At 44.8% G+C, this 70089-nt stretch overlaps 4 protein-coding genes across 8 annotated transcripts in view; 2 read left to right on the top strand and 2 right to left on the bottom strand.

The window, feature by feature from the left end:
- The window catches only part of FNDC9 (fibronectin type III domain containing 9), a 2590-nt gene extending 2199 nt beyond the window's left edge, over positions 1–391 (bottom strand). The window contains exon 1 of the mRNA XM_009565236.2: positions 192–391. Within this exon, the coding sequence (XP_009563531.2) occupies positions 192–391 (200 nt within the window). The remainder of the gene's footprint in view (positions 1–191) is intronic.
- CYFIP2 (cytoplasmic FMR1 interacting protein 2) overlaps positions 1–21698 on the top strand; it is a 54877-nt gene extending 33179 nt beyond the window's left edge. Inside the window, exons 24-31 of one of the 3 annotated variants that reach the window (XM_054079575.1) lie at positions 6361–6504; positions 7968–8058; positions 8732–8862; positions 11961–12033; positions 12537–12631; positions 16062–16300; positions 16772–16919; positions 17484–21698. In XM_054079575.1, the coding sequence (XP_053935550.1) occupies positions 6361–6504; positions 7968–8058; positions 8732–8862; positions 11961–12033; positions 12537–12631; positions 16062–16300; positions 16772–16919; positions 17484–17651 (1089 nt within the window). In that variant the 3' untranslated portion in view covers positions 17652–21698. The remainder of the gene's footprint in view (positions 1–6360; positions 6505–7967; positions 8059–8731; positions 8863–11960; positions 12034–12536; positions 12632–16061; positions 16301–16771; positions 16920–17483) is intronic. The other 2 variants (XM_054079574.1, XM_054079576.1) reach the window with 2 other exon arrangements.
- Positions 21699–26732: 5034 nt separating this feature from the next.
- NIPAL4 (NIPA like domain containing 4) lies at positions 26733–38831 on the top strand. Of its 3 annotated transcripts, XM_054079492.1 has the most exons (7): positions 26733–26890; positions 28439–28687; positions 31266–31322; positions 32368–32458; positions 33583–33743; positions 33847–34430; positions 34869–38831. In XM_054079492.1, the coding sequence occupies exons 1-7, from the start codon at positions 26854–26856 to the stop codon at positions 34878–34880; spliced, it is 1191 nt and encodes a 396-aa protein (XP_053935467.1). In that variant the 5' UTR covers positions 26733–26853; the 3' UTR covers positions 34881–38831. The 3 variants fall into 3 exon arrangements, with proteins under 3 accessions (XP_053935467.1, XP_009563534.2, XP_053935469.1); XM_009565239.2 differs by lacking the exon at positions 34869–38831 and having other exon boundaries at positions 33847–34466; XM_054079494.1 differs by lacking the exons at positions 26733–26890; positions 34869–38831 and adding an exon at positions 29257–29317 and having other exon boundaries at positions 28440–28687; positions 33847–34466.
- Positions 38828–69752, bottom strand: ADAM19 (ADAM metallopeptidase domain 19). Its single transcript, XM_009565246.2, has 23 exons — positions 69629–69752; positions 69190–69263; positions 66449–66519; positions 57284–57362; positions 56183–56259; positions 54360–54552; positions 53823–53888; positions 52363–52434; positions 51356–51522; positions 50604–50688; positions 50218–50357; positions 48431–48608; positions 47662–47751; positions 46221–46416; positions 45831–45939; positions 45326–45530; positions 44757–44837; positions 43505–43613; positions 43267–43402; positions 42974–43040; positions 42224–42421; positions 39727–39873; positions 38828–38963 (listed from the first exon to the last, which is right to left on the bottom strand). The coding sequence occupies exons 1-23, from the start codon at positions 69687–69689 to the stop codon at positions 38889–38891; spliced, it is 2676 nt and encodes an 891-aa protein (XP_009563541.2). The 5' UTR covers positions 69690–69752; the 3' UTR covers positions 38828–38888.
- Positions 69753–70089: the final 337 nt, after the last annotated feature.

The raw sequence follows: 70089 nt of genomic DNA, 5'->3' as shown, positions 1-70089 counted from the left end.
AAGTTCATTAAGCAAGAGCTGCATGCGGTAGACCTAGTCTCTTTCTATTTTTTCCTTTTCCCACTCTCGTTTACTGTAACTAACACTCAAGAATCAGGTCATTTTAACAACTGTTTTAATCATGTTTAGGTGAAGAGCAGAACACATGCACCCATCGCTGAGCCCTCCCAGAGCCGCAGACAGCTGCTTACCTTCCCCGGCAGGTCCGTGGTGGCCCGTCCGTGCTGGAGAGCAGTGTGGCCACAGGCAGGCAGTGCCTTCCCCTCTTCCCACTGCTCGCCTCCCTCCTGCCTCTGCTGAATCCCTTCCCAGCACGCTGCCTTGTATTATACCCATCTGGGGCTCCGTCATCTCTCACCATAGCAACCAATAGGAAAGGATGGGCAGGCATCTTCAAGGGATTTGGGGATCCCTAAAAGCTTCTGCCTGGAACAAGAAGGTGTCTCTGAGGCAGAAAAAACAAGCCAGGTAGTTTTGCTTGCTGGCTTGTTTAGGTTGGTTAGGTATTCTTTTTTGACATCCACAGATCCCCAGCAAAGACCATCACTGCTCCCGAGGAGGGTTTGGGGTTAGAGACTCATTGGTACACGGTATGAAATCCCGGATCCTGGCCTGCAGTGCACGTTGATAGTTTAGCACTCAGGGGCTTGGTCTTTAATTCTATGGTTTCTTGCACATTTAAACTACTGATTTTAAGCCAAAGCCAGTGAGCAGTAGATTTTCATCCCTGATGCTGCAGCAATGTCCATTAGCTTTTTAATGTTTTCTAAGGTGTGTGATGGGAGTAGAAACTGGGTTTTCAAGGACCTTGACCTCTTGCTGAACTTCTGTGGGGTTCAAACAGGCTCTTCTTTGTATGCCACTGCTTTACAGACAACTTGGGGATGTCCCGTGTGAGTCTGTTTAGAGGGCAGGAGGGAGATGCAAAGCCAGTGCCAGAGTGTTCAGGGAACACCTTGAGTCCGTGGCCAGAAGGGAACAGGGGTGGCACTGGGCCTGGTAAGGAGAGTCTCTGAGCAAGTGACTTGCGGCTCTCTAAAGCCAAATGTGTTTGTGGTAGGAACCTTCCCAGAAGAAATGTTCATTCTGAGTCTGGAGTTATTTATTACATGTTGTTCCTGGAAAGGTGCTTGCAACTTTTTGAAGATCTTCTAAATATCAACAGTGAGGAGATTATGCAAACTGCATCAGGAGGGGCTGTTTTAAGCCTGGGGAGTGTGTGTGTGACCCGTTGCTTTTTATTTAGATTTTGCAGTTCTGGATGTTATGGTTTCGTCGTCTGAGATCTGTATTCCCTTCTGTTTCTGTGAGTGATCTACATCAACCAGAGAGCTGCTATCTAGGAGCAGGGATAAAAAAAATTATGGACAGGAATGGAAATGAAAGTGCTCCCAGGAGGCTTCCTGCTGTTTGCATGGCTTGGTCCTGCTTACAAGAGCAGGGGAATAGAGAGCTCTTGGCTTGTTCCATGCTGTGAGTAAAGTACCTTCAGGGAGAAAGCTGACGATACAAATCCATGCTTCAGAAAGATGGATTACACAAGGTGGTGACGTTTTCTAGAGACTTCCTTTCTTTTGGCATTTGAGTTGTTGAGTTTGTCGGTATTCATAGTTGCTTCAAAATGAATTTCAGTTGTTTACGAGTAAGATGTATTAGTGGGAAGAGAGGAAAATGGGATTAGCTGGGTTAGGCCAACAATGGGTCCTGCAGACCTTTCTGCATGCTGTGATCAATACTGCTAGCTCAAAGGAAACCACAGCAAAACTTTCAGTGATGTTGATATTAGCTGCTCCCAAAATCAGACTTACACCAATTTACACTGATCATGAACTTGAAATTATCATTTTTCAGGATGAGAGGATGCCAAAACCATGCCAGTGCCAGGACTGCTCCAGCACTGGTGTTCCTCATTTCTGCGAGTGGACATGGCTGTGGCCCTGCCTGTGACCTGTCACTCCTCATCGTAGGGTTCCTCCAGTGGCCAGCAGAAACTGAGTCATTTTCTGTTCATTCAGCCACTTGTAAAGCACAGCAGGTTGCCAAGTCTTTGTCAAAGAAGCTGCAAAATTACCACTACTTACTACTCGTTAACCACTTCTTAGCTCTGTAAATGCATTTGGCATCATTTATTTATTTTCATGAGTGCTTCTGTTTTTCTTGGCACTGCCAGACCCAGGATCATGCCAGACTTGCTGGAAATCCCCATTTCCCTTTCCGTGGTTGAATTTGCTCCCCCCTTTTTAGTTAGCGTGCAGGCAGATGTAACCTGAAGGACAGTGCGTGCTGCTGGCACTTGTAAAAATAGTTACAGCATCCGAATGGGATGGAGCCACTCTATTTTCTGCTGCCATGTCTGCAGCAAGAGCGTAAAGGGGTTAAAGAGCTGTAGTTGCTACAGGAGGTGACGGCAGCAGGGGCTTGCTGAGCCCCTCCAACCGAATGCATGGGCTGCCACAGCCACCGGCTTGTAAATAATAGCAGCGTATACAGTCCGCTAAGATAGCGAAGTGTTGCGCTGAAACACAGAATATACACAGACACAGTTTCAATACAGTATGCAAACATGCCTGCTGCGTTGTACCTGTCCTGTCTATCCCAGCTAGGGAATATGGAGGTTTTTTGCGTGAAAGTCTTAGCAACCGTCTGATACAGCTGAATATGGTAAAACCTTTATAGGGAGAGTGGAAGTTATTTGTGGCAGGGGAAGGAATCGGGTCATATTCAGGCTGTTGGACTTACAGAGCCTCCTCTGGCAATTCTGATCAGAATTGTTTTTCACTTTCTAAGACACCATCTCAGCTGTTGCACTGAAGTTATTTTGGCAAGGAGCCTGGACTAGTCTTGGGCTATGTGCAAGTCCATTTTAGTCTCTAAGTATATTCTTTCATTTCCAAGTGGGTTCTGGCTCAGGCAGTATTATCTGTCTATTATCACTCTCCCTGATCTATGTCATCAGATAAAACTCTCCCTGCCTTCCCTCAAATGAGCTCAGACGGGTCTGGGTGATGCCCAGTAACAAGCTCAAAGACATGGAAATGACAACTGCATTTTGTTTTGCTTTATTTGCTGCTGAATCTGCTCCGGAGCATCCCTAGTAGTCTCCAGAGCTCCCAAAGCAATGTGGGTGCCTCCCCTATGTGCTCCCAAGCATGGATGGTTGTCCTTGAGACCTGAGTGCAGAGTGGGACACTTGAACTCTGAGAGACACTGGGAACTCTGCCCTGCACTGCGAATCCCAGCCTGGCTGCGCTCCCAGCCTCCTGGCACCAGAACCTGCCTGTTTGGCCCCAAACCAAAGGTGGGGCAAACCTCCACAGTGTCTTTAGCAGCTGCTGCTCCCAAGAAGCAGTGAGATTGGGGGCTTTGCTCCCGCTCTCTGTGGGGGTGGAAGTGGTCGAGCGCGGGGGAGTGAGCTGTGCTCTGCAGCCAGCTTGTACCTTCAGCTGTTTTGTCTTAAAATACCCACTGGTGTCATTTTTTACATCCTACAGTCTTTACCCCAAGCTGTGTATCTCACCCTTAAATGGAGTGATATTTTTAATTGCTGGCAGAATATTATTATTAGATGCAAGCCTGCTGCTAATGTGCTATGTGGCTCTGCAGAGAGCTTGATGAACCTACCTCATCTTGCAGACAGGCAGGGATGAATCATCCTGCTCATCTGAAGCCAGCGCATGCGCTAAAATGTGTCTTCTCCCAGTCAGACTTATTGCTGGGACCCCCATGTTGTGGGAGAAGCCCACTTAAAAGCTGCTCTCCAGACCCATAATCCTGCTGAGAGGTGGGGCAGTGCTGTGAGGTGGTCGGTTGCATGGCAGCACCATCTGCTCACTGTTCCTACAGTGAAATGCCAGCCCCGTTACAGGGAAAATGTGACCAATTGCTCCCCAACTGGATACTGATGGTGGCCCGGCTTAGGGGACCACGGCACTTGCACAGTCTGAAGACCTGACTCCTAGCTATGGAGCAGCAAAGGTGCTTTCACAAACGAGCGTGGATTCATGAACCCAATGAAATGGGGATATCTAGTTTCTCCCTAGCCTGGATGAGCCACCAGTTTCTTAACTGTGGGGAAATAACAGGGCAAAGGAGCCATCTCAGGGCCATCTGGCTTACCCCAGCAGCAAGGTGGTGCTTTTTGGATGTGCCAGGACTGGAGTAACACATTGCAAAAGCCACAGCAACAAAGCACTGTGGGAGGGTGGCTGGGTGGGCCCTGACAGCTGCCTTCCCTCTGGAATGATCAGGTCAGCCATTCAGCAAGTGTTACAGGTGAGCATCACCTGGTGATTAAATAGACCCACTTTAGGAAATACAAACTATTGCTGCTTTTCACATGTGTCCATGTATGTATCCAGTGGCTTTGGATCAGCCTTAACCAGAGAGCTTTTTAAAGACCCTTTTATCTAGGGATGGAGATACAAACTTAAGCAGCAGCATCAAAAGCAGTTCTTAGAACCAGACAGGCACGCAAGGAGCTTTGAAAGTAGGTTTCTGTCTGCCTAAGGGGCTTTTAAATTCATGCCTGTACTTATTCAGGACTCTTTTGTTTAGTTTTGATGGGAGAGAAAGTTCATGCATATTGTGAATGAATGCACTATGGGGCCTCTCGGGTAGCCTTTCTGTACATAATAGTATTAAAAGGGGTTTTTAACCTGCCAGGATGGGAAATTAAATTTCACAGAAAGTAGTGGACTTTCTTACTGTGTCTTCTTTCTGCTCACTCTTCCAGAGAGCACCTAGGAATTACAGGAGGCAATAAGCTGCTGGACCAGAGCATTAGAGCTATAACAAAATGAGGGATAATTAATTAATTAATTTATTAAAGCAATTGACAAGTCTGTGAAAGTGCGAACAGTACATCTGTCTGCTGAAATTCTATATCTGAGAGCAAAAGAAAATGCTTTTCTGATTCTTAGCACTTCACTTTGTAACTCATTAGTAACCCAAATGAAGCATTAAAGTAAATCTCGAGGAAGTGAGTCAGAACCAGAAGACAACTGAAGCCTTCGTCTGGCTGTATTGCAATTGCTGGGAGCAGCAACACTGGAGGATAGACAGCATTTTTTAATATTATATTAATTCAGCACTTGCTCCCTTTCAGTCTAAGCTCTTCAATGTATTGGTTCCTTTGCTCTCTTGGCTCCTTTACTGGCAGAGAAGGAAATTTCTGTAAGCGGAGTCCTTAAATTCTAGAGGGAAGCAAGCTCTGTGCTGCAGGAGGATGCACTGTGCCTCTAATAATCATTGTTTACCCAAGAAGCAAAGTCAGCCTTGAACTATGTATTTGAGATACTGTTTGTTTTCTTAACATTGTTTAAGAAAGGTCTTTTAGTAAGTGTGATCCTGGTGGGTTATTTGTGTTTTGCTGCAAGAGGCACTACATGCCAGAATCTTTCAAAGAATGTGGGTTTTTGCTGCTTACTGAGGTTACAGTTGTTATAAGTGTTGAGGGGGGGAGGCTGCTGCCCTTCTCTGCTGGGCTGAGTCGTGATGCCAACGCTCCCATTGCTGAGCCCAAGCTGAGCATGTGGTGTCTTAGCTAAAACTCATTTTCAGTATTTTTTGTGCAGATAACGCAAGTGGATTAATTCCCTCTACTTCTATTTCTCTCACACCAATTGGATCCTATAAATGTTCCAGTGATAAAACATTGCAGCAATTTCCGCATTTCTAAGATTACACTGATAGAGTACATTCCTGGAAATCACTTTCTATTTCCTTCTGCTAAAAACTGAGCGGCCAGAACCCTGGATACTATTATTTTCCCTAGGCCAGGGTTAGATTCTTGCCCTTTTTACAGTCCCCTTGGGATAGCTGTTAAGTTCAGAGGCTGATATAGAGCTTTCCAGGGTGCAAAAAAGGATCTTCTCTGTGCCTCTTCCAACTGCCCCTAAGCTGACATGCTCCAGTTCCTTCTTTTTGTAATAAGCTTAATTTAAAGCAAGTGCCCACAGGAAAAAAAAAAAAATCTGTCTGATTACCTGTGTATAAATCTTTTATTTTAGTAGAGAAGAATTTGGATTTGAAGAGGCAAAGGGCCAGTGAATTCAAATTCTTGATTGGGGATGTGTGGGAGAGTGAATTACCTTGGAAATGAAAGTGGTGTTGCTACGTGGCAGGATAACAGACCTTGTGACGTGGCAGTGTGTTGAGTTTAGAATATATTTGACTATGTAAGAAGAAAAGAAATCTCTTTGCCACCAGAAGCAGAAGAAATGGGAATTGTCATGTGTATTATTATTTCTCCTTCTCTTAAAAATTATTTGCAGTGATGGAATATAATATTGTGATAAGAAAATTACTTACAGGTCTGGTAAATGCTCCTTTCTAACAGTCATTGTGTTTCTAATTTCTCAGCCTCTCAACATTGCCTACAGTCACATCTATAGTTCCTACCGCAACTTTGTGGGGCCACCTCATTTCAAGACAATCTGCAGGCTTCTTGGCTATCAGGGCATCGCGGTGGTCATGGAAGAACTGTTGAAGATCGTCAAGAGCCTGGTAATTCTGAGCCTAACCCTGACGATGGAGAAATCTTGATGCCTTGAGAAGTGCAGCTTGGACACTCAGTGTGGGCTTTGGGTTCACATCTGGACACCTTCATGCCCCTTGATCCACACCAAAACACTTTATTAATGGGCTAATTTTCACTGTTGCTGAGGGATCCCACTGTGGGATGATGGAGTGTTTCTACCATCTTGAAATGTTAACTGTAATCAGCCACCTACGTCTGGGGGTGGTGGAGTTGGCATTCTGCTTTGCTAAAAGCCTCTGGGGAGGGATCGAGTGGGACATGGCACTCGTGGTCGCTCAGCAATAGCACAAGAGCACTTTGTCTCACTGCCTTGTGATATCCCTGGAAAGCTGCAGGAAGGTAGAGGGGAGGCAGCAAAATTGATGAAGCCAACTTTTTGAGTCTTTATAAGAAAATTCCATCTATCCTACTCAAGCCATACTGTCCCTTTCCATCAGGGATTCTGAAGCTAGGCTGACAGTAGTTGTTATCTCTTCTTTTACCTAACAGAAATGTGATGTCTACAGGGAAATGATCTCATATGTTCCCTAAAGTCACTACAATACTGAGCATTAAAAATGGACTAGGGAGTGTATAATTTTTCAGGTCATGCTTTACTGAAAAGACAATTTCCATCATTAGTTATTTAAATTGGTTTTTTACTGCAACGATGTCTCTTAGAACATGTCTCACGAACCAGTGTAAAACTGAAAATCTCAAGTGTACATCCGATTTCGCTACTGTAAAGCACCGTAGCTGCTGAAGATGTAATTTATGTCAGTTGAAAATTCTGTAGCTGGTGTGTGAGATCAGACAGCGTTCGGCACAAAGGCAAAGACTTTATGTTTGGCTAAACAGTGTTTAGTGTGTAATCCCTTTTAATGTATCCACCAGATGCAGGTGTATAACTCCAAATGACAGCAAGTGCTTTTAACTAAGAAATATACTTTGCTCTTGTCCGTGTTAGTTGAAAAGATTGGATCTGTAGAAACATGTTCTACATGCATATAGATTTGTTTTTTTAAACTCTGAGTATCCAGTGGTCATTGCTGGGTGGAAGGAGCATTTCCTGTGCTGGGGAATAACTCCTTTAGCAGCTCTGTTGAAATGCTTTTTGGGTTAGGAGCACAAGTCCAGCTGGATCTAGGACTGAGCCTTGTTTGGATTTCAGTTGCAAATAATACAAACACAGCAAGCTGTATTTTGAAGTCAAAAATCCATGCAGCTGTTCTTTCTTATTTGGGAGGAAGCTGTAAAAGCACTCTTAACTCCATGCACTTGGGCTGAGTGTTGTATTTGAGTGAAATCCAATTTAAGCAAGTTCTTTTCAGAGTTCGGCTGAAGTTTCATCCTGTGCTGTTAGGTGTGGACCCATCCACAACCAGCCTCTTTCTAAACAAACACCAGGAGAAGCTGTCATTCCGGTTTAACCTCCCTTTGTCTCCAACAGCTACAAGGCACCATCCTGCAGTATGTGAAGACTCTGATCGAAGTAATGCCCAAGATATGCCGCTTGCCAAGACACGAATATGGCTCTCCAGGTTGGTGGTACGGATGGATGCTTGAGCAAGAGCTCGCCCACGTGTTGGTACAGCTTTTACTCAGGCACACAGTAGTAATTAAACAAGGCTTGGCACCTGATATGCAAGAGCAACATGTGGCCAGGCTTGCTGAGACACACTTTCAGCTGTTTTGCTATTGACATAGAACATGCATAGGAAACTTTTCCAGGGGATCTCCTGTTGGAAATTTCCCATTGAAGACACAGATGGCTGGTAATGGAATGTCTTTTGTAGCTTCTGTTTCGTTTTCAGGATTTTGTAAGCTTTTGTTGTTGTGGGTTCACTGATATTTTTCAAAAGCTCTACTTGATGCAGAGATTTTTTGCAGCATGATTGTGGTCTTCCCTTGAGCTGTATGGGGAAACTGGCTGGTGGACATGAGCCAGCATCCACTACTGTCTTAAATCTCATTTTTCCTCTGATGAGGAAATCCATCAACTTCATATGAATTACTCCATATTTCCCAATGGTAACTGAAAGCAGGATAAGACACTGCGTGCTAGTTCTTCCCAATATCAGTCTCCATCTATCCATTTAGCAGTTACAGCTTGCAATTTATGATTAAGGAAATATCAGGCATGATGATTTATTATCAGGTTATCAGAGGGTCCTGCCACTTTTGCTTTTCTGACTGTCCATCTCTGTCTTTAAGGAATCCTGGAGTTTTTCCATCATCAGCTGAAGGACATCATTGAGTATGCAGAGCTAAAGACCGATGTATTCCAGAGTCTCAGAGAAGTGGGCAATGCCATTCTCTTCTGCCTCCTTATCGAGCAGGCTTTGGTAAGGCAAAACCCCCTGCACCAACAGATCGTACTTGAAATTGGCAGCTCAAGAATATAAGTGGAAGTGGGTTCTCCAGCAGAAGAGTTTGGGAAATGTTACTTTCCAGCTTCTTGTGTGCTCAGGGTCTCTCTGGAGCTGTGTTATTGGGGTCTGTGGGCATGTCCATGGGGATGGTGTGTACTGGCACTTGTTTGCTGACATCTGGGTTTGCTGAAGGAGAATCTGAATACTGGATGATCTAGATTTAATTCTTGGACCTAAAGCTACCCTTTCTTTGTCCTTCTCAGAAATAAAACCAACTGGAGCTTATTTCTAGATTGTAAGCTCTCTGGGGCAGGGATCAATACTTTTATATATATATATTTATATATTTGTACAGCAACAAGTAGGTTTGAGCTTTTTGCTCTTTTGGGGTGCCAGTGCAATGAAAAAAAAAAAAAAGATTGATTCTAACGGTGGTAAGGATAAAGCAATCCAACAGGCAGGAAATCTCAGAAGAGCTGATGATGTATTTCCTATGACTTAACTTCACTGAAAATGTAGTTATGAGTAATGACATGGTATTGCCCCCTGCACAAGTGTTTGGCACATAAGTCAGCCTCTCAGTTCATGTGATACCCTTTCTGGTATGGGGCGAAGGCTATGTCTGAGTGTCACACATCATCTCAGCTCCTAGTTTTTCCACACAAATGTAGTTTTTAATGAATTTATCTCACGGTTTGGCACAGAGCCAACAGAAGAGTGTTCAATGACACAGTTTTCCATTAAGAATGAGTATTTCATAATGGTTTTGGCAGGGTTATTTCAGTTTTTCCAGAAATATTTCCCTAGCATAAGATGGAATTTCCAGGCAAAGCCAGAGAGTTTTGTTCAGAGCAAAACCAGAAGAAAGTTCAATTATTCCAGGTTTTACCCAACCATAGAGCACAGGGAAAACTGAAAATCTCTTCATGTCCTCCGAGTGGATATTTCTGCACTTGCCTTTGTATTTTAACCCCAGATATAGAGACTTTTAGTTCAGAACACACTCAGTGGTTGTTTCAAATGCGCTCAGTGAGCAGTAGCTGCGTAAGACTGGAAAAAATAGAGATATGTATATCACTTAGCTGCTTGGGTTTATGCTATGGAATTACTAGAGTTGCCAACTGTACCCTGGTATTTTCTGTTCCTTTTGTGGCTTTGTCACTGCTTTCTGCTGTTCTCTGTGTTGGATTTTATGCTGGATGTACTGCATTTGCCTTTTCTGTCCATCTTTAAATGGACACTTAAGGGACACGTGGTGGTTTCTTTTAGAAATCCTTCATTTCAATGCAAAAATGTTCCTCCAGTCCCAGGAGCTGCATATCTGCAGTATACTGGCATTTTAGAATAGCAGAAAATGAAGGAGACAGTGAGAAATTGTGGGTCCCTTTAGGAAGGCTGCCCATCAAAGTCACACATCTGCCCACTTTCCGTGCCAGCCAAAGTCTCTCCCTCTCTGATCCTCTGTTTTCCATGCAGAAATAGATTCAGAACATAAAGTCACTTTGCACACAGCAGCCATTGGTTCTCACTCGCTGGAAAGTGTCAGATGTGTGGAGCCATCCCATAACAAGATTTTTCCCTCTAATGAAGCTCTTATGCAGCAGGAGCAATTGCAGAGTCATCTAAGGCTGATGGTATTCGCTGGCAGAGGCTGCTGTGGTGAAGATGTGCAGTCTGCTCCTTCTACCCCCACTTTTTGTTGTTTAAGTTTGAGGAATGAGGGGTTGCTTAGGCCTTAATTTCTAAGCAGAATTCTTACTCTCAGGTAATGGGCCTTGGGGAGGAGATCTGTTAATAACATGAGTAATTTGGGAGCAGCTGTCAGGTGAATGCAGGCTGCAAATGGTGAAAATGCTCTCTTTATCAGAGGGAAACAACAGTGAAAGAAAATTCATCTGGGAACAAATAGTGTTTTGCAAACAAAATAACCAAGGTGACAGGCACACTGTATTAGTATCAGCATCTCTCTGCCTATGGAGGGATCCCAGATCATTCCTGTCCCTCCAGCACTGTGTCACAAACTGCACTCCCACAAACTCGCTCTCATCCCAGCATCCATGCGCCAGTACAGCCTCCTGCAGCTCCATGCTACACTGTCCTTTCTTGGCTGGAAGGTGGGCTATCCACCCGTGCATCCCAAACAGACACAGCAGTCATTCCATCTGGCCCCAAATATCTTTCGCTGCGCTGTCATGACTTGCTTTCGAGTATGTCTAAATCTCTAGAGTAGGCTCAGAACGGAAAGCATGTCCTAGAACCAGACTTTTGTAGGTGCAACCTAATGCCTTGTTGTGACGCAATGCCTCTGTGTTAAACAGCTTTGGTTTCCTTGCTGCCGTTTCCCATTGCAGACTCGTATACAATGTATTGTCAGCCATCAATCCTCAGTCTCCACCTGCCTATTTCTAGGTTTCTCCTCCTTGTGCATCTGTGTTTGGGATTATTTTTTTCTCAAGTGCATCGGCATGCGTTCTCTTAGGTGGCATCTCATGATGTTATTCCTCTCTGGACTTCTGTATTATTCTCCCTGGTGCCTACACCACTGGGATACTGGTCTGATAGCCCTGGCTGAGAACAACGTATGAACAACCAAATAATTTCAGACCAATGCATTTTGTACCTTCTTGCAAAAGAGCCATACAACACTATATTTTACATGTATACATCCTAAAACAACTAAGCCAAAGGATAACTTCTACCTGGGCACTCTCTGTAAAAATAAAGAGCAGGAAGTCATCAGGGTAAGATGAAGCTGAAACCTCCACGTTCTTTATCCCCTCTTACTTGCAGTGCTGGTAAGTGGGACGAAAAATAAATATGAAGCTCTGGCCTTGTACATGCAGGAGGTAACTTCTTTGAGTTAAGGAAACTTCCTGGCTTAAGTTGAGAGGTATTTCTTCCAGTTTTAGTTCATTTAGGTTTGAACCATTTGAGTTACTACTGAGCTGGGTTGGATTTAAATAGGTGCCATGGACATGAATTGTTGTAGTGTTGTCCAAGCCCCTGAGCCATACACTCAACCCCTGCAGGTATTTTTTAACTTACTTTATCTTTCTTTCTTCCTGCCTCAGTCCCAGGAAGAAGTTTGTGATTTGCTGCATGCTGCTCCCTTCCAAAATATTTTGCCCAGGGTCTACATCAAAGGTAAGAAGCTGAGAGGGAAACAGTGGACAGACTCAGAGGTCTCTGCCCAGAAGCTGTTTCTCTCCCATTTCTGCTGAGGATTAGTTCCGGCCCTGCTTCCCACTCAGAATAGATAAGTGGATACAGCCAAAAGTCAGGTGGAAACAAATGTCATTTTCTGTATCCTAGTTAAAATCTGAAACCTTAGTCAGTTTGGGGGTTCCCTTAAGGTTTTAAAGCCATTTCACAGCCTCTTTGGAGAATGACAGCATGAAATGTCCGTCTCAACAGGAGTGATCAGTAACAGGGACATGCTTTTGGACTTGTGATTAAGCTGCTGCTGAGACTGCAATTGCACATCCCTCCCTTCTCTGCATCGCTGGTTCCCTCATTTGCTGTTGGTTTGGCTCACTGATCCAAAGTCTCGTTGGATGGTTGCTGGGGGGCAGCTCTGAGCAAACTCGGCGGAAATTGCGGGTCTCCACTTCCTCCTCTCATTTCACTGTTTGCTGCTCGCTTGACAGAAGGAGAACGCTTGGAGGTGCGCATGAAGCGTCTCGAAGCCAAGTATGCCCCACTTCACCTGGTTCCCTTAATAGAGAGGCTGGGCACTCCGCAGGTAAGGATTTCATTGAAAGGGATGACTGTTGAAAATTCATAGCAGTCCCCAGATGGCCTATTTGGCCCTGGGAAAGTGATCCGTTTTGGTTTTTTTTTTTTTCCCCCACAAAAAAAAACATCAATTGGACAAGAAAAACACAATCCTTGCCCTAGCAGACACCTCAAAGAGAAATTTGTGAGCAGATGGTGTGTTGCTGCCTCCGGTCTGGAGAGCTGGTGGAGAGCTGTAAGGCAAGCGTGCTAGAAGCCAGTTCTGGATAAGAACAACTCTGAAAACCTCTTCTTCTCCATTTCAGAAAGATGGAGAATTGTTGGGGTGGTTTGAGGGGAAATTTCGCAGGGCTGTCCCTGACTCAATCAATTGCTGTCACTTTTGGAGATCCCGTGTTAGGGCTGCAGTATGGCCTATTTTTGAGCTCATCCCTGTCAAGGAATGCATCTGAGAATGGTTTCCCTCCTAGCACATGCTTCGAGCTTCAGCACATGCTTAAAATTACAACGCCATTTAGGTGTCTTTTTGAGGTGGGTCTCGGCTTGGAAAAGGTCTCTTGAGCAGAAATTGATTACTGTTAAAAATATCTCCATAGACTGATCAGTGTAATGGGCAAAACTTGAGCTCCTTTGATACCAATAACCAGCTTCCTGCTGCCTACTTATAGGGCTCATTGGATAAAAATTATTCAAAGTATTAAATGAATCAACATCCTTTTCCTGTAATGTACTGCTGAGGGAATGGAATGAACACTCAGTTGTGTGAAGTGACAGACCTACTGCAGTCAGAAAGTTGTTGATTTTTTCCTTATTTTTCTGATGGACCCAAGGACATTTTGAACTTTGTTTCATTGGAAATCTTATGAAACAAATAAATTGGCTGGATAACTGAGGGCTTTGTCTTACTATGTAGACACTTCTCTCACTTTCCATTGACTTCCTTTTAAAGGAGACACTCGAGAAAAAGAATTCACCTCTGTGTTTTTGTGTCTTTGTGTTGGTCTTTCTCTCTCTCCTTCTTTCCATGCCAAATCATCATTGAAATCTGCTACTGAGTCCACTCGTTGCTTATCCTTGCCATAGTTATGATGGTGATGAAAACAAAAGGTATTTCATGTCCCGCTAAAAATTATTTTTTCTGTAAACTGTTCCCATAGTCATCATACAGGTACAGTTCAGTACCAGATATTTTTCTGAGCTGAGATGTACATGGAACGCGAGTCACTTTCTACAGGTGCCTCCATAGCTTCTAAGCTTGCTCCTTCTGCAGTTTTGGACATGCCTTTTGGAAATGCAGTTTTGGACACAGGCCATATGGGACTTTTTCTTGCAGAACGCAAAAGTGCGTTTAGCGGTTGTCCAGAATCTGAGCAGAAGTTGTCTGCTAGATGCCTCTCCTAAAAGGTGGCCCTGTGCATTTCATATAATTATACGCTATAAAGGGGCTGAGCCAGAGGCTGCTGTAGTTAGTAGGGATCTATCTGTCTTTGCAGGCTTTGGGTACAGTTCTTGCAAGCTTGTCAGTTAACAAGCTGTAGAAGAGGGATGGCATAACTGGATTTGTGCAATAGCAGGAAAACTGTCAGTGATGGTTGTAAATAATTGTTTTGCATTGGGAATGCAGAAGCAGCTATTTGATAGGTGATTCATAAAGAACCAGGGAGGGTCGAAGCAGTTCATTAAAGGAATCCTCTCCATTTTAATTCTGATCATAGGGGAAAATAGTAAAAGATTTTCAGAAGTGCTAAGTCAGTCTGAGTTTTTCACTGGAATTGTTGAGCCAGTACAGTGGCATCCTTTGACATCCTTCCTCTCCTGATCTTAGAAATCAGTAGGGCCACAGACTGTGACGCAGATCTGGCCACAAGACTAACAGCTCTTCAGCTGCCTTCATCGTGTTAGTTATCTACCCAATAATCTTATGGTAGTGACTTTTAGAACCAAATTCTTTCTGTGAATGTGCATAACGGAGTGGCGCTACAATCCCTTTCTAGATTAAGATTTCTTCTGGAACAGTATACTAAGACCATTGGAGTAGTTTGTTCTTAAAAGTATTTGTTCTATCACTATATCTTAGCAAACATTAATGCTAACACCTAACTTATACTTGAAATGCCTTTATTTCTACTGTGTCCCCATTTTGCCATCATAGACTAGTGTGTGCAGATGTTAGTCTGTACCTGTAAGAGCTTGGAGCAGGTGAGGAGAGAGAAAGCATACAGCCTTTTGTTATAATAACGAGCTAAATAAAATAAATCTTTAATTGCTAAGCAAACACATCCAAGTGCTTGCCATGAAATCAGTGATATCATTCCTGTGTTTAACAAATCTAGGGATCCCAAGCCAAATCTGACTTCTGCACAGCAATACTGCTTTCCCATAATATTTGCTATTAGTTGAACATTAATTGATCTGAGGTTCCCAGAACGTCCTTGAAATTTTGACACAAGGAGGAATTGTAATGCTTGTAATTTCAGTAGCCACCAAACGAAAAATGCTTTAGGTTACTGCCAGCATAAACTAATAGTTAGGAAAGAGGATGTGCAGGCACATTCATGTGGTTTTAGGGTGGAATAAAGATGATCCAAGTAAAAGCACAATTTTGTTCTTAATATCTGGCCAGGACATGTACCTGCCTGTTGTATGAGATGCTGAGCCCCTGTTGTGATTCTGATCAGGATGACATTTTCATAGGCATTACAGGGACAGCTGGAAATGGAGCAAATCCTTAAAAACTACTTAAAGTTCCAGGAAGTCCTCTGGGATAGGCAGGGAATCAGTAAATGTCACACTTGCTGTGCATGCCTCTGTCAAAGTGGTGAGATGTGTAAAAGGCTCTACCTGGGAGGCCAGGGCACCGTGGCAGCCTTTGGCTTTCTTATAAACCACAGGTTTTCCAGTATTAAGGTTCTGATGGCTTCTCATCTTCCTCGGGGCTTTTTAACCCTAACTACAAAAGAAATTAAGAAACCCATAAGCTATCTACATTTTAAAGAGATGATGGCAATGTCCTGGGAAGGAAAATGTCCCTGTTCTGTCTGTTTTATTTTCATAATCTGCACAAATCATGACATTAAACCCAGCAACACCAATAGCACTAATAGAATGGAACAGTGTGCTAGCAGAATTAAGTATCAGTATTTCTGATCAGAGCTTTGCCTCCAATTTTTGTTTTCTGACGTATGTAGTTGTTTCAAAAAATACTTAGGTTGGTGGAGTATAATTGAGCACAATATTAAGTCATCTTCCATTTGAGGGATGAGAGGTTCTCTGGTGGGGAGTGCCATGAGAGCAGCCATTAGAGGTAAGGTCAGACCTTGCATGGGATGTGTGTTAACTTGGAAAGAGCCAGGGAGACTGGGAAGCACTGAAGCCAGTGAGAGGGTCCATCTGTATTGCGTTGTCACTTCTGTTTCTTTGGTTGTCCTTCTCCTCAGCAAATAGCCATTGCCCGGGAGGGTGACTTGCTGACCAAGGAGCGGTTATGCTGTGGGCTGTCTATGTTTGAGGTGATCCTGACACGAATTAGGAGCTACCTGCAGGACCCAATCTGGCGTGGGCCACCCCCAACAAATGGGGTCATGCACGTGGATGAGTGCGTCGAGTTTCATCGGCTCTGGAGTGCCATGCAGTTTGTGTACTGCATCCCTGTGGGCACCAATGAGTTCACTGCAGAGTGAGTATCCATCTGCCGCTAGTGCTGCTCATGAGGTAGGGAGGCCAGTAAGCCTCCAGGATGCAGCAATAACCTCAGCCAGTGGAGGGGGAATGTGGGTCTTTGATGAAATGGCTTTGTTATGCATGGACTTAAAGACCTGCCCAGAGCATTCTATCTGAACAGCTGGGGAAAAGAGTAGTGTAAAGAGGCATGCCCAAGGGGACATGCAGAAGGAGATGGGTAGATGGGCCAACAACCTAAGTCAGAGACTAAGTCTTCATCTATCTTACCCTGCCATGCACTCAGGTGTAATGCTGCATGTCTGCTGAGTTAATTTTCTCTAGGTGTTTACCCACTTTCTAGGAGTAGGACTGAACTTGATTTCCCTAGGATTTCATCAAGGAGAGTTCCTGGTGCCATGGTAGGACTTCTCTTACCTAACTCTATCCTGTCATCTCTCCCCATCCCACCACCCTGTCCTCCTTCCAGACAGTGCTTTGGAGATGGTCTGAACTGGGCAGGTTGCTCTATCATTGTTCTTCTTGGACAGCAACGTCGCTTTGACCTTTTTGACTTCTGCTACCACCTGCTGAAGGTGCAGAGACAGGACGGGAAGGACGAAATCATTAAAAATGTGGTGAGTTGAGGGGTGAGATCCCGGAGGAGCTGAAACAACATACTTCTCTCTGTTTTCTGTCTTGCTTTGTCCAAACTCATAAATTAAAACCATGCCCAGTGTTAATCTTATTCAAACTGGACACACTCACTATGAGATTTCCGTCTGCAGTCTCAGCAGAGAGGCCAAGGTTTTAATTGGCTTGACAATCAAATCTTTTCTCCCAAAGCTTTTCCCTTCTTCCTGGGGTTGGGAAGCTGGAGCTGAGGAGCTGGTATTTCCAGCAACCATCCTGTGATCGCAGTGGCTTTATCAATAAGCAGCTGGGAGTCTAAACTTTAGAATGGTTAACATAGGACCACTCACTGACCTTGTTAATGCTCTGCCTTGAGTCATCAGACCCTATAATGAAGTGAGTCACCGCTCCCTGGGAGGTGCTAAATGGAACTGTTAACACATGTTACAGATGCTTTGCTTTAGCAGTGGTTTCCAGCAGAAGGGCAGAGGTACTGGTACTTTCTAGCTATAGTCAGATGATCTAAGACTCTCTTCATCTACTGTTTTTCTTCCTCATAATCCCTCCAGCCCTTGAAGAAGATGGCTGACAGGATCAGGAAGTATCAGATCCTGAACAATGAGATTTTCGCCATCCTGAACAAGTACATGAAATCAGTGGAAACAGACAGTTCCACAGTGGAGCATGTGCGCTGCTTCCAGCCCCCAATCCACCAGTCGCTGGCCACCACCTGCTAGTATGGACACTGACCCTGCACGGGTTGGGAACAGAGAAGGGACTGAGCCCAGAACAGCTGGGAAGGGTAAACTCAGTAGCGTGAGACCTGGCAACAAAGACTGGGTACGCCTACTACACGTGAGGATGCATCTTCCCATCCAGCCCTGTTTGAGTGCATGTTCTTCTGTACCATCCCTGTGATCGGTTTTACTTGTAGCTTTCAGACTTGGGGGTGGGTGGGGGTGGGCGGGCAAAACATGCTTTTCTTCCATGAAGTGGTCCAGTTTTTTCCTGTGATTCATCCAGTTGAACACATCACTCTGAAGCCATATTGCAGCCCCAAACGTGGGAGTCCTGGTGGAAGAGCTCCATGCGTCTGCAGTGCCGGGAGCCCACTCCCACCACGGAAGCAGTGGGGCAAATCAGCACCCCCAATGACATGTGCCACCGCCAGCCATGGAGCAGGAGGGTCTGAAACAAGTCCCCGATTCACTCTTCGGGTGGAAGAAAAGATGAAGGCAGAATATCACCTGTGGCAGCACCCTGAGGATCAAATGATGGGCGCAGAGGAGCCATGCTGGGCTGGTCTTGGATGTCTGCGTGCCCCAGTCTGGGGCTAACTTTATGCTCTCTGCCACATCGTTGGCCTTTCTAGCATCTGTTAAAGAGAGCTTTGGTACGTGGGTTTCAGAACAGCAGTGATGTAGTCGCCAAATAACTCCTTAGCACTTCAGAGAGATGGGGAAAGAGAAAGTGGCCTGGCTTTTTCTCTGCTATGGGACATTGACTTATTTTAATGCAGAGGGTTCTCCCCCGAAGATACATCTTCCATGGACTAGACAAGATTTTGTACGGACTACAGGAGAGGCTGCATTCATGTGAATGTGCTCTTGAACATATTAATTTAGGTGGAAATAATCACTGGTCCTGACAGGAGACAGGTGTAGTTACCTTGAACATACTTTATCTTTGATCGTTGGCCAGGGATGAGCATTGGGGAGTTTAATTTCTGTATGTTCTGGGATGCTATTTTCTCTTGTTTTAGATGAATTCCTAGTGGCACAGTGACCAAATATCTTTCTTCAGAGAATGGTGACTATAAGCAGGGCTTGGGGTACTTCCCATCACTCAGAAATGATGTGATTGTTTAGAAGAAGTAAAATACAGGATAAGCATTAAAAAATACCCAGAATTTTCCAGGTTAAAAGGCATTCAGAGGCTTGAATGTGTTTCCTTTTCCTACTCAGCTAGTCTAAGATCCCCAGGTACTGAGAACAAATTCGGTAGGAATTTCAAGGAGGATTTCAAAACTCATGGTCTTCCCTGCTTCCCCTCAGTAGTGTGATACAAAATCTTGTGCTTGAACTTAAAGGACATCAGACCACATCTCTAAGAGAACATGATGCTAGCCTCACTGCTGACAATATTTAATTTCTCAGCGTTAGCTAAGTTACAGCAGATAATTGCTGTTACAGTATAGAAATGTGATAATACATATTCCTTTCATGCATTTCATCATGCTTTATAAACCGCATGCTATGACAGATGTTAAAAAGGCAGAACCTGGGCATTTATTCTCTCGAAGGGAATGTCTAATTAATTAGTGAAACGTCCCAGCAAGAGTATTTTGTCTTGGGAAACACAAGCCCACAAACTACTATTAGCAAAAGGGAGATCTTGGTAGGTGGGATGAATTTGTTCTCTCAGACGCTCACCATCCAATCCCTTGATAATCAATAAATATCCCACACGTGAGAAGTGCTGGACATTTTCACACCTTGAGTTTCCTTTAATCACTGAGGTAGACGTTTAAGTTGCAGGAAGGAAAATGTGCAGCACAGTAATCTGAAAGTAAAATGAAATCTCAGGAAGTCTGAAATCTTGGAGTGGCAGGGAAGGACCCAGCTGGCAAGGTGAGTCATTTCCTCCATGTCTTGAGGAAGAGCAGCAGAAGAGCTTCTGGGACTCAGGCTTTTGCTCTCTATTTACTCTTCCGCTAGGGATGTCAGTTCTGGTTTTCCATCATGTTCCAACACTTCTACACTACTGGAATGAGGGTATCTACAGATATATATTTTTAAAAGGAAGAGGAGAATCAAGCACTTTATTTTTTGTGGAAAACAAGATACGAGGAAGATAGATCCAACCAAGATCCTATTTTTCCTGACCTAAATAGTAAGTGCTTGTTATTTTGGTATGAAAGTGTTGCTGAAAAAGTGGCACAAGTCCCTGTCTGGCTCTTGGAGCCACCTGCGGGCACAGCACAAATTAAATGTCTTACTGCGTCTGACATTATGGGATGTTAAGAGTCCTCTAGGAAACCAGCATGAGCAAGAAGTTATTATAAGATGAACTGTGCCACATGGCCCAGTCTTAGCTACCTAGACAAAATAGGATATCAAAAGGTGAATTTAAATGCTTGTTTTCATCTGTTTAGGTCTGGAGTGAATCATGAGATATTTCACCTAAACATGAGTATCTCTCTGCATTCTTTGCTATATTTTTGCCATAATAATTCTCTGAAACCCTTCAAAGTACAGTTGTATGTACTTGGAAGAACAGGCGGATGAAATCTATTTTTTGCCCTCAGATTGGCTGGCAAAAACTTGAAATCCCTACAGATTCCGAGGGATTAAATGTTTGAGCAAAACGTCCAAAGTGCATGAACAAAATGTAAAGCATTTTTGATGGTAGAGTGTATGCAGACCTTTTGCCTTGTTGCTCAAGTAGCATGAGATATTGGCTAGAAATTATCTTAAGGTCTTAATTTCTGAGATTTGATGTTACTGTCTTTATTATCTAAAGAATTCAAATAGTCTTTAGCTTCAGTTCTGTAACCCTCCTTGATTGTATATGAGAAAGAGGTTCAGGCTCAGGTCTTTAAAGAACTCCATGAATAGGGAATTTTTTTTCCCTCCTGGCCTTTTTTTAATGTTATAATTGTTAATAGAAATAGGGAGCAAATTTGTAACAGTAGGGCTAAATAGTAACAGATTGCCACCTGGCTGGGAATGTTCTCCACACTTGCAGACTTTCTGCCAAGTTTGGTTATCTTTCTTGCAAATGTACTTTAATCTTATAGTTTTCATTCTACAATCTGCAGATTCCTAATTTTTTTTCCTAGAGAAATGTGGACCACGGTCTGCATACTTCTAAGTCCACTAACTATGGTCTTGCTTTTTAACCTACATTTTCCTGCTTACTCTGAAGTAGTCTGCAAACTCCTTGGAATTTACCAGCCACCACCACTTGGAATGTCTGCTTCGAAGACAACTTGTTGGCTCGATACAGGAATTACAGAAGGGGGTGGAAGGTTGTTTCATGAATGAAGTCAGACTAGGTTATTTTGATATTCTCTCCAGCTTTGACATTATAAAGTGTGACTATTGGCAGTCACATGCCTTTCTTGGATGATGCTATACTTGACTTTCAATGATATAACAGAAAAAGGAAGCAAACTAGTTCGAGCTCAGCACTTCAGTGGTTTTCCTTTTAAACTCTGACAGCACTTACTAGCATTGAACAACTTGTTAGTCCTTTTTCTCCTGCATTCCTCCAGCCCAAGAGGTTCATGTGTGTTTGAGAACAAAAGAAAAAAAGTATTGAAGGTGTAAAAACCAAGAAAATATTCTCCAGAACTCTTGTCAAATGTACCATATTTGTATGAAAAGCTGCTTGAGTTATTTTGTACAATGAATTTTATTTATGGTGAGGTATATTTACGCTTGTGATTTGATAACGGTGTTAAATTTTTGATGCATATTTGCTATGCAGCTGAAAACAATATTTTGGTTTTTGTATTATTATTTTTTGCTGTTGTTCTAAAATTCAGCTAACAGAAGCTGCCATCTCCATTAGAAATGCTTCTGCAAGAGTAAAGCATCTGATACATGGTGATATGTCCCGTAACACAGCAACCAACAGTGTGTACAACAAACGTGGGATGACTTTTGTGATGAAGAGAAATAAAAATTGGGCTCATTCATGAAATGGGCAGACTTTATCTTCTGGTGTCATCATCGTTGTGATAACTGTTATTTGGAGAGAGCTTCTGGTTGCATCTGGCACAAAATAAAAATTAAGAGGAATAATTGCAGCATTTTGCTGATGAAGTGCCAAACTTTTATCAATACCGAAGGAAGGAAAAAAAGGAGCTCTGTGGCCAACACCAAAACAAGCAAACAAATTTTCCTATCAAAAAGTTGATGATTTTGTTTATTTAAAAAAGATTACTTTCTTTTGCTTTCTTCCATAACAAATTTTGAAATCTTGTTTTAGTGTAAGAGGGCTGGGGGAGGGAAAATTTAATAGGATTTGACAGGCTCTACTCAAAACAAAGCTAAAGTGAGGAGCTAATTTCCTCTCATTACCACAGCCTTGTCAACTCAACAGGGGCCTTTTTTTATTCCAGGAGACTATCCTTGCTATTTTTTTCCAAATTTCCATTTGAAACCATTCTTAGGTTTGTGTTAAAAGCTTCCAAGGAATCAAGCAGCCAGCTGTGACTGTTGACTGCAGAATGAGCAGTAGGGACCAAGGGGAAGAAAAGACTTTCTGGGTGCTGAGGAATTAGGGTGAAACAATTGATGTGGATCTATGGTAGCAACAGCACCTGTGCTTCATCAGCTCTAAACAAATGCTGTAACCGATGTTCCCTTTCATAGCTTCTTCACAAGGTTTCCTCATGGGAACAGCTTCCTGGCTTAAGAGGGCTAAAATGCAATGACTCTTCATGTAAAATCGGAAGTGAACCTTATACCTTGGCCAGGGAGCTCTGTTGATCCTTCCAATGTGCCTTAACTCGTGGGACACATGATGTGCCTTGCAGCTTTGTATGTCACGCACTGCTGGGGAGGACTGTTTGCCTGATGGTTGAAAGTTGCTCAATGTTTACGAATTTCGACATGGTTCTGCAACGAGGAATGGCAGAGAGGAGAACAGGACTTTCTTCCTGACTCAGCCACTAATACTAGGCAGGTTGGGTGGGTTTTATCCTTTCCTCCTGCAAGATTTCTTTTTTATTTAATAACTAATTTTAGCTGCTCTCTCATGGACACCTCAGTACTAACACCAGCTCTAAGAAGTGCTGAGAGCTGCATGGTCTCTCATGAAGCCACAAGCAATACTTGCTTTCAGTATCAGGGTTGAAGACTCTGAATTTTAAACAGCTAAACCTAGGGGAGCAGCATCAAAAATAAAGACCAACATCTTTTTCTTCCTAATATTTTGAAATGTGTTTACATCTTCAGACTAAAGGCATTTCAACAATGCAAAGAACAGTTCATTAATGATTGTTTTACTCTCCCAAAAGCATAACAACATGACCTTTTCTGTGACCCCCTTCTGCAAGGCAGGAATGCCTTTCACATCTAGTTTTCCTTGATTTAGAGTTCTTATGCAAATATCTGCCAGATAAGATATCTGCAAACAAATGATCTGCTGATTACCTGACACTTCACCTTGTGGCATCCACAGCTGCTCTGATGCCTTATGGCCTCTGATGCCCACTGAATATCCACCCTCTGTCCATCACAAACCCACTACTCCTGTTCTGCCAACATACACGGTTTATGGAGCCACAGTCACCTGCATCGTTGAACTGATCTGGATTAAAAAATTTTGCAGCCCTGGGAGAAACGAGCTGGGGGTGTGTTTTGTGGCCTAATGACCCCGGATCACTCAGCTGCTCCCCAGCACAGACCCATAGGTACGTGTGCAGAAGCAGGGCAGTACGAGGGTGGGAACCCACCATGGGTGCAACAGACTTGGGAACTCTCCCTGTTTGTGGTGTTGTCTCAGCTCTTGTAGCACGAAAAGACAGACTCTGCAGGCACAGTTACCTTCAGACAGGCTGAATTAAAGGCTGTCTACTCAACAGCGTCTGGTCTTTTAGACTTTCAGCATCCTTTCATGTACTGCTCCAATCATCTGAACACCAGGTAATTCCTTCAACCACTCTACGATCAGAAAGAGAAGGATTTACCCTCTCTTTGAAGCACCGAGTAGCTCCATGAAGCCCTCAAACCATACAAAGCCACAGCAGAATATTGTTGCAACCCTGTTCTGAAAGCAGGTTTCCACAGGAACCATGCCTAGCAGACAACCAAGAGCAAATGTCTCCATTATCTGTTAGCAGGATACTTCCACCATTACTAGTAACACAGGACAATTGATACCCAGTATTTTTCAGTCATTTTTTTCCAGACTAGAGGAGATCAGAAGAGCAAGGAAAAGAAAAGCCTTTTGATGTTGCTGAAGAGGTTATTTGCATGCAAAGCTGTCTTGCTCTCCCCGCTGAATTCCAGTCAAGTTTTTTGGACTGCAAACCAGTATTTCAGGAGGAACTGCATTGTTAGAAGATGAGTTGCTAAGGAAGACTCCCTGATTTCTGATGAGTTATTTTTAAGGAAGCATCTGATGCCAGTATCAACCAGTAAGGTCACGGTTTGGAGCTGAATTCCCATAATTACAGCCTTCCCATTAAAATGAGGGTATGGTGCAATAAAAAGGCATTGTTTGCATCCCTGGTTTATTGTTATCAGTCTCAACTTGCCCTTGACTAAGTGTAGTAGGCAATTCCATGCCAATCCTACCTGGCTCTTAACTCCCATACTGCCATATGCAGCCTTGCTAAATCCATCAAATGCAACTCCTGTGACTTAGTGATTTTATATACCACACCCCTGTGGCCCCTGCACCAGAGAGAAAGAAATACATGACACACTCGTGTCCCATGGTTGATTGCAAGAACTGACTGAAGATTTTCCCACGGTAGTGACAACTAGGCACACTTCTTCCCTGATGTTTGGTAGAGCCAGCTCACACTGTAGTCTCCCCTCCTTTTGGGACCTCTTCTCTGTCATGTCTCCTCTCTTCCCAAAACGGAGAACAGCTTCTCTTGGAGATTTCACCACCTGGCAAAGGTGGCCCGTGGTATCAAACATCTTCAGGGATGAAGGAGGCTACATAAACACACATGCATGTGGTCACATTACACTTTTCCTTTAGGAAATCAAGTTGACAGAGGAAGGTAAATCTGTGGCCAAAAGCGTCCTTTGCTTTTGACTGCCTCACCTCCTCTGGCGTGGTAGTAATTTATGAGCTTGCGCCATGACCAAAAAGATTATCATCCCATATTCCTTCCATAAAAATTGGCTCCCTCCCTAACAACTTTTTACTCACAATGGGCAACTGCACTCTGCATGGATGTCAAAAATGCTCACCCACAAAAGCTTGGAAATTATTTGGATGCAGTTGAACTGCCAGTAACCACATCACCATTAGGACTACCCAGCAATGAGCAAGATCTCATGGTGCTGGAGAAGATCCAGCAAAGGGAAAAATGCCACGGTGCCCCTGAGCACTGGAGTGAGCAGGTGGCACAGGCAGCGAGGGGATGGGTGACACCACTTCCCCAGCCAGCTGCAGGCAGTCAGCCCTGCAAACGCAGCAACACTTGTCCCACTCAGCCATCACCTTGGTTTCTGCGATCAGCTTCATATTCACACATTGCACAAATAGCTCTTACTGGCATCAGTGAGTAAATTTCCTAAATAAAGGCCAAATCCTGCCATCCTTGTATTGCTGTGGGTGCCTTTTGCCTGCATAATAGGTAACAGCAGCAGAAGTTGCTCTCAGATCACTGATAAATCAGCATGTGTTTCATTTCCTACATCCAAACGCACTGCAACATGGTTTGGATTGATTATCAAGTGCTCCTGTGATAAAGGGGAGGATGTGGCATTTTGCTGGCACAGTCTCTTCCAGCCAGTGACCTGCAGGTCTGTGGCTGATGAACAGACCTGATTAAAGTCAAATGACTCACAAAACACTCGAACATTACATTTGCTGGAGAAAAGAATTGTACAAAGATAGGATCAGGTGCTGAGGGAAGGAGCCATGTGGCACTAGAAATGCTGCAGTCTAAGGGCAATTTCTGTAGTAACAAATAACATATTTCATGAGGAAAACAAGGTAAATTTTCAGATGTGTTCTGCAGATCTTACACCTTTATATTGCCTTATGGCAGATACCATTTCTACCTATAAATGTGGGCTTACTGAAGAAAACCTATTGATTTTACTTAACCTCTGCCGACCTACAGCAAAATCTAGCTAATGTCTCCTGATACAACAAAAGCGCTTTTGTACTGGCAGTAGGTTTCTGTGTACACATGGCCACCGCACACAAACACAGCAATGAAGGATGTGGACAGAGGAGGGTGGGAATGAACACAAAACATACTGGTTTGCAACACACTCCAAAACATTCACAATCTACTATTACCACAAAAGGTTTTGGCTGCAGTGGGACGGGAAGCAGATGGAGGAGCTACAGCCCCCAACATATAGTGTATGTTCATTGAAGATATTTAGCCTGATCTTCAGGCCTTCGCCCAGCGAGTACACGATACAGGGAACCCCACACCCTCAAGAATTCCGTTAGGATACATCCATTTTCCCTAGACCTTTATATGTTTCTCACTGCTCCAATCTCATCCTTTAGTCCTACAACATAGCATACATACCCATAGTACTAAGTGGAGAATAGTAAACACCAATGCTTGATGATTTAATTTCTTGCTTACTTTTAATTTCTGTTCCACCATGCTCAGTGCACAAAGTCTACTGCTTTGCAGTGGGCACAACCTGCTCGGGGTACGCGCAGCGCCCCACAGCTCGGCCACCGCAACGGGGCTGACCCAGCACCCAACCAGAAGCACAGCCTCCTGCTTCTCTCCTGCTCCTTATCACCGTCCTATGAAAGCCCCCACCAGAGCAGAAACCTCTGTCTGGGCTGAGCCGGGGGAGCCTCATCCCAGCCGAGGGCTGCAGCCCACACCCGCTGCTGTCACCCCTGTCCCCCACCCCCTGTTGCCCCACTCGTCCCCCCCCGTTGCCCCCCTGTCCCTCACCCCCTGTTGCCCCCCTCGTCCCCCACCCGCTGCTGTCCCCCCGTCCCCCACCTGCTGTCCCCCCCGTCCCCCACCCCCTGTTGCCCCCCGTTCCCCCCAGCAGGGCAGCAGCGGCCCCGCGCGCTGCGGGGCCTCAGGACGCGGGGCGGGGCCCGCAGGGGTTTCAGCTGCCGCCGCAGCGAGCCCTGCCCCGTCCCGGAGGAGGAGCCGGCCCGGCAGGTGTGCCGGCAGCCCGGCCCAGCCCTCCCCAGCCCGGGAGGGCTTTGCTTTCGGCACCGAGATGAGTTGAGAGCCGGAGAACGAGGGAGATGGAGCGGCTGGAGGCGAATGGCAGCTGCAGCAACGGTGGGTGCAGGGAGGGCTGAGCCCTCGGCTCTGCCGCTGCTCCGCTTTCCTGGGCTTGGGGCTTCTCTTCCTTCTTTATTTTCACGTCTGTATAAGAACAGGGAAACTCCCTTTATCCACAAGCCACGCACAGCAGCGAGGGCTGCGCTGTGCCCGCCTCACAGCCCTTAGAGTGACGCTAGGATTTATTCTATTCCTTTAAATCCACCTAATCCAGGCGGTCATCGCCCCACCCCGCTGCTTTGTGCTGGTGCCCAGTAGCACCTTGTGGAGGCTTTTACCCAACCGAGAAGGCGAGTTGTTCTCCCTGTTCCCCAGGAAATATTTTCACCGTTAAGGATGTTTTTTCTTTTACAAAAGAAGCCTATTAGGGAACGTTTGGAAACTCATCTAGAAAGTAACTGGAATTTTTTTTCTGTTGGAAAATGTTTGGATGCAGTTCAGATCCAAATCCTCAACTACGTGTGCAGAGGCCGTGAGGTGCAGCTGCCGGAGATCTAAGGCAATCTCTTAGTTCAGGAAAAAGGTGGGATTGATGCCCAGGCTGTCAGCGGTTCTGAGAGCCAGTTAGCTATTGCATCCCCTTGCCTTCATAGACACAAATACTTGCTCTGTAATCCCTACATGAGTTCAGGCAGAAAATTAAAGCCTTTCACTACAAAGGGACTTTTGTGACACTCCACCTGTTCTGTGTTCTGTTCCCCACAAATGCAGTCACACTGTAGTACATTTGGAGTGAATATTGTGATAGAAAGTTGTGCTGGGTGTGGTAGGAGTGTCAGGGAAGGAAGAAACTCAGCAGTTTTCCCACCCACAGACAGTAACACACCTTGGCGAGGGACACAGGGGCTTAGTGGTTTTGGTGCACAGCAGAAAACCATGCCTGCTTTCAGTCCTTCCACACTGGCAGAACTCAGCATGCTTTACAAGCACTCATAAACTCTGCAAATAGGTAGAATAATACCCTTAGAAAGAAGAGGCAACATGTAGATGAAACTTTGGTCTGGGACAAGCCTTAGAGCCATCCCATAGCACAGCTTGGTACACAATGCTGGAACAGATATACGGTTACAAAGAACTGGCATCACTCCACGTTAAACTCAAAGCTGTAAGCTACAGATGAACTGGCAGATGCAAGGATTAGTTGGCTGGAAAGCACCAAGGCCTTTGAATCAACCAGGCTTGTTGATACAGCATAATTCAAATTTGTAATACTGGAGTTTGGTGGAGAGACTCTGGCATAGATATTTGGAAATTCAAATTACACTGTTTCAGTGGTCCTTGTGGCCTTCTACTTCTCTGGCAGAGAGATTCAGTGTCACTGAGCTGCTTGAACTGCACTTCATAAATCTGTCACTATACACCTTGCCATTTCCACATGCGAGTAAAAAGGTGTCCTGGGTTTTTGAGAGCAGGTGGGCATGTGCTGTTAGGTGACAGCATGAGTGGCTGTTCAGAGAGACTGCTGAATCAATCCAAAAAGCAGTAACAGCGCTGTTGGTAGTCATATCAGTAATTTGCTGTTTTATCTTCATGGTGGTCTCGTAGGGTCTCTGGTCACCCTTTCGTGCCTTTCTCACCGGGTCGTCTGCCAAGTGATAGGCAATGCTGACCCAGCTGACTCTGCCCAGGACAATGGAACTTTGGATAACTACTGGATAACCCGTCTAGAAAGCAATTATGGTTTCTACATTGGCCTGGGCTTGGCTGTCTTCTCCAGTTTCCTCATTGGAAGCAGTGTCATCCTCAAGAAGAAGGGGCTGCTACGGCTGGTGGAGAAGGGAGGCACTAGGGCAGGTAAGGCTTTTGTGGGGGGCAGGAGGGAGGTCATCCACCTGTTCCCAGAACCACACACATCATCTAGACTCCAGCACACGTATGGCAAGGGAACACCTCTGGGTACACATCAGCCTTCCATCAGCAAGGTAAGACAGAGCTTTTGTGCATGTATGTTTGCGTGTGAGATTCAGACAGCAGTGCTGTGCTGGAGCTGAGGAGCTAATTTACAGAGCCTTACTTTGGAAAGGCTCAGCTAAAAGCAGCATTCCCCTGCCTTGCGCCTCAAATAGCAAATCATACGCAATGTGTGATCAGATGCGCACCCACCAGAAGAACAATACCTGCCTCTCACAGCTCTTACATGGGGAAGTGTGAGGCCAGGAGGAAGCAGTGTGCCGAAAGCTCTTTGAAATATGTCCCTTTGCACAAAGGTGCAAGTCCCCTGCGCCACAGACTACAGCAGAACAGCACAGCTCCGTGACCCCACTCTTGCCCCTGTTGATACACTAGGCAGCTTTGCCACCAAGACACTGAGATAAGGAAGTGTCCCCTTATCTTGCATTAGCAGGAGATGTTTATTAATGCAGGACTGCCCGCCTGCCATCTGTGTGAACTCTGCTTGTGGTTTTCAGAAGGGATACTTACGAGGTATGTTGCTCAACAACATAGAGATAACTTTCCCCTAGCAGCAACAACTTAGGGTGAGGCATGTGTTTATGTGTACGTATATTTGGATGGGAAATGTTGGAGGAGCACTGCCTAGAGTGGAGTTGCACTGTGGAGTTGGACACATCCCATCAACATTGCAAACATGCGCTCTAGCAGCAATGTAAGTCCTACCTGGCAGCTGACCTGCTTGCATAACTACAAACCAAAATAATGATAATTAAAATACTACTGCTGCCCAGTTCTGGCCTGGGAACAATTCTTAAATAATTTAAAAAATGAAGTCAGTATCACTGTCCCCATTTTATTGTGTCCCCACATGGGATCAAAGAAGCATGGAACAATGAAGTGACTGTCCAGAGTCAGCCAGCAAAAATACCATCAGCATCTGAGCCTCAGGCCAGTCTCGAGTCTGTCTCTATCCCCTGCCATTAGGCTGGCTGCATGCAATTGCTGAACTTACAGGGGTTTGCTTTCTGGCATTATGTTTGCACAGTGAAGCATCAGTATTGTTTCAATTGTAGAAGATGACTCTTCTCCTTCTCTTCATGAATTTCTCTCACAGCAGAGCCAAGCGAGTAAAACAAGAGCAAACTCCTCCCTGTTTTTTGGTATGTTTAATGAGAATTGGAGATTGATGACAGAAAACTGCTGCTGACAAAGAGTTCTTAAGAAAAAAACAACCTAACAAGAACCAAAAGAGCCCAGCGATTTCTAAGGAATACCAAAACATAATATTTGAACTTGAGCATTTGTGAACTTGAAGAACCAGAAGAGGTTGAATTCCTCTTCAATTCAGCAAATTCCTGTCTGCCTTTTTATTTCCCCTTTCCCTATCTTGCCCTTTAATCTCTCAGCCCCAGTGTTTCACTTCTGTTATCTGAACACATCACTCTTCTCCAAGGCAGGCCAAATACCACTTCCACTGACAGCTCTGGTCAGGTCAGGCTTATCAAAACCATGGGCTCTCTCTGAGCCAGTAAAATCAGGGTTCACAGTGTCAGCAGGCTCAAGCTCCTTATGTTGAACAGCTTGTGGGTTAAGACCAGAGCTGGATTAGTTCCCGACACAGCTATGTCCATTCTTCCTGATTTATATGCATATCTTCTTTCATTGAGTTGTTCCAATGCCAGGGATAATTTCTCATCAGAAACACTCAGTCACGTGATGACTGTGATAAAAAGCAAGGTGCAAAAGAAGAAGATAGTTTTACCATGACCATACAGCAACAAGAGCTATGGTACCACATGCCCACACAGAGCAATCAACCACGTTTCCCCCCCTTCATCCTTCATAGCTATAAGCCCCATTCGAGCTAGATTTGAAAAAACTCATTGCCTTACCTTAGTGCCCATGCATGAAATTCCACAGTGAGCCAGTGCAATGTGAGGTGAAGCATAACCCCGCCATTGGCAGGATGCAGTGTGGCAGCATCCCTGGGAGCAGCCTTTGGGTGGGGGGCACCCAGCACAGAGCAGCCCCTGTCATCTTTCATCCCTCTACTCCAAGAGCCTCATAGTGAACAGGCAAGCGGAATCTGTAAGACAAAACATGACTGCTCCATGGGAGCTCAGCTGGAGTGTTTATTGCTGGGTTTAGGGGACAACGCACTGTGATGAACCAGCAAAGATTACCGCAGCTCCCAGGGCTGAAGAGCAGACTCAGGCTCCCTTCTGCAGGAGGGAAGGCAGCACCCCAGGTTGATAACCTTGCATTGTCCAGCCCGAAGTGCCAGCTCCCACTAATCCATTTCGACTCAATGTGATTTCCATGTAGGATGGCATGTCTGTATATTCTGTGCTTCCAGGCTGTTATCTTTGTCATACACTTGCTTTTGCAATTTAACCCTCTCCAGAGGGATGTTTTGTGTCTCTTACTCCAAAGATCAAGGTTGTTAACTCCTGCATACCTGTGTGCTTTGCTTCCACAGGAGATGGAGGCCATGGCTACCTAAAGGACTGGCTTTGGTGGGCTGGCTTGTTAACCAGTAAGTAGAAGCTGTTCCCATGTGTTTGCAGCTTTTCCAGGATCTGTCCCTGTGAATCGGGTGTGGGACAAGCCCAGCATATGGCAGCTTAAAGCCTTTTTTCTGGCAAGTTCCCCCATCATCAGCAGAGGTACCTCAAGGAGAGTGGAGGCTATGAGCCACACAAGGTCTCCCTCACCATCCTCCTGCAGGGCTGGCAGGACTTGCTGACTCAGTTTTACGTGGTCAAGAGCATAAAAATCCAGGTTTTAATAAGGCAGCTGGCTGCTCTGCCTGTGTATCATACACAGAGCAAACACCCTCTCGTGTGTTCCTGGGTTATGTCTGCAGCACAAGGGAGATAGCAAGGAGATGTTGGTAGCAGCTCCTTTCTTGAGCACAACTTGCTTTGCCTTGGACCAAGCCTTAAATCCTTCTTTTCATGCTGCAGCATTACAGAGTCTTCTGAAACTGAACTCACGGCTGTGCAAAGAGCAGTGGAGGGGTTTTCAGAGCAGTTTTTTTTGTGGCTGTTACTGCAGCAGCAGCTCAAGGTGCCCTCACCTTGCTCTGCCCTTGCAGCTCCTGCTGCACAACCACTATAGCACAACCCATAAGTTAAGTACTCACTGCTCAGGGAACAACAATATTCAACCAGAGAGTGACACCACAGCCCCAAAGAGACACTTTGTACGTTAGGAGCAGCCTCGGAGCACCTCCCGCAATTGCCCATTCCCTAATTACTCAGACCCACTGCAGCTGCCTGGCTGGACTATGTGGTTAACTCATTAACTCTAATGAGTTAATATGGGCAGCTGTGAAATGGCTAAGCCCTGGCACCCCAGCCCTTCCTTTGTAGGTGCATGGCTCCAGGAATGCCCCTCTGTTTTCATTCACTTGTACAGAAGAGATTTCCCCCCACTACCTGGCTCTGTTTAGAAGCAGCGTGAAACCCTTATAATAAAACCCACTAGCTAACTTATGTCTTACTAGTTTGCAAGCCCACAAGCAAAAACACAAAAAGTACTGTAACTCACTGGTATTTATTTTTCTTGTGTTTGTTTAGTGGGTGGAGGGGAAGCCGCCAACTTTGCCGCCTATGCTTTTGCTCCTGCGACTATCGTCACGCCTCTGGGGGCTCTGAGCGTGCTCATAAGGTGATTTATGTGTCCGAAGTTTGCCTTTTTTATTTGCCTGTTTGTTTTATAAGATAGAAAGACTTGAAGTGATGCTAATTTGATTTATTCTGCTGAAAGGAAAAAAAATGTCACAGTATTTTATAAAAAATGCTGTAACAGTTGTTTCCCTTTGGGGGGATCATTTGGAAACCACTGAATTAAGCAGCTTGCCCTTCTGCAAATGCTGTATGTGGATAACAGCCACATACACTCCAGGTTAAATTATTGCGAGTATCAGTGTTACTTCCTTCATTATTCCAACTCATTAGCCAGTTGAAGGTTGGTTTGGTTTAGTTTCGTAGTGAACAGTACTAAAAATCTAAGAGGCTCTAAAATATCTGTCTTGTTTTTAAACTATCTCTCGTTTGCCTTTCATTTTCTAGGTTTTTAGGGCACTCTGCTGTTGTGGTTTTGTATTTCTGTCTGCTACCAAATGGGCTGAAAATCTATTTTTTGTTTTTATTTTTAAAAAGGAAATTTGTATCAAAACACATGACTCCAGGTAGAAAAGAGTGTTCACGTGAAATGCATAAGCAAACTGAGAGTTAGGTCTGCTCTTGTGTGTTGCCCAAAAGGTTTATGGAAAACAACTAGTTATTTTTGCAGATATATTTGTGGCCCCAGTACATTCAGAATTTCTCTGGGACTTAATAGTTCTGATGGTTTGATTTAGTTAAAATTAATGTAACTCTTGTTATCAGGTTGCTTTTTCCCCTCTGCTATGCTGATCCTTGAAGTCATTTCCTTGGGCACTAAAGGCTTTGTAATGCCCAAAAGTTCATGAGTGAATCTGGAGACTCTGAAAATGTTTTTGAGGATATGCTAACATATTCAGCATTTTTTTTACATGAGCCGTGACCTATAGATTACACCTGTATCTCTGTAGGTTCAGCTGTCAGTAGATGTGGTGTGTGTGTATTAACACACTGGAACACAAAAAAATTACTACAAAATTGTGTCCTTTTGTACTTACTGGAAAATTGTATTTTGTATTTACTATGAAATTGTCGTGTGAAGGCGTTCTTGACCTTAGTTTAGCTGCGGTTCCTTCTTTAAAGGACTCTAAAACATGAACTGATGTTGGATTTTTTTGTCCCATGCAGTGCCATTCTGTCGTCATATCTGCTTGGAGAACGGCTCAACCTGCTAGGAAAGCTGGGCTGCATGCTGAGCCTCGTGGGGAGCACTGTGATGGTGATACATGCCCCAGAGGATGAGGAGGTCACCACTCTGGATGAAATGTTGTCTAAGCTGAAAGAACCAGGTATGCAGGGAGTTGCATTTTCTCTCTTGAGGCTGGGCAGTATGTACTGCTCTGTCCTCCCCGCCCGCTGATCAGTTTTAAGTTTTTTCTCTTCCTCTTCCAGGTTTCCTCACTTATGCTGCGATCCTCTTGGCTGTCTGCTTCCTTTTGATCTTCTATCTTGCACCCCGCTATGGCCAGACCAACATCCTCATATACCTCACCATCTGCTCCGTTATTGGTGCCTTCTCTGTGTCCTCAGTCAAAGGTCTGGGTATTGCCATTAAAGGCTTCTTTGCTGGCCGGCCAGTGCTGCAGCACCCGTTGACGTGGATCTTAGTCATCACACTGGTGGCATCCATCACTACACAAATTAACTACCTCAATAAGTCTCTGGACATTTTCAACACCTCTTTGGTGTTTCCCATCTACTATGTACTGTTTACTACCATCGTCATCACAACTTCCATCATCCTCTTTAAGGAATGGGTCACCATGACCATAGTGGACATAATTGGGACAGTTTGTGGCTTTTTCACCATCATTTTAGGAGTGTTTTTACTCCATGCCTTTAAAGACATGGACATCAGTTTAGGGAATCTACCGCAAGTCTTCCAGAATGAACAGCAAGCACCCATCATCCGAGATGACAAGAATATCCTGATAGAGGTGGACAACTCCAGCGTCGCCCCAGAGGATAAACCCAAAGTATTTATGATTTACACCTAGCACATTACATGCAAGAGTCTGTGGGTTGGGTGAATGGGTTGATGTCAATACTCCAGATGCTTTTCCTTTAAAAAAGGAAAAGCAGAAAGTAAAACCCAACGGTGTCTTATCCAAGGCTAAGTAGAGCAAAGCCATGTCTTTCACTGGGGTTTTGGGTTGGCTCCTTGTCATGATATGGCAGCAAGAGGTATGCTTAATCCTCACTGGGCTTTAATACATGCAGCCACTGAAAATTAAAACCCTCTTGAAATCTGATGCTCCTGGGACAAAGCTCTTCTCTGAGGCCCCTTCCCATCTCTTATTCTTGGCAGGGATAATGTTTACTCTTGTCTTCCCGTGGGTGGCCATTGATGTGTTTATTTCCAGGTCCTGATTGAGTCATTGATTAGTGTTTTTTGTCTTTTGTTTCCTTCCTAGGTGCTTGCATGAACTCTAAAATACACACCAGCATCTCAAACGGAAGTGGGAGACAAGGACTGAATGCACCACACCTGCTATTCAGACTCTGCTATCAATCTTTAATTACTTGTTCTGCAAATATGAGTCAAGAATGTTGGTGAATATGGGTAAAACTTGGCAAATTTTGGAATAGTTGCTCACTTAGGCTCAGGGGCAGGACCCAAGCCGTGAAGTGTTTTTACAGGACCATGGCAGAGAAATATTTTTCCACTCTTGTTTTTTCGAGGTAAAGGAGTTTCCCTGCAGCACAGTGATAATTAGTATTCTGTGGAGGTTTGTTTGGGCTTTTTCTCTTTACCAGCTATGGTGCCCAGGCCATGTTGATGGGGTTTGTGAAGCTGCTGGGCCTGATTCCAAGCAAGAGGCAGCCCCACTCAGGCTGGGAAGCTCTGGCGGGGTAAACTGTATCAGGAGAAACACTGCCCTCATCCTCGAGACTTTTTGTGGTCTTTGAAAAAATCTTTTCAGCCTGAAAGAGTGAGTGGCTGTAAACTTTAAGATTTTTTTTTTTTTCCTTAGCAAATGTCTTGACCTTGGAAAGCCCCTCCAACTCTTTGAGCCCCATGACCTGTCCTGCTATAAATCTTTTAAGCCCCAAAGCTTTTTTGGTTTTGTTTTTGTTTAGAGGGAGGTATGAGCTCTGTGTTAAGAGCCAAGCAGACATAATTTGGGTGATGCTCTGCAGAGCTGTACAGATGCAGTTTATCCCAGAGTGGTCCCATTCACCCCCCTCCATCTCTCTCAGTATAGTATGGATGTTATCTGAGCTCTTTGTCACAGCTCACCTTCAAAACTCCCCTGGATTTGTATCAGTGGTGAGGACGAAGGACTGAGAGGCATAACATTTTCAGATGGAAGGTGAAAAAGGAAGGTATTACCATAGTTAAAAGTTTCTTCCGTCTTGCTGCGGGGTTTATAGTACAGGGAGACTGGAGCCCATTTTTCTCACAGCAGATCCCAAACAGGGATCAGCAAAGCCTGAGTCTTGGTCCAGAGGCAGCTTTGGCTGGATTAGCCCTCAACCACAGCACACACTGATGCCGTCTGGGATGCTGATCTTGTTATACCTGGGTCTGAACATTGTTGAGTAAATGAAGCTTGGGGTTGGAGGGGAGAGGAATATAGAATCTCTGATTTTAATAACATTTCAGTACTTTTTTTTGGAATGTGGAAATGGAAATAAAGACTTTTTCTAAAAAAAAAAAAAAAATCCAAAACAAACAAACGAAAGAAACCGACAAAAAAAACCCTAACCAAACAATCATTTCAAGTAGATCTGAAAGATTTTAATGATTTATCTGATTTTATCAGTGTAGCCCTAAATGATAAACAGGCTGAAGGACAGCTAAGTACATCAGAAAGAGCATCTGGGGCAGAGAGTAAAAGAGCAGCGACCTCCTTTGGTAGCAAAACGTAATCCAAGCAGTTCCCCCCAGCTTTGGTTTTGGCGTCCTAATTGGTGTAATGCTTTACGTGAGTTATTGTAGAAATAGATTGTAAATGGGACTCATCCTTCTCACTGGCTAGAACTGCATTTCATTAAGACAGTTCCTCCAGCTATCCTGCCATCTCTGGACAAATGCCACCTATAAAATGAAGGTTGCAACCAAGGTAACAAAATAGCACACAGTGACAGAAAGTTTGTTAACGACAACTGACAAATTTATTAAAACTAGGCAAAAGGCACAATGAATGGCATTCTTCAAGTATTTGCATAGATGCACAGAGACCATTATTGTAAACCATTAATATGTGGACACAGGAGAAAGTGAGATGTATTTTGGTGTGTATTTTCCCAAGTAACATCATCTTCTACTCCTCCTGCACTTCTCCTATTCTCATTCACTCAACTTGCAGTCATATGAAAATTTAAAAGGACTTACTTAAAACTGCCTTTTGGAGACTATGATATCCCAGCAATAAAGTTTTCCATTAGGGTTTGGGCATATCCAGTTGTTCTCTGTGTGTCTGAGGGACATTTTTAAAAAGCTCGATCCCATGCTCACATGAAATGCAGTAAAAATATTCTTAGTGGTGTTTGATGGCCATTTGATAAAGCTCAGGGGCTGTAGCAGAAGTATGGTGCTGTCTTCAGTGAGGGCTTCTTGTGGTTGAATCTCTACTACCACAATGTATGTACCATGTGTCCAGCTTACTGCTACAGCTGGGAGCAGTAAAATATGCTATTATATAGGCACATTAGCTGCATCACAAGAAACAACAAATATGGGAGTTATTTGAATATACAGGTTGTTTATATGTAATATACTTCACCTATAGAAAAAGACATACAAAGATTAGAAAGTTCATGCTTCATTTGCCATCCCTTATTTGAGAGAAAAGTATTTTAGGTTGGTTTGTTTTCTAAATATATAGGAGGTAAGAAAAAGACCAAAATTATCAAGATAAGGAATAATCAACAAGAAATTCAAGAGACACACTGTGTACTGTTTTCTTGTGGAGAAAGAGGTAGTAAAGTTGCCAAAAACTAGCGTGGTTTGTCATCCTACAGACACACTAGTACACGTAACTGTGAATTTAATGAGTGCTCAGGGTTTATGTGCATTTTTCTTCAATCAGTAGAGCTGAGGGAAAGAGAACCATCAGACAAGACTTTTTCTCTATGCCAATAATACACTTTTCACATGTGCAGCAGCAATCACACTGTTTGAGGATCTGTCATTATAAATCACACACAACAGAACTGTTGTTGTAACCATAGCTCCAGAATTCCCTGTGTTCTCCTAGGAAATTGTTTCAAGGAAAAAAAAATTGGCATAGCAAAAGGTCATCTTTTAAAATCCTGAGAAAACATGTACACAAGCCTAAACACTAGAAGAAAAAAACCAAGAAATTCATAAGGGAGGGTCCTCAGGGTCAGAACCACCAGCTGCTTAAAGTGCACCCAGACAGCTCCCTACACCCATGTCCTGGAGGAAAAAAAATGGAGTAAATGAGCTGTCCTACAAAAGCACCATATGTTTCGGTAATGTTTCTGCTGTTTTACCACCTGGGCAATTTCAAGGGAGGTTTCTTAGTGGTATGGGGAGCACACAGCCCGTGCCGAATTGCTGCTCGGCATGGCCTGAAGCCTGAGGAAGAAGTGTCTTCTGATCCATGGTACCGCATACCGGAGAGTAAGTTTCAGTACTGCCTTTTGCTGATCTTCCTTTTGGCCATCTGCTCTGTATCTTGGCCAGAAAGTTTCCTTCTAGTACCGTGACTGTGACACAGATGAGGCTGCATGGGCCACGGTGGAGATGCTCGTTTTGGGTCTTGCACCACTGAGGCAAGACAAGCAAGTGCTGCAGGACAGGTTGCAACACTCTTGCTGAAAATGGTTAAATGGGAAAAATAATTAAACTGCTCTATTCAAGCTAAACAAAATCCATGGTGACCTACAAATTATTTTAACCAGGAATATTTTCATGGTTTGCTCCCTGTTTTGGCCCCCTTTGCCACCCACTGTAAACTGAGAGGAAGCTGAAGAAAGTTATCAATGGCTGCCTTCTGCTCTCCCAAGAGGCAGCGGTTTCTGTATAGCACCAATATACGCTCCTGCAGCTGCGTGGATGGGCTGAGGAAGCCAGCAGGGCTCAGTCTTAAATGAAAGCCCATCAGGGCCAGCACCTGCACTCATAGCTTGTTCTCCCTGGTAACGCTTAAATAACTGAATAAAAACACGAGAAGCCCACATCACCCCATCCCTGCATTGGATATTGCACAATAATATTTAAGTACCGTATAAACAAGTCATCCCTATATGGAAAAAGGCGATCAGCAGAGGGTGCTGAGTTCAGCTTGGCATGTACCAGCACAGTTCCTGGGGGGCTCCTGCCAAGCCTGACTGCAGCTTGTTGAGTCACATGGAAACAAGTTAGTCCAGAAGAAAGGAACCCATACATTGACATTATTTTCTGTGAGAAGGCCATCCAATCTTCACCCAGTGAAGGTCAGAGCTAGCCAGGAACAATTGGTTCACGAGTGAGCACGGGGGCCAGGCTGTCCCCTTTGCGAGATGTTTGCTGCTCCAGATGTCCCAACACCGGTATTCTGAGTGAGATAGAAAACGGGGAAAAGAGAAAGCATTGATGAAAGACTAGATGCTGCCCTCTTTCCCTTCCAGAGCTGATGTTAGAGCAGGCCAGGGTCAGCCTGTCTATTCACATGTAACATTCACAGCTGAATGCATCACACAGGAAACTCTCCTGCTTTCTACCAGTGGCACAAAGAAGTTCATGCATTTTTTTCCCATTTTTTACAGTTGGCCTCAGTTATGTTGTTGGCTGCAGGCAGCACCTATGGTGTGTGGAGTTGAGATGTTTCATGTTAAGGGGTCTAGCTTGCAGGTAGCTGAGCTCAGCAACTCAAAGTCCCTTATTAAGGACACTTTTGGGAAACACTTCCTGCAGAGAAAGCATCTCCTTAGCCTTGGCTGGAGAGGCTTGAGGGGGTTTCTGTTCCTTACTAGAGTCCTTAAGTCATGTATGGACTTACATCTTTTGCTACTCTTCACTAACTATTCTGGATACACACAGCCTCATTGCTCGGCCCCACTCACACAAATGTTTTACCTAAAGAAGTGCTCAGGAACGTGGAGGACTGAATTAACTGTTGTTTAACCTAGTAAATGCGTAATAAAGAATGCATAAAAACAGAGGCAACCAACCCAATAGGCTCAGCATTTCCACCCTGTGAGGCTGTGCAGGAAGGTGTTTTGCTGTATGATAACAAGGTTACTCTTCTCAGAGTAGTTTTATGCCCCAGTGGTGAGGGGATGCTCATGTGCTTCCCACTATTGCAACTCAGTGCCTACCTCTGCCACAGGCTGGAGTCGTCCTGGGGTTCTGGGGTGTGCAGGAGGCAGTGAGATGGCACGGCTGTTCCCGGGCCAGGCTCTGGGTCTTGCTGGGACAGGATTAGCTGGCAAAGCTCTTTGAGGTGGCCGGGGCCTAGAAATATCCTGCATAAGAAAGAAATATTTTTGAATTCTCAGTCTGGAGAGATGCCAGGCCTGAAAACAAGAGATTATATATTTTTTTTTTCCTAAGTCTGAGACAGCAGGTTGGGTATGGAGCTGCACACCTCAATGTCTCTAGTTTGGAGTGAGCCCCAGGGATGTTACAATCTAATGGCTCCATAATGAAATCCAGGAGAAACTTTAAAGGGCGGGCAGGAGTTTCCATCACAACTCAGCCTGCAGCATCCCTGCCTGAGACAAAAGAATGAAGGGATACAGGAAAAACTGTGTTTGCAAAGACCTCTTCCTCTCTGAAGCAAGAAAGAAGCACAGATGGCTGCTGCCACTACTCATTGCAGTATGCAACTGATTAGTGGTTTTCAAAACTTAGAGTTTTTCACCTATTAGGTTACCTTGCTCTGCCTCCTAAATGGAGCTGTAGGCTGAAAGCACGTCATATTCTGGCTACTAAATGATCCAGAAGTTTTGAACCAAGGTTCAAGAATTTCGCAAGTACTAGGGAAACTCTATTCCAGAGTCTTTAAATTAGCCAATTACTGATGCACTTGAGGTTGAAAGCAAGTTTCACACATATAGACTCACTATGTGATTGCTCATTCAATGACTGTAAACTTGTACATACATGTGCCCATACACACACCGCCCTACACCCACCTACCATCATTTATTACTTTGTTTGTGCACACAGCTGTCCCTAATAGGATGCTCTGAGCATTCTATTTTCCATTTGTCTAATGAATTTCAGTGTGAAGCATGCCCCTGGGGAGAAGTTACCCGCACACGAGCTAACTGCCTATTGTTGCTTAGTCTCTGTGCTAAGTTGCTGGCTTTGGAGGGTTTGTTTAATAAACACAGCTGCACTCACGACTTGGAGGACGCCCAAAAAACACGCGGTCTCCTTAGACCATGCATAAATGTGATGCTCAACGGCTGCATCAGCTGATGCCTGGGGATCTATTGCTCTCCAAGGACCTTGTCCTGTGACTGCAGGAAGGGCAAGGCAGACTAAATCCCACCAACCACCAGCTCCAAAGAGCTCCTATAGGAATAGTGAGAAAGCAAAGCTGGCTAATACTGCAAATGTCTAGGAAGGACACTGACACTAGCAGAGAGTGAAACTCATTATTTGTCCTGTACCTGCTACATCTTATGGCTCTCCTCCAACTCAGAAACGGAAAGGTTTCTTTTGGAAATGCTAGGAAAAGTGGTCCATCTGGTAGGTCAGACTGAAATAAAGAAACTAGATGCACTGGGGAGGGAACACAACAGAGATTGTGGAGAACTTGTCAACAACCAGCTGGGAAGGATACCTATTCCTTATTGACTACAGTCATCTTCCTGCTTTTGTTTTAGTTTTCTTTCCTGCTTAAGTGCCGGCTGTTCACAGGAACAATGGAGCTAGAAACAAAACCCATTCACTAAAATAATTTGGTTCTGTTTTCCCATATATCCTTCAGAGAGTGCCTAAAAACCACCTCCTGCTAACCTGTAACTGAGGCCTTTGCTTCTTTGTTGGCCTTAACCTAATAAAGCTTGTAGGGAAATATTTGGTAAAATGGGTTTAAGTCAGTCTGAGTGATTTGCCATCCTTTTCATAAGGATGTGGGGGCTGTACTAAGCTTAAAACAAAATTGCCAGCAAGAGAAGTAAATCAATACCCTTTCTTTACAACCCTCAAAATAACCTCATGGCTAGGATGCTCACGTAAGATGGCGTCAGTCTGTTAAGTCTAATGTTTCTACAGAACATGCTAAAGGTCCCATTTCTGCTCCACATCACTATTTGCCCAATATTCCTGAGGCTTTAGTCCAGGAATGGCCAAATGCAAGATACCTGGCAGATCATCCCAAGAAATGGAGATCCTGCACTCAGTACTGAACCTCACACTTATCACTGACTGGAAATCTCAGAAGGGCTTGTTTCCAGGAGGTAAAATATATGCATACAATAAGCGGAGCTGTGCAGAAAAAATATGTACAATCCTTTCATTCCTGGAAAATGATCTATTTTCAGCTACAAAATATTTAGATGAGTTTGGTAAAGTGAATGCTGCTTTATGATCCAGGCTACCTGGCTCCTGGTCCAAGTCAGAGGCTTCAAGGGACCTGAATGAAGAACAACTGACTGTATGTGCTAGTTAGTATCCAGCACGGCCACTGTCAGCTACTACAAAATGAGGACTGCTGGTAATACTCCTGCGATGAGATGGAGCACACGCTATTGTGCAAGTAATTCCCACACCCTAATCAGGCTTAGAAAGGCTTCACCATCCTCAATAAGAACAAACATACCCACCAAATTGCATTGACAAAGTGACAGCGCAACTCCATACCTGAGAGATGGGGGGTTTGGGAGGAGGAGGTGCCGGCCTGCTCGGTGGTGTCCGCCGGGCAACGTCCTTTGCAGGTGTCGGCTGTCCCACGCTGCTGCTGTAGCCAGTGGAGAAGGCAGATGGCTGCTGCACGTTTGTTCGGAGGCCTGGAGCTTGCTGGGATGGGAGTTTTGATGGGATTTCAGGGAAGCCAATCACCTATGCAGAACACCCACAAATCCCAGAAGTTAGGTATTATTTCCACTTCAAACCACGTTTTTACTCTCTGCTGCACTTTTGAGGGTCTACATGAGGTCTTTGAGTCACATAGTAGAAAATACCGCATGCAACACCTGTGTGTAATATACATCTAGTACGTGTTGACTAGACAGACTGGGACAATTTGGGATCATGAGGCAGAAACAGGAATTAGGGGAACACAGAAACTCAGGCATCAGTGTTATAACCAGCACTTGCAAATAAATTCAGCATTTGTAATTTCTACAGTTTTGAGGGGGATGTGACAGAAGAGGATCTATCAGGAGAGACAAACAGGCTCAGGTCAAATCCCAGCTCCTACCATCAAGGAAATGGCCAGAAATAGATGCTACCTTCAGCTCCCACTGACTTTCACCCATGAGTGATGTCTGTCTATTTTTCTCATCCTTTGATAACCCACCCCCTGGCTTGCAGTGTGAGGGGGAAGCACATCCCACATCTGAGGGCAGCTGCATCTCTCCCCAGGGAGGTGGAAGCTGACCTCGCCCCTACCTTCCTCTGCTGCTGGGGGGTTTTCAACTTGAAGGCAGGGTTTGCATGGCCATTTCCAGAAGCGTCACTGACAATGAGAGAAAGAAAAGTGTTATTTCCTTTATACATTTCCTCCTTTTTCTTTGCTGTATTTTCCATTATATTTTAACTGAAGTCAAAAAAAAGGAAAAGCAAATACAGACTATAACAACCAACGGATGCAGTTACATTCCTCATAGCCTTTGCAATTTCTTCTGTCTTGACACTGAAAGGGGGTGGATGCAAGCAGACAAGGCACAGCACTAACAATTTACCTGAACTGTGGGGTCTTCTTTAGAGAGCAGATGGCAAATTTATTCCAGCATTTCAGATAATAGAACAAAAACATTATTCCAATGAGAAGAAGAATGGGAGCCAGGATTGCAAGAGTTATCACAACCGCTGAAGGTCCTGAGGGCAAGAAAGTAGAGTGAGTTAGATGGAAAACTCTCTGCTCCCAATCTAACTCAAGTCTTTCTGAAGTGACACCATAGTAGAGTTGATCCCACTCACCTTCAGGCATGGGAGGACCACTGTCCAAGCTTCCTCCCCTCCCCTGCTTGTTGCAAAATGGGGGTGCCCACCCCTGGTTGCAGTGGCAATTCTTGTTGTTATTGCAGACCTGCAGTGGGAAGACTCAGAGATTTTAGTGCGAACTCAAAAAGAATCTGCAAGCTAAAAATATTAAGCTCTTGCTGGATAAAACACTACAGAAGAAACTCTTCTTGGCCTAAATAGCAAGTTAACTGCCTGAAAACATTTCCTTTTCAGGAGATGAAGTGCCTTTTATCAACTCATAAATTCTCACTTTCTCCAAAAGACAAGGGTTCTTCAGCTGAAGTGCCATTAGCCTGGATTCAGGAGAAAAACTGCATTTAGAAACACCTTTCCCTCATTCTTATCTCTAAACTGAGGGACACAAGTCTTCCCTTCCTACCAGTGGAGATTTCTTATTTTTCAGATTTATTCATTGGCCCATTGCTAGTTGTTTTATCATCCAGACAGACCCTGGAGTGGGAGCTGATCCCTCTGATTAGGGATGTCTTGTACTAATTGTAGCATTTAATTTGATTCTGTGGAATAGGTGATAATCACATCCTACAGCTCAATGGATCATAAGAAATTAAGCAAGCTGGGAATGAAAGAGCAGTGTGAGTCCCTCTCCTTTTCAGGTACATCATGGGGCCTCCCAAGCTGCTCAGGCAGGCACACACTGCTGCAAGCTGCAGTATTTATAATGTCTCTCCAGTGCCTAACTAACCGTAGGGATGGAAAGGTGCTGATGTGTGTGTCAGAAAAACAAAGGTATAGCAAAAGGTATAAAAAAATCTCACCAGCCTTTTCTTTCCCTCCCCTGATGGCACAGCAGAGCACAGTTTGGGATAAACTGTTCTAAAGATGACTTTTTACTATGTTTTTTCCCTCAATAAGTCTGATTTTTTTTTTTATTCAATATAAACTTAATCTAAACAATCTAAAATTAAATCTTACAGAAGATTTTTTTCTGTAAGATTACCCCTTCTTGTTTATCATTTATTGCAATTCATATCCCACCTGAAGATCTGCCCAAATCCTATGTCAAAGGGACACTTACAGGCCAGAAAATGAGTCAAATATGAAAGGAAAGTAGAAATTAACAATCAAGAAGCAGAATTCCAGAGCAAACCTAAGGATGGTATCAGAATCGAGCTGAATAACCATCCACAGATGAATGGCAGCCCATCCTGCTTCAGTCTGAAATAGGGATGAAAAGGAAGACACCTACTCCGTTCCCATGGCACTTCTTGTTACAGTTTTCAGAATCAAAGATGATGGATGTGTTCTGGCAGCGTCCCTCGAAACAAACCTGCAGAGAAAGGATCCAAAACATCAGCATTCGCTCTTTGGTTTACATACCATATTACTGCCTTGTGTTATGTTGTGACTCGTGGGAACCCGGACTCCTTGGCAATAGAAGTGATACAATGGGCAAAACAACAGGCCATGAACTTAACCTGGTTCCCACGCAAATATTTAATCAGCACCCAAGATCCCGGCTAACACACATCAGTAAGCTCAGAAGTCGATAGCTTGGCTATGCCTATGTGGCAAGTCTATGGGGGAGCACTCAGGCGTCTTGATTTCTGATTGTGTATCTCGTGTCTAAGCAAGACAACCTCAGCCAACTAGTGAATACCAAATTTAGCACTGGCCCTGGACCTCTTGGCGTATATTCTTTCATTGCTTCTCAGAATTATTTTCCTAACTAACATTAAAAATCCCCTAGAAAGGCATTAGACATGGGAAATGAATGGCTTCATAGACATAATTCATTACAGGCAGGGCTGTACGTACGTGATGGCTCCCACATTTTGTTCCTGTCAACACCAATCCAGGATCCAGCATCTCCTTTTCTTCACTCTCAGATCTGTACACATGGGTCCCTCGGCACCTCAGTTGTGTCCTCGGTGTGCGGATCGTTGTGTCTATGGCCACCGCATTGGACTGCAGCGGTTTGGAAGCAGAGCTCTGGCACTGGATCTTCCCACATTTAGCATCTCTGATTTTAAAGGAAAGGTTCAAGTGAGTATTTCTGGTTTGCTGAATGTTTCACAGGCATCAGCCTGTTGCTTTGAAAAAAATATCAGTTAGGTGTTTTAAAATGCAAAAGGCAGGGGAAATGGTAAACTTAAAGCTTCAGCTGTAAGGGCTCTAAGTCTGACAAGGATGCAGTTGGTTTCCCAGGAGGCAGACAGTGAAACTAAAGCATGGATTAGTTTTATCTATTGGCCAGTAATTCTGTAATATATAAAAACATCTTCTCCAATGAGCCACTCTTGGCTGCCACTCTGCTATCTACCTCATTTCACACTTCCTGTAGTTTCCATAGATGTCCTTCCCACAGTTCCCATAGATGTCTCCAGCGGCATTAACCCTCTCGAAGCAGGCGTCAGGTGCTGGCCTCGCTCCTGCATGGAAGAGACTCATGTGGCTGATTCCTGTGGAGCCTGGCCACTCATTTTACCCCATGCCAACCACTCAGTTGTTCTTTTTCTGAGATGGTTTGAGCATGGGAAATTTTTGCTGCCTCCTCCAAGTGAATAAGGCAGGACAAAAGGCTCCTCAGGCTTTGCCATTAATAACGAATATGAAAGATACTACTGCCTTACACAGAGTGAATAATAGCAGGATGCAACATAAAGTTGCCTGTTCAAAGGACAGCACATTTCACTTCAAGTAGTGCTCTTACCAGGTCCCCACAGCTGCAAGCACTGGTCTTGATATGTGAAACACATGCCACTGTAGCAATAGGCCTTTCCTCCATCGCAGGAAGCCCCATCAATTTGATAAGAGTTAGGGGGACAAAACGGTGACTTGCCAGTGCAGTATTCTGGGAGATCACAGAGTCCTGATCTTTCCCTGCAGGGAGTTCCCGGAGACATCAGCTAAAAAGATATAAAGGGGAAAAAAACTGAATTATTGCCTGGTTCCTTTGTGGTTCCATGTCTGCACAATGTCTCCCTGTAGATAAGAAAGAATCTTGCACGTTTCTCTTGATCCACCTTGTCTTAAGTCTTCAAGGTCAGCAATGATCTAAATGACACTGTAAGTTCATTACCTGGGTGAGCTGTGTAGAATCTAACTAATGAATGGATCCCTTCCCAGGGTAGCGATGAGATCACGCATAGAAAATAAGGCTGCCAGATCTCAAGGGGACACTGATCCATCTCCCTCTGCCCTAAGGCAGGATCTGATTCACCTGAAGCATTTCTAAGCAGATGTTTATGTCATCTGTTCTCAAAATCCTCCCTGTTTCGGACGTTTGTTTCAATGTTTGCCTGTTAATTTCTGCTGGAGACATTTTCCTGATGAATAACTTATGTCTCCCTTGCTTATGAGTTTTATTCATTTCATTCTTGTCCTACCTACCACGGACATGGAGAACAGAAGGGCCTACACAGTTACATCTAGGAGGATCTTCCAAGCTTCTTGTGAAAGGAGTGAGTCGAGCTGGATTCCTGGAAAATTATTTTCTACGTGCTCAATATAGATCAGTAAGAGCATGCAATCAATGCGCAAACACAAAAATGGGCTTAAAATAAATGTTTGCCTGTGTTCATTTTTTGGTTAATTTGTTGTTAAAGCTTGAGATCTTTGACTCCAAAATCAGAAATGCATTTTAACCAGCCTCTAAAAAAGCTGAGATTTTAAATTATACTGGTCACACATATACAGTTCTCTGTTTGCTATCGTTTCTTCAGCAAGCACCTGGGCTAAAGGAGTTGAACTACATTCCAGAAAAGAGGGTTAGGAGCAAAGATAGCATCCAGCCTAACTCCTGAGGGAAATGCTTGTCCTAAAATCAAGCCAGATTTCTTCTAAAGCCAAGGGAGAGATACACTCATTCTGATTCATCCCATCCCTAAGTGTTTAAGAGAGGCATTGTGACTTCATTCCAGCAGCATTCACAGCTCATCTTAAGTTATCACAGGAGTCAATTAAATTAGACAGACAGAAGGGAGGATCCCACTGGTTTGACTGCAAATGACTTAAAATCAGACCAGCTGTTTGCAGGTGATAAGCTGAACTCATTTTTTTGCTGTTTGCTCCCCTTCCTCCTCCATTTCTCAGCCTCATACTTCCACCACAATTATTCCTTCTCTTTGCTTAGGAAAACCCAAATATCCTACCTTGCACTGCTGACAGCAGCTGCCATGGGCACATTCAGCACCGAGCTTCAGGGAGCACGTGCTGGCGTCGCAGCAGGGGTTATTGCATTCCTGGAAGTGAGTGAGATGCAGCGCAGTTTATAAGGCACATGTTCAGGGCAAGAACATGCCAGAGCATCAAAGTGTGAGGCTGATGCTACTCCGTTCTCATACATGCAAACAAATTAATAGCCTTCCTTCCACAGTACGCTCATGATACCAAGCAGGTGCTTAATTACAGTACTGCATAGCTGTATCCTCCATTGGACTGACTGTATACTATAGGCCGTACTCATTACATCTGATGAGTCTGGGCTGATTATTCCAGTTTCCTTTTACTTACTAGTCAAGGTATGAATTTGAAGGAGTGAAATGCAGCACTAAGAGAAGTTCCACCCTTATCAAGAATGCAGCTGTAGGTAAAATGAACTTACATATGGAACTGCAATATCTAAGACCATTTTTTCTTTTCTTTTTTAAAGGAAGTTTTCACACCCCTGTTCAACCAGGAGTTGCACCATCCCTGAGTTCTGGGATACATTGTACTACACACTGTAAATTTAGCTAGATATGATACTTCACAATCTTGATTTACATTGTGTATATGTTTATGTACAAGGAAGGTATACATAACTCCGGCACAAAAAACCAAAAAAGCTGTTTAAATATCATATAATTGTATTTGCAAAATACATGAGAAAATAATTGTGCCCCACTAAACCCCAAATGGTTGGATCTGAACAATTATTACCTCCACCTCTCCACAGTCACATTCCTCCCCCTCTTCCAAGTAGCCATTTCCACATTTCTTCCCACCATACATTTTTTTGGTATCCGGCATGTTGGAGAGACACATCCCTCCACCAGACTGCAGATACTTCTCCAGTTCTTTTCTATTGCACTGGTTGAATACCTTGGGGAACGGGTGCCTGAATATGGACAGTGAAGAAGAACATTATGACAAACCTGGGCAATGATTTAGAGAACCAAAAATGAGCATATGCAAATCCTGACAAGTGCCAAAGGGATGCACTCTCTGAAGTCTATGAAGCTGTGCTAAAGCAGATTGTGATTTTGGGTGCCTGTTCAAAATAAAACCCATTTCAATTACCTTTGAAGATCAGGTGAGATTGCACTGCAAGTCTGTCTAGTAATATAACATCCTTAAAAAAATAAACTTCAATGAAACAAAGTTTGTTGTGTTAGATTCAACTTTGATAGCTGACACGTATGGCCATCCTTACCTGCTTACTGAAGCTGTGACTTATTCCTGACTCTGCTTGAACAAGCCTGAGAATCCAACCTGAGAATCACTTGGACTGTAAATAACCGAATAACTGCTGGTGAATTTAACTGCTAAAGGTAATGTTTTCTTTTCGCTGCCTACTGCCTCATTGCAAAGGGTTGGAATATTTTCTGCTGCCCGTATTATTAATTTCTGTTGCTAGAGTGCTCAAACCTATGCACTCTATATCTGACGTTGCACATGTGCATACGTGTTGTGTATTGGACATTCTACCTACATCAGTATTTTTTCACTTCTCACCTAGATGTTTTTCCTTATTTGGAAGAAATCATTCACATAAAAGAAGGTATCTAATGAAGACAATTTTGTTAAAAGCTACTAAACCCCAAGGAGCAAGGTCTGAGGAAACAGGGAACGTGGTTTTACGTGAATGGGTTTGACTGACGTTTTTACATAACTGAAATATGGAAGCTGTTGTGGTTCCTCATCCAAAATGAGCTTTGAATCTCTGTGGGTTTCCAGAGTCACTCATGCTTCCCCTTTCTCTTAAATCCAGCTATTTCTTCCCTTTAAATACAGGCTTTCTGTGGCTCACTGAAACCAAGCAGCATTAACATAACATGGATTCCATCTGTATTCCTGTCTTCTGACAGTCCTATTACTCTGCCTTTTAATATAATCAGTTCTTCCCTGAAGCAATCCTTTTTCCTCTCTTCACATTATAATGCACATTGTCCTTTGGACAAGATGTTTTAGAAACTCTATCAACCACCTATCTACGCATATCTTTTGCAACACAGAAATAAAACCCTCGTAAGCCTCACGTGTTCTGGTCACTCGTCATTCCTCTGTCGTTGCCAGGAACAGGCAATCCATGTTTTGCAGAAGGATGCATACATATATGCATTGAACTTTGGGGTGATGGATCATTTTGTAGGACACATTGGGTAGCAAAAACTTAGAGACAAGCAGTAAGAGTGGTCCTGAGACAGTCTCTCAGGACAGAAGATAGGAAAATTTTCCTTTTACCAGACTGTTTAGAGCTTTACTTGTAAATGCTGCCAGATCCCTACATTACCTAAGGCTAATGTCAGGCAGCAATTGGGAATTTAGCAAATTGCTACTGATACACGAGCCAGGTTCTGCACAGTAGTATTTTGTCTATAAACACACTGGCTCCAACAGGCAGCAACAGACCCACCTCCAATCTGCATTTCTAGCTTTTATTCCACCAAGGCTCTTGTAATGAAGCTCTTTGCATTTCTCTGTGAGACCGTGTAAGATGAACTCACCCAGTTGCAGAAGCCATGATGCAGCCTCCATCCTCTGCAGGGGTAGTACAGCAGCCAGCTGAATCGTGATTCATGCCAAAATTGTGTCCCATCTCATGGGCAATGGTAGCAGCAACGCCAATGGCATTATCAGAGTGATCCTGTGCAAGGTCAAAGAGTCATGTCAGCATATTACCTGCGCCTGTCCTGTGCACCTCTGAGTCAATGGGGTAAGCAGCACTTCTCATTACTACGCGTAGAAAACATCTACTGAATGTATTCCTGCCTCTGAGCAGGTAAGCTACAGGCTTTCACAGGAAATATTTTTTCCTGGGCTTTAGGAGGCCTCTGTCCTATGTATTCACTGCTGGCAAGAAACATCACACTAAGTATTAGCAATTACTTACCATGTTCACTCCTCCTGACTGGAAATCAGAGCACATAGCCATCACAGGAGCCAAGCCTACTGTGGTACCTTGGAAGGGCACACCCCTAAAATCAACCCAGAAAGATCATGAAACAGCAGCAAGGCACTTGAGAAGGCAAGGCAGAGAAATGCATCCTGCAGTCCACAGCTATCTACACATACACAGTGTCGGGTGAACACATTTTCTTTAGTAATATCTTCAACTACAGGACATTCTAGCAGAGCTACAAACACTTAAGACTGATTTTTCTTGGACTACTACTTTGTTTTATTGGCCAACCAACCAATCATTTATACATATAATGCTCTGGTGGTAAAAATTGTTCCTCTGAGCTTTGCAACAAGGACAGAAAAGACTGTTTCTGGATCCTTAGTTAGATACTGTTTTGAATACTCAATTTACCTTAAGCCTGCTATTTGCCAGCTTGGGATTCAGGGACTTGACAGAGTACTAGATAACACCTTTGAGGTGCAGCCATGCTTCACTCCTGCATGGGAGCTGGAATTCTGCACTGTCCCTGCCAGCAGGTCTCAAACGGGAGACTTGGAAACTGTGCTCAGGACACGACTAGGTGTGATTGTGCTCTTAATGCTGGCTGAGTGGCCTCTGTATAAATCTGCCACTTTGAATCTTGGAACAGAATCTTACACGCTGATTTCCCACCCACTCAAGCTGCTTGTCAGAAATGGGTTATTTGTATGATTCCATGATTTCAAGAGAAAAAGACCTACGTGATTAGTTGGGCATTATCATGTTTTCTGTGCACCCGCTCCTTGCTACTCCAGGCCAGAAAGGACTTCAGAGTAGAATAGGGATTCTCAGTTACATCACATTTATTCCAGTTACTCCAGATCTCCAGCCCCACCAAGGCAATCCGGATATTCAGGGATCTGTAAAACTAAGATACAGGAAGGAAAAGAGTAGACAAAATGAGCGCCACTCATTTATTTTACTCTGGTTTTAATCTTGTATATAAACCCTGCTAAATACTACTACAGATATACATGCCCAGAGAAGATGTTCTCTCTGGAAACGTATTGCAACTTAGAGCCACAGCACAGCAGACGGAAATGTGCACCACTCACAAACCTCAAGTAAATTGAAGCAGAAATGCTGAAGTTCCATTTTAAATGAATGACAGAGACATAGTCTAGAAAAACAAAGACTGAAGACTGAGATCATGTTTATCTTTTGATATGTCAAATTCCCTGATAAGAGGAAGGAAATAATCTGCTGCTTGCATCAAGTACAAACCGAGTAAGCCTTTATGGGCAGAGGGGTGAAGGGAGTGATGGAAGGAGTTTAAGGGGAGAAGGGGAGTATGAAGGGAGTAGATCTGAGAAGCTGTGACGTTTACTTCAGCAGCACTGACTCCTATGCGTAAGGATGATCTCTGAAGGTTCCTTCCAGCTCTAGTTGCCAAGATTTCTACAATTTGAATTGAATATCCTAGTCTCTTGTCAAAAAGCAGTATTTAGGTAACACAGTTAATACAGAGGTGTATTAAAACCCAGAGATGCTCATGGAGGCTCTAAGTTAAGAATGGAGATCCCTCCACCCCATCCCTGATGTCCAACAACAGAACTGTTTATCAGATGCTCTACACTCCCCAAGTCACTGGGGAGAACTGCTGAAACATTATTCTCTCCCAAGAAGGCAGTCTCCCTCTGTTGCAATTAATTCTCATAATTCATTACTTGGACTTTGCTCTCCTCTGTTCACATATGCCTGATCTCACCTTATCCACGTAATTAGCAGCCTCCAATAATTTAAGCTTTGTTGCTTCGATGTTGAAGTGATGCCTCTGAAACTGAACAAAATGAACATGTCAGGCAGCACAAAGGCACCAAGGAACAGCTGAAATATATTACAAGAAGCCACGTTACTCTGGGAGTAAGAAGGTAACTACGAAGTGGAGCCCAAAAGCCTTCCTTCACTGTACATCTGACTGTAAGCCCACACGTACAAGTATATTCAGAATTCTTCCTTGGCATCCCACTGCAGTGATGTTACTCAAGCAGTGGTGGTAACTTAGTGGAGCAATCCAAACTTATCAGAGGCCCCAAAGCCAGGGGCTGACAAAGAACTGACAAATGAGCCAGGTAAAATACATGTCCACATGACTTCATGTCTGAGGTAAGGAATGTCGTAGTGCTCATCACATCTCACTCATCCGACTAATGGGGAGTACACCTCCCTCATCTGAAGTATTTGCCTATTTAAATCACCCGGCAATTAACAAGTTAATTTAGTGGACAGTTTGATTCAAGGAATTAGAGTTGCAAAATGTTTAGATTGTTGTTTAACAAAACCTGGGACTTCTGTTCTACCAAAGATAACAGTAAATGCAGTAAGGGCAGCTAAGGGCACTGCAAGGGTGTTTAGCCCATCCTGTATAACAAAATGATGAATAACATATGGCAGTTCCTAGGTATAACATGTTTTCTCATAGTTTCCCTGGTATCCTGCTGCCTAATAAAGAAGGCTGAAATAGGTTGTGCCTCTTTAGTTTTGTTCAGAACAAATTACAGCGTGAAGCAGTACGCGGCTTTCACTATTGGAGTTTCAAGTTGTAAATAATAAATAGGACCAGCCTTACTCCCGTCTGTGCAAGAGATTAGATGATCAGCAAAACACTATGCGGTTTTCACTGTCAGTAAGTATATCTGGCATGCTGTCCAGGATGGGGACAGAAGAATTGCTGACTTCATTGGGACTTTTCCAGCTCTATTCTACAATCTAGTGCCTTGAAAATTACTATTTATAGATCTGCTACCAGCTCAGAGCAGTGAACAATCACAGTTATCTTCTCTAGAGATTAAGCGTACTGCAGAGTTACAAGCACATCGTTCCTTGAAGTCCCCAAGTCACCCTACCCTGAAGGTAGTCTCTCCCACCAATAACCAGCCACTGGTACCTTGGGAGGCAAGAACTGACCCCCAATACTAGTCCTTCAACCATATTGCACCCTGGATCTCTCCCCTGGCCAACAGTGACTAATGGTGGCAGCAGAGGAGTCATGGTTGCTATGACAAAGCTGACCATGACACAGTTCTCCCTGTCTGCTAGTAGGGTTAGGACTGTTGGGAAGGCAAGAGCTGAACTCCAACTGTCCTCCCTGCCCCAGGAGATGCTACAGGTGGGATGCTCGCTCTGGGCCGGGTGCTCAGTTGGTATTTACATGAACCTTTTTCTTACCTCTGCATAATCAGCCACAAGGAGAAGCTCCACATACTTGGTAGCCTGCAGAGTCTCTCGTTTCACCTGCAGCAGCAGCAACAGAGGTTATTTCCCCAGTATCCCCCCCAAGGAACTCTTTGCAAAATGTATGTGGAGGCCATTTTCCCCAGTTTGTTTTCGACTGGCCATTCACCCCACGCTAACACGCACAGGGACCTCCAGATGTGATTGACTTATAGCAGCCAAGCATCACAAGTCAGTTCAGCTGCAGCAAGAACCATGTGCCTGTCCTCAGACCACACTTTTATTCATGTATTGGATGAAAAATCTGTGCAGAAACAGCTACAGCCCAGACTCCTCGCGCTACATAATGGTCCCCAACACTCATTTATTTCCCTGCTGGCACTAGTATTTGGCAACCAACTTGCTACAAATCCTCTTAAATATTCTTCATTTTATTTTCTGAACTATTCTGGAGAATAGCAGGCTCCTTGGGCTTAGAACATGTGGGAAATTAGGAGCATTATGAATAAATCCATTTTGAGTCCTGCTCACTCTCTGGTGAGGTGGTTTCATCCTCGTTGTGAAGTCCTTGAACCAGTCTTCATCTGCATCCCTGGTGCCCTGGTAACCACAGGCTCCTCTCTTCAACCTCAGGTCATCCAACCTGTAGATCAAGTGTTGGTTTGAGCTGCCGGGAACTGGCTCTAAGATATAGCTGGAATTGTCGTTCAATACGATAAGTCCTCTGTTGAAACAGGAAGCATTAAGAGGGAAGTTAATTATGATCACAGCAACTGGAGACAAATCCTTCTTCTGCTGTTGAATCTTTATCTGACTGACCCTGGCAAGGCACTTATCCATGCCAGGCCCTTCAGTTCATGAATAATGGGAATATTTTGAGTTCAGAGGGGGGAATCCCTGAACTTGTGTGCATTAAAATATATTCAGTGGGCCTCAGACATTCAATTAAGCAGCTGTTGGAGCGTGTGCTGCAACAGTGCTGACCTGAGAGGTAGTGATTTTTTTTAAAGTACAGCTTTTTCTTTAGGAGTGGTGGAAGCTTTTCAATCAATTGAAGAAATTTGCCTTAACAGAACCAGCCTCAAGAATGTGAAGACCCTTTTTGTCAATGGAAAAACCCACAGTTCTCCCTGGGACTTGCACATAGCCATAGGGTTCTGGTTTTCTCAATGAGCATCTTCCAGTCAGGAGAGCCAGAAATCTCCTGTGTTTGAGGCCCACTAGAAAGTGTGTGGCTCGATCGGCATCACACCCCCCTGTGAAGGCTTAGAGTGGAAACAGCCACCTGTGCTCAGCTTCCTGGCAATTAGAAAATGGCGTCAAGGAGCTGCCGGCACCCCACCAACAGCTCAGGGGTGCAAGAACACTAACACACACAAAGCAAGAAGATATCTCTGTCCCCTCTGCAACGAGGAAGGCAAACCCTGGGAAAACACAGGCTGACAGAAGCAAGGCACACCTGTGACTACTTTTGCTTTTGGATTTTTTATTGCAAGCCACAGGTGGCTGCACTGTCCTGTTTATCTCACTGGGCTCTTTGGCCTGTACTACATTCACTTAAGATATCCCAGGTTTCCTTTGGCATGGGCTGTTTCCTGGCTGGAGCCAGTCCAATCAGCACAGCTTCCAACCAACACTCAAGAGCAGATGACCACTAATATCAATAAAGCCCATGTAGTGTTTTGGAAACAAACTCTGAGCTGGTGTAAATGAATGCAGCTTATTTCAACCCATTTCACTTATTCCTGCTGAGGATCCAGACTGTGTTTTCCTGCCAAAGGCTCCATTACTACCAAAACAAAGGGTTTAAGTGCATAACACACAGAACCCTGGCACCACCCAGGGAGAAGGCAGAAAGCGGGGCTGACAACCCAGGAGAAAGTTCAGACTTGAAGACTTTGCCCTGAAATGCACACAAAACCTTGCCAGTTTTTAGAGACTGGGAGAAGGAGATGGTTTCTGTGTTACAGCGGAGTACTGGGCTGAAACGTGGCAAGTCCTGCCTCTGCCTCTGTAACAGATACAGCCCTGAGTTGCTAACAAGAGAGTCTTTTGCTCCACTGGACTCCTGAGTTAAACTTACTCATTGTATAGTCCATGTTGCTGGCACAAAGTGGGAAGGGGTCTAGGAGCTGGCAAGGAGGCCACGTTTGATGACAGTCAAATTTCTACATTTCCCCCAACACACACCTTTCTATGCCCAGGACTCTTGGCTGGGTATCACCGGAGAACAGGTCTACCCGCCCAGAAATAACTACAGCAACGCCACTGCTGGGGGAACAGAGCTCACGAGGCAGTACGCTGAGGAGCTGAGCACCAGCATTCCTGCAGCTCCGGGATCACCAGGCACTTACCGCAGCCCTCGGCATGTGCTGAGTGTGACACTGGAGTGCTCCCAGCCCCTCACAACCCCGTGGTAAAAGCAGTGGTCCTGGAAAACAGAAGGGAGCAGGGTCTGCAACGCTGTTTCAGGATGGACACATGCTATATTTAGGCATCTGAGTCCCATCTGAGTATTGCCAATACTCCAGCAATTGTCCTCTTTCCACTGCGTTAGGCAGTTGACTATTAGAACAAGATCTCTGAGCCTGTATCGAAATCTGACCTTTCAGCCGCCATGCGTGGCCTGTGCAAGTGCATCAAACAGTTCCTTGTTGCCAGCAAAAATTAAGAGCTTTGAATCCCCAAGGAAGTAACTCAGATGGCTGCAGCATTAAGGCAGATTGAAAGCTTTCCGCCTGTAACGGGAGCTGCCCATCGATGGCAGTGGGCCCTGGGTCAGGCCCCAGAGGATGTGCCTTCAGCCCCAGAGAGGGTGACACCACAGGCAGTGGGAAAGTCCCCATCCGGGGGCTCCTGACAAGACAAAAGCAGCCTCTAGCAGGGACAAGGAGGCTTTGGGGCAGAAACGCCAACACATTCATCACATCGCTTCCCTTCACCCCGAAGCAGTGTCAGTAAAAATGATCTCATGGGGGTATGATTTTTGCACTGCAACCAATGCACATCTTTGTGCTACTGCAGCAGTCAGCCAAGGCTTGCGTGAGATCAGTAATTTATGGGATTTTCACTGAACAGGAGCCAGCCTATATAGCCTGGTTTTCCCAAAGGATGGGAATGTCCCCAGCACGGAGTACTAGTGGCAAAATTGAAAGGAGGAGGATGAGCAGCAGGAGGAATAAACTGTTCCCCAGCACCCAGAGAGGAAACAATACTGGAGGTTGACCTGGGCTCTCGTATTACAGCTCGGGCAAAACAGTAAGACGTTTTTACCATTGCTAGGGGATGGAGACACTTTCTTGCTGGAATCTCCCTAGTCAGACTGCCCTTCCCTTCAGCTTAAAGCAGGCTCATGGCCTCAAAGAAAGGCTCTGGAGAGAGGTCACCCACTTCTCTGAGCCCCTTGCCTGGTCTCCTCTGCATGCTGCAGGAGGGACAGTGTTCTCTGCACTCACCGTGTGGTTCAGAGAGGTGGTCTGGGGCTGTCCAGTTTGGCTGTAATGAGTCTCAGTGTATCTCGGTGCAAAGAGGTTTCTGGGGATACAGAGAAAGAGAAAGAAAAAAAAAATGAGGGGAAAAAGAAGACAATAAGTCCTTTTTTTTAAACCTGGATTTCTATCTAAGTGTGTTAGAAAATTGGCTAGATGCAGCCCTTTCTGAAGTCACTGTGAATATTCCTGTTGCTGTGAATCATTGTTGTGGACATCGGGCAGTTGCTGTTTGCTACCTGCAACGTAAAACCAATTGCAATGCACAGAGAGGGCAGGCAGGAGACAGGTATTTGGGGGACACCAGCCAAGAGATAGCTGTTTCTCTGCACTCCCCCTCTGGATTAGCCCTTTCCACCTGCAAGGGGCTTGATAATACGCTGTCCCCAGGCTGTGCTTCCCTGTGCAGAGCATGCTGTGATGGCAGAGGGTCAGATGATGGAAATATAGTTGACCTTGCCACATCTATCTATCTGCTGTCCTGGTAGGAGCTGAGTACTTGTCGTGGAGCGTGTGCACTCCTGAAAGAGCGCGGTGAGCCATCTTCCTAAGTGCTCTTTCTAGACATTTATTAAATTAAAATAATAAAGAAGAGTCTGTCCCTGGGTTTGATCAGGTGCCAAAATCCACTTCCAACAGCTGCAATGAGCAGCAAACAATTCAATTTTTATGTGAGGACTTTGAAAAATCCTGTAAACTCAAGATCATCCTCCTCCCTTAATGGGTGCAAGTCTCTGAGATGAGTTTCCTCTAGCACTGCAAAATCATGCCCAAGGTATACTGGGTATTAGATTCAGAGCACCAAGCTCAGTGTACCGTGCACAGCACAAGCCAATTCAGGACACATCTGGGCACTGGAGTGAGTTCCCAGCTCAAATCCAGACTCTTCCCTGTGCCCCAGTCCGAGCACAATTATAAAGCAATCTGCATCTGCATTTCAACTTTTCAATTACCCAGAAGCCAATTCACATCTTTGTCCTAGGAAAACGCTCATCCCCCAATTTAAATGTATTTGTGTCATCCTCATATAGATAGTATTTTCCCTGTCTTCAGCTCAGGATCAGAACTAAAACCTATAAAAGTATTCCTGTGCACTAAATAGCAAGCATTTTGATATGATTCCAGAGGAAACAGCCTTCCCCTTCTTTTTGAACATCTGCATTTGCTAAACAGTGATGTAAAAAAAGTACAGCAATTCAAAATCTGGGTCAAACCAAGAAGGTTATATCCTGTGCCTGTCTCAGCGGTAGTAAGATGTAGGTTTAAAATAGTTCTTTAAAACAATTGCTTTACTTCCAAAAATTTGGAGGAGGATCAGAGAACATGACCCATCTATGAAACACAGTTCTGCAGCAATCCCGCGGTGCTGTCAGGCCACCAAAGCGTCACATTTGCCATGCCACGAGGATACCACGTGCATCCTGGACGGTGCGATCCCAGCAACACTGCAGCTATAGTTCAGTCCTTCTGCATCGCTGTTTAATGCATTTCATGCACCAGATTTTTGAACTATGACCTGCAAGGAAGAACAAGTTTTCTTCTTCTCTTCACTTGATTTCTTTAGGCTGGATGGAGTTGTATCACAAGTGAAACCAAAGATTTTTCCCTCTGTCTTGGTTTTTGTTATGCGGCTGTCAGGTCTAATCTACCTTGAAAGCCTCTGTTTGTGTAAGGGACTGGGTGCTTGGGATATCTAATTAAATTAGGCCAGAGCACCAGGAAACACAACCTTTAATGAGAGAATTTGAAAGTGCTTCCCCATCTGGCATCCAAAGGCTCAGACACTGAACACGTACTGATGGCTTAGTGTCAGACAAAACTGTGTACCACTGTTCCATGTGATGGCTTTTGATGTCAGGAATACAACAGCTTTTATCTACACTTTCAAAGTTCAGCGTAGCCGAGAAAAGCTCATTTTGTTTCTTTCTGATGTGTTAATTCCCATCACTAGATCCCATCAGTGATCAGAGGGCAAGATTGTTGCATTCAGCTGTCTCAGGTCTGTAAACTGAAAAGATAAGCACAGAAGCACCATCTCGCAGAACATAATTCCCTTCATCTCCCTGACAGCAGTAGCTTGCTCAGCATGAAGCTGCAAGAAACAAATGTTTAATCAAGAGATTGCATTAACTTGCAGGAAATTACATTGAGCAATGTGCTCTGGCAGGTATCTGGACTGTGTCAGAAACTGCCATCTCTAGAGCAGACACTAAACCAGTGCGCATCTGCCCAGTAATACTAAAGCCAGAATTAGACACCAGCTCATGGATTTCCAGTAGCTGAGGCTTGCACAGTCTACTTGATTCATTCCCAAACAAACATGCTTTTCTTCCTGCTTCTTTATTCTTGGAAAGCATTCACTATGAATAGCTATTTTATCTCTAGCATCTACCATAAAATGCCTGAGTACTACTGCTCAGCCCCAGTACCAAGCCAGGTCACAAGCTGAGCACCAGAGACTGGCAAACCATGTTTCAGGGCACAGAATGACGCCACGCAACAAACAGTCCATGCACATCTCTTCCTACCTGCAGAATCAGGCTCCAGCCCCTTCTAGTGTGGATTAAGGAGCTGAGAGATCTGCCTGAATTTTTAGGGGTAAGTACGTATGTGCTGAGCCAAAAGCATGCATCATCTGGCTGAGCAGTGCCTTGTAACAATTTTCAAGCCTTTCTCCCCCTGTTGAATCCTATCCTACATTGTAGTCTCCCTGTGAATAGTCCAGTTTCTTATTCTCCTGAGCTGAAACAATCCTTTTTTTTTAATGCCAGAGAGCCTTGGGGCTTTCGCAGCACTGCTGAGAAGGGCTAACACAGTGCATTGTATGGTGTGCGGTGGGGAGGACAGTGAGGAAAGAGGAAAAACAACAGGACATCTTGCAACACCCTTGGGGTTCTATCTCACTTCAGAGCCTGTGAAAAACTCATTCCCAGCCCGGCTTACTTCCTCAGATAGCATCAAGCTTTCCACCAAACGGTAAATAAATAGAAAAGAAGCTTTATCTCCATCTCAGAGTGCAACAAAGCTGTCAGCTAGTCTTGTCCCTCTTCTGCATGTGTACCAGTTGTTGGATAAAGAGGTGAGACTAGTGAGACACACGTACCCCCGGGCCCTTAGCAGCAGCCTTTATCTGCCATCATTTCAGGACAGGATCACTGCCAATCTGAGTGGCTAATTCCAAGGGAGCTCAGCCTTACAAAGTGGTGACAGACCTTATTCACTGTTTCCAGAGGAGCTCACCTCCTTGATGGAGAAGGAAAGCCTGGAAAAAGTCAACACTATTTCAACCTTTATTCTTTGTTAAATTTTATGTCTCAGTGACTACCTCTCCAGCAGCTTGAGATGAAGCTGCAAAAGTTTGGATGCAAAACAACATCATTTAAAGGCTTCTGAGATCCAGTCAGGCAGCTGGCAGATTGCTAGCACACATCATCTTCCTAAAAGGCAGCATGGAGTCCCTTGTCAGAGGAGTTATCAGCATGAAGAATTGATGAAGTCAGAGTAAAAGATGATTCTGGATGGAAGCATTCTCCTTTGCTAAACCTTGATCACAGCTGCAGCTCTGCGGGGCTGTTTGAGGCCAAGGTAAGCTACACAAGAGCGCTCAAGAAGTTCTAGAGAAGCCCTTGTACCCTCCCAGCAGTGACCAGCTTTTGGCAAGATCAGTCATTCCCTCAAGATCTGGCCCAGAGCTCAGCTCAGGGTGGAATAGCAAGCTCTTGGCAGGATTCGATCCCCAGAAAGCCTTGGGAGCCGGGTTAAATACAGGAAAGGAAGCCAAACAAAGGAAGAGTGGCTCGGTGCCATAATGTACAGATGGCTTGAGACTGTTTCTGCTGATGGCCAATGTGGAGTGATCTTGATCCCACTCCAGCCTGTCAATGATATCATTGTTTGAAACAAAACCCCCCTCCTCATGCTCACTGCGCTGCTCCTTGGAAAGGCCCCGCTGTGCAGAGCAGACATTATAGTGCAGCACAGCTCTGTTTTGCCATATCGAGACACCACGCCAGGGTGGTCACATAATGCACATGAGCCGATGGCATTCAACAGCAGAGGCAGGCATGGGGCAAACCCCAGCTTTCTTGGCAGGCAACTGCCCCCATGGCACTTGGGGACAGTGCAAAAGTATGACCTCCAGCTCATCCGGACACTGCGGAGCAGCAGAGAAACAGCGGGGGGAAGGGACTGCACAACACACCCAAAACCAGCAGAAAGCAAGCTGGGGCCTTGCTTACATGACCATGTTCATTTGGGGGAGTGCGCATCTCCCAGCTGCTCTGGAGAACCTCACCCCTATGTTTCTGATAAATGGGAACAGTTCTCTCATGCCTGTGAAACATCATTTGTTAACATAAGTCTCACAGGGTCTCAAAACTCTTCATCCCAAGGGATCATTGTGAACACGCTCATCTCCACCAGCCAGAAACAATCCATAGGCACTGGAAGGGCCCCAGTGGCATGATGGTACTCTTGCTAATTGAAGCAAGAAGGATTTTTTTTATAATTTGGTCCCATGAGCAACTTTGTTTGGGTTCATTTTACAGAGGAGCCCAGACTGCATAAACAGCTGCCAGTTTAAAAACACCCGTGAGTATCTAAGAGACAGACATTTTTTTATTTGCTCCCAAAAAACAAAGCTTAAATGATCCATGAAGCTCTCATGAGAGACATCAACTCTTAATTTTTGAGTCCTATAATCAAGAGAAGTGAAGCCTACAGTCTCTTGCATGTCTTCCCCTGTCCCTTTCCACAAATCACAATAAATCTGTCCAGCCAGGCCGCCAGCATCTGGGGGTGGAGGGAATAGACTCTCGCAAGGAAATTTAAACATCAGATTTCCATCTGTAATTTGTGGTCCCCACTCCATTGCCTCTCTACAAGATCCAAGTAGGATAAGAAGGGGAATTTGACCCCTGAGCTCCCAGGGACTTCTACATTCCCTAAAGTCAGAATTTATTATCAAACCTGAGGTGACCCCATCTTGAACACCACCAACACATAACCTATGACAACATGAGCAGTCAGGCCTGCTTTCCATATTCCCACTAGTGGGAAATCAGAGATTTCACCTCTTTGGAATTCCTCAGTCGAAAACTGGCACTTCATTAAATCCCCGAAATCCAAACACTTTTTCTTGGTGAGTCTCATCCAGATGAAGCCTGGAGTTCTTAAGCTCCATTCCTCAAGAGCCTTTGCTGATAAATCTGAGAAGATATTTATCGTGTGAACAGCAGCAGTTTGGAATGAAAAAGTAGCTTCCCCAGCTAATGAGGTGGAACTAAATTAGCTATACGTAAAGAATGGAAAAATATCACAGGCTAAAGACTCTCCACCCTCTTGGGCCGTCTGTATCATCTGTGGTATTCACTGCCTAAATCATGTTACAGGACCCAAGAAAAATTTGTCATATATCCTCCTAGCTTACCAATGGGAACCATAAAAGTTGCCTGGAGAGGAAAAAGGAAATAAAATAAATGGGAACCTGTCTGATAATGAGTCAAGGAGCAAAAGATTTAAAGGGTTCCATTTCCTCACCTCTTCCTCCCTGCCCCACACAGAGAAATCACTGAATATCCCAAGGGAATCAGGAGCCTGAGAAGCAGCTAGGGCTTTCCAGGTCCCAATCCTGTTTTCCTGATGACTCCAAGAGACAGTAAAGCAGGATAAACTCAATTTCCCTCCTTTACATAACCCTTATGCTCCTGAGCAGGAAGCCCATTAGACACTGATGATGTGTAGCCATCAGTGGAATAATCTCATATGCCCTTCCTGCTTGGAAGCAGGCAGCAAGCTCCCCTCTTCCTCACACACTGGAAACTAGCAAAAGCTAAAAACAGCAAAACACAAGTGACATACAAATCTCTTATTGCACTGCTGAGAGCATCAAACAAGGCTGGAGTGCTTGGCACCTACCGAGGTGGGGCCACAGGAGAGACTGGAAATGATAGTGCTCCTTATCAGATCCAGTTGCCTAAAAATACCTATCTGGATTGCTCCCAAGGTCAGACCAGCTCAGCTTTGGCCTTCCTCGGCGATGTGCTCAGCCAGCTGCTGCACATCTCCACTGGGCTCTGCCACCAAGCATCCCAAGCCATCGTGGCTGGAGCAGGCACGTGGCAGGTAAAATACGCAGCTGAAATGCACAGTCAAACCACAGCAATGCCCCAAGCTGCCCACAGAATTCACCCACAGGCATGGATATCCCCTGGAGAAGGTGACTTCTCATGGAGAAACAAACCTCAGCTGCCCCACGAAGCTGAGTGGGCCTTTCGCAAGTCTGCTCTCCCTACGAGACAGGCAAAGAGGAAAAGGAGAAGGAGGAAAGACTTGTGGATACTTTATCTGCACTCGGCTGAGAAGACAAATTCTGGTTTCTGCTGTGCAAATATGAGCTCTTCTCTTCAGCAGAAAGAAAAGGCTCACACCAAGCAGCACTGCCACACACACACAGAGCGTCTCAGCATCCCCTCCCTGCTTGGCTCAGGGCTGCTTTTTATTAACAAATGAAAATGCCTTTAAAAAGTTAGGTTTTTATCCAAGCTTTGCAACTCAGATTCTTCCGCTAATAATTCCCAGCCAAATTTAAAGCTGCTTTATAGGCATCTCTCCATATATTTATTGTTTGTGCAGCTTTGAGCATTCCAATCCTGCAGCTGCAGGACATGGTTTTGAGGCATTTACAACAAGCCTGAGTCGTTTGGGGGTTATACATTTGTGATTACTCAGAAATGCTGAATGTTGTGAATTCTACTTGGAACTACAGTGTGGTTTTGCCTTCTTACCAAATGCCTGAACAGGAAGTAATGCAATATTATGCTAATGCAATAACTGTATTCATGGATATACGAAGCCCAAACTCAGATGTGTGCTGAGCCTATCACAAAATACACATTTGTACACAGCTCTGAAGAAACATATGCAATAATTTTTGTGTTTTACCGTTATGAATGAACACAATGTTCTTTTCATATAGGATGAGAAATTACAGGCTGGGCGTCAACATTTCTTCCACATATTGTGAACAGCATGTTTCTTTCAAAGCAAATCTCTACTGAAGCTGTAGGGATTATGACATCCCACCCACCCCAGGCTGGGAAGCAGGAACCTGAGGACCTGGGCTTGACTCTACCTCACTGCAAGCTTAGACAAGAAGCAGCAGTTTTCACCTACTTAGAAGTGCTCTACGCATCCACAGGTCTCCCAAGGACTTGATGTTTGCTTGCTTCCCTGTTTCTCTTTTGAGCGTCTCTAAACTACTACTGCACTTTCCCAAGTCTCTGAAAAGTGGGGGCTCTCCAGAGCCTCTCGTTTAATCAAGTTCAGACTTGCATTTTGGGATCCTGCCATCACCTTTCTTGAACAAGGACATGAAACCTGGGAAGACTCTCACGTGAAGCACTGCCATCTAAAAATCACTTGCATTTTTTTTACAGAAAATAAAAATAAAATACTCCAAACCACTTGCTATATTTAATCAGTCCTAGTAAGGTGATTCACCCCGCATTGGAAGTGTGCGCGCATGCTTAAGCCCATGTGTATACAATCTCAATGAATGAAAATGCATTTCAGGAAATAAACACAATAGAAACCCTCCCACTATTATAATTCTGTTTACAAACACCAGCAATAAGTTTGGCTACACTGGAAATAGCACAGCACTGCTCCAAGGCACCTGGAGGTTACGTCATCGTGCTTGAAGCACAAGTGGATTAAGCCCGTAAGGATCCTTGCTCTTGCCAGCTTCTGCTGTGCCAGAAGCAAATTCACCTTTGCACAGTGACTGCAGAATATGCAAGCCCTGACTTCCACCAGGAAGGAGACCTCCAGCAGCTCTAGCAGTTAAGTTGGTTCTAGGTTCAGTCCTGACCACTATCATCCGCAGCAGCTATTTTCCCTGCGTTAGACAGAACTGAGTTAGCAGTGCTTGTGGTGCCTGGTGTCTTCTACCACTTCTCTATTTTCCCAGCTGAGAGATGCCAAAACACACAGAATTTATAGCTGTTTCTGTTTAGCTCTACGCAGGTGCACGTCTGCTTGGGAAATGTGTCCAGCTCTTGCAGCTCCAAAGCTCCTGGTAGTTTATGTGGCCTATTACAGAAAACACCTTGAAGGGTACATTCTGTTCATCAGCCATCAGATTTCAGTCTGTACTGCAGACGACACTAAGAAAAATGTGGCTTTCCTCCAAAATGCCCTGAATATAATTCAGGTTTATGGATTTCCATCAGAACTAATAAGATCTTCTGACACTTCACTATTTCAGGAGGAAAGCTGAGCCCCCGAGCTCTATGGTTGGGATGATCGTACAATACATTTAAAATATAACCACGGTCATTATTCAAAAGTTATTATTCCTACTGGTTCTAGTAGATAAACATCTGGTTGTGCTTCCATAGATAGATTTTCATAATCGTTTAAAAGTAAATAAAAGACTGGAGCCCAAATGGACTGTTTAGCAAATACAAGCTTCTTACAGCTCAATTTGCAGCTGCTGCTCCACCACTGGAAACTAATGTACTCACTGGACAGAAAGCCTCTGGAACAACCTAATCTCCTGCAGCTTCAGCTGAACTCAATACACATCACGCCCTACGATATCACACAGGATTGCTGTATCATGCCTGAGAGGAGGCTGCATTTCAGTTAATGCAAAAGCATTTTTTCAATCTACTTTAGCATGAAGGGCACTAATGGAATTGAAATTGCCAGATCGTTCCTCCTAGGAAACGGAGCAGGACCTCTTCAGATCACGGCAAACAAAATCCTCATTACAGTCACACTGATGTTAAAGCATTGAGCCATTTGGTAAATAGCGCACTTCACATCAGCAACATTTTCTAGTTAATGTAGTAAGAATTATGATGCAAATATAGGTTTACACGGTGAGGGCCAGGTCACCGTCTGCTTTTTGCTGACAATGCTCTATTAGAGTCAGCACTGCTTGGCTGATTTACACCAGTGGGGACTCAGACCTGGAATAACCTTGAAATCCAGAAAAGGACTTCCTCATCCTGTCTTTATCAAATCCCTGTTGAAGTCAGCGGATGTTTTCCTGTTGATTTCACTGTAAGCCTTATTCATTATTTTAGTGAGATCACAAGCCAGAATCCAAGGCACAAGCACACTTACCCATTTTTCTCCAATTCCAAGATGAGCTCCTGGCCTTCTGCCTTCACCTTAACTTCAGCTCTGAGTGGATGCTGTGTGCAAAAGAAACAGTGCCCGTTACTTCTACATCACCATAATTATGAACACCTCCAGAAACACCAATTGTTATCCTGATCTTAAACTGCTCCTTGCTTTCCTCCACAGAGGAAGGCTTTAATCTTCAGAGATGGAGAAGAGAAGAGATGGAGTGTGGTGGCCCCAGCTCCAGCCATGCTAACACAGAGCCAGAAGTACAGGCACATTGATGGGATGCTGTACCTGAGCTAGTGACCCTGGTGTCTCAGGCGGAAGGATGGACATAGACATGGCACCAAGTCCTGGTGCTGGAGCTCTTGGAGGCGCAGCTGGCTGGAAGGGGTGCACTGCACCTTCTTCCCCTGTACACCATGCTCAGGACCACATCCTGGACATCCCAACTTGCCCCAGAGTTTTCCAAGTCAAATATATGAGCTAGTTAATCCAAACTCCCTTTGATGTACCAGCAGAAAATGGCATTTTTAAGAGCCTATTTTAGGACAAGAGGAATCATGCCTCAAAGATTTTCTTCAAACTCCTTTACTCACAGAAAATGCCAGTAAGATGCATGCAGCAGGGGCCCTTAGACAGCTTTAGGCTCTAGCTGTTGTTCAGACAGTATTTGACAGCTACTTTTGGATTAGTCCCAGGCTGCCAAGTGACCAGAAACCATGATAGCTACTTTCTAGAGTGTTCAAGCACATGGGCACAGCCCTGTTTGCGATCTGCCTGTGGCTCTGAACGAGGACACAGAACAGCAGGCTCCCCAAGACCTACTTGTGTTAGCAGAAAGGATGTCACTTTCTTAGTGCAATGCCAAATATATACACTAAAACCAGTATTTTAAAAAAAAAAATCATAAATAAGTCAAATAATGGCCGCTGAAGGTCTCCAGTTTTACCTCCCTGAAAGCAGGACCACTCGCTAAGGTCAGCTGGGGATTTCTGGGTCCAAGAGCTTTCTCGTGAAAGAAATGTATTAATACAACTCCCCAGGAGAGAAACAGCCCCTTTGATAAGAACAGACTTTGCTATTCAGATGGAAGAAACCAAACCAAACCAAAAAAAAAAAAAAATCATCAAAACTGGTGAGATGATCACTCACATTATTTCCTGTTTCAGTGTTGGGGGGGATTTTTCAGAACAGATCGACTGGCAAAGTAAAAAGGAAGGCTGACTGAATAGGATGCTCTGTTGAAAGATCCGTGATCCCAGAGGCATGCTCTGATGCCACTTCATCGATTCCAAGCTCAGTTACAAACTTTTCTTTTCATCAGCTCCCTGCTTATATTCTGGGTTTTGTTCATCTCTCCTTCAGTTTAAAGGACATCACACCAGCCCACACAGATGATGCAAAACAAGTTAGTACATTTAATATATACAACAATGGCCAGTTCCAAGGGGCTTAATTAGTTTACTGGACCACAGGTGCTCAGCAGTGTAGGGGTAAGTCTGTTTTTTTTGCTAATATGTAAGCAATGGAGGCTGCCTTGCCCATAATTGGAGGGGGTGAGGGTTTCCTCACAAAGGTTGTGCAAACATCATTGTTACTAATAACGCTTTCCCTTTGCCTTCGATAATCCCACTGCTTCAGAGTCCATCAATTGCTGTGTAACTGAGATATCCCAGCTGTACGTAAGCTCTGCTAACGCTGGTCTCAGAGCCAACAGGAACTTGCCTGAAACAAACCAAGTACGACCCCCGAGACCCTATAAATTTGTATAAGGGGAAACGCTGTCCAGATGTATTCGTATCACTAATAAAGAGAAGTAAAACTTCCAAGCAGCATTACAAGAACATTTTTAAGAGAAGGAGGATCATAAAGGATTCATTGTATCTTTTTTTTTCTTCATTTGACAAGTTTTAGAAAGTCTCATCATATGCAAAGGACATAAGCCCCCAAACACCACCACCTGGGGAGATGCCATGATTGTTCCTTAGCATAGTGCTGTGGCTTCCCTTTTCCTGGATCACAACACAACACCATGTGGATTCCCCTCTTGCATTTGATGTTGCAACAGATAACTTCTTGATTGTGGCAATGCAAACACTGGGAAGGTGAACTGTGGTTTGCGGTTGATGCGTAAGCGTGGCAGCCCAGCGGTTCTCAGAACGGCTGCAGACCACGGACACACCACTTCATCCATCCGTATAAGAAGTGGGGCCGAGATCTATGTTGATACCTGTGGTGTCTAAGGCACAGTTAGACACACCTGAGCTGCTGGTTAGCTTTTCTTAGCGCAGCACCTCACAGCTGCGATTCATCTCCTCCTAAAGCAGATGCCTCTATTCGGTTGCTCCCTAAATGCCACTGATTGCATTGCCCCTCTCCCCTTTTACAAGCACATAGGTAGGCTTGACCTATGTTTTAGAGCATAGCAGAGGGCAAATGATTACAAGTCTTTGCACTGGGTGACAGCAAGCGGCCAGAAGCCGTCTCACGCTCCGTGCAGAGCTGTGCCAGTCAGCCCACTCAGCCTTTCTCGGGATGTGGAAGAGCAGCAGCAGCTCCCGGTGCTGCAGATGAGCATTCTGGCTCACCCCTGCGGCTTGTCACAGAGCTCAGTTTAAACAAAAACCCCCAAACGCCCATCAAAAGGTCCTGTGCTAACCGCGACGTGATTCCTCCTGCCCTAAACCACGCGGAGGCTTGATAAGAAAACAAATACAGCGCTGGGAGCGACCTACCTGGGGGCTGCCGGGGCTCCGCGGGGCTGCCCAGAGCGGCACCACCACCTCGGGCTGCCGCTGCGCTCCGGCCGCTGCGGGGACAGGAGCCGCTCACACCCCACCCCAGCCGAGCCCGGGAGATAAAGGGGCACGGAACCGGAGCGGGAAGGGAGAGCTTTGCGCTGGCTGCGAGGGAAGCGGGAGGATCCCCCCAACAAACCATCCCTCCATCCACACATCCCTCCATCCGTGCTTACATCCCTCCCTCCATCCACGCATCCCTCCCTCCACGCATACATGCATGCATCCCTGCATCCCTCCATCCACGCATACATGCATGCACCTCTCCCTCCACGCATGCACCCCTCCATCCCTGCACCCCTCCCTCCCGCAGGCACCCGCGGGGTCCCCGGCAGCCCTGGGCGCTGGTGCCGGGCGGAGGGCAGCCCGCACTCACGGGGCAGCGGCCGCAGCAGCAGCGAGAGGGCGATGCCGCAGAGCAGCCCCCGGCCCCGCATGGCTCCGGGCAGCAGACAGCGCTTCGCCGCCGCCGCTCCGCTGTATAAAACCCGCCCGGCGCCGCTTTCTCCTCCCACCACCGACCCGTATCTTCCTCTTCGTCCTCCACCCGCCCCCCCCGCCCCTACGGGGATGCAGCCCGGGGGCAAGAGCGGCTCTGCCCACCGGCGCCTCTCTGGGGCTCCCCCCCTGCAAAACTTCCTTCCCGCATCCCCCTCCCAGCTCTTTTGCCTGCTCAGAAGTCCATTGTGTCTCAAAAGGTAGCAAAGAGAGGGGACCTGACGGAGGGCAGCAGCTAAATCATTGTCAGGACACTCCTGTAGGAGTGCCGCAAAGGCTTTAGTTGCTTATTTATTTCTTTATTTATATGTGACTTTATCAAACCCTTTATAGCTGAGC

This window comes from Cuculus canorus, chromosome 14 (assembly GCF_017976375.1).
Source record: "Cuculus canorus isolate bCucCan1 chromosome 14, bCucCan1.pri, whole genome shotgun sequence".
Lineage (NCBI taxonomy): Eukaryota > Metazoa > Chordata > Aves > Cuculiformes > Cuculidae > Cuculus > Cuculus canorus.
The sequence above is the reverse complement of the archived record's forward strand: the minus strand, read 5'-3'. Positions and strand labels throughout refer to the sequence as shown.

Excerpts from the sequence above, each read along its gene's own strand:
- NIPAL4 (XM_009565239.2), top strand. The coding sequence starts at position 26,854 with ATGGAGCGGCTGGAGGCGAATGGCAGCTGCAGCAACG. Across the intron at positions 26,891-28,438 it reads GAATGGCAGCTGCAGCAACG|GGTCTCTGGTCACCCTTTCG; the intron begins GTGGGTGCAGGG and ends GTGGTCTCGTAG. Across the intron at positions 28,688-31,265 it reads GAAGGGAGGCACTAGGGCAG|GAGATGGAGGCCATGGCTAC; the intron begins GTAAGGCTTTTG and ends TTGCTTCCACAG.
- ADAM19 (XM_009565246.2), bottom strand. The coding sequence starts at position 69,689 with ATGCGGGGCCGGGGGCTGCTCTGCGGCATCGCCCTCTCGCTGCTGCTG. Across the intron at positions 66,520-69,189 it reads GGAGCCCCGGCAGCCCCCAG|CATCCACTCAGAGCTGAAGT; the intron begins GTAGGTCGCTCC and ends TTTTGCACACAG. Across the intron at positions 56,260-57,283 it reads CCACCTCTCTGAACCACACG|GACCACTGCTTTTACCACGG; the intron begins GTGAGTGCAGAG and ends TCTGTTTTCCAG.